General features: G+C 37.7%; 5 protein-coding genes and 1 non-coding gene across 7 annotated transcripts; 3 read left to right on the top strand and 3 right to left on the bottom strand.

Moving 5' to 3' along the window:
• The first annotated feature begins 11916 nt into the window (after positions 1–11916).
• On the top strand, positions 11917–15261 carry LOC113322622 (serine/arginine-rich splicing factor RS2Z32-like). Of its 2 annotated transcripts, none has more exons than XM_026570749.1 (7): positions 11917–12038; positions 12478–12619; positions 13649–13688; positions 13831–13926; positions 14061–14299; positions 14385–14480; positions 14728–15261. In XM_026570749.1, exons 2-7 carry the CDS (start codon positions 12492–12494, stop codon positions 15107–15109), a joined length of 981 nt encoding a protein of 326 aa, XP_026426534.1. In that variant the 5' UTR covers positions 11917–12038; positions 12478–12491; the 3' UTR covers positions 15110–15261. The 2 variants fall into 2 exon arrangements, with proteins under 2 accessions (XP_026426534.1, XP_026426535.1); XM_026570750.1 differs by having other exon boundaries at positions 11953–12038; positions 12484–12619.
• A 24260-nt stretch (positions 15262–39521) lies between these two features.
• TRNAA-UGC lies at positions 39522–39594 on the top strand. The gene has a single exon. It is a non-coding gene; the product is annotated as a tRNA-Ala (tRNA).
• A 75-nt stretch (positions 39595–39669) lies between these two features.
• On the top strand, positions 39670–41110 carry LOC113321321. The gene is made up of 4 exons (XM_026569214.1): positions 39670–40027; positions 40384–40462; positions 40678–40765; positions 40867–41110. Exons 1-4 carry the CDS (start codon positions 39746–39748, stop codon positions 40961–40963), a joined length of 546 nt encoding a protein of 181 aa, XP_026424999.1. The 5' UTR covers positions 39670–39745; the 3' UTR covers positions 40964–41110.
• A 7-nt stretch (positions 41111–41117) lies between these two features.
• On the bottom strand, positions 41118–42616 carry LOC113321320. The gene is made up of 4 exons (XM_026569213.1): positions 42339–42616; positions 41942–42120; positions 41636–41831; positions 41118–41512 (listed from the first exon to the last, which is right to left on the bottom strand). Exons 1-4 carry the CDS (start codon positions 42415–42417, stop codon positions 41310–41312), a joined length of 657 nt encoding a protein of 218 aa, XP_026424998.1. The 5' UTR covers positions 42418–42616; the 3' UTR covers positions 41118–41309.
• Positions 42617–42904: 288 nt separating this feature from the next.
• Positions 42905–44253, bottom strand: LOC113320993 (protein ALUMINUM SENSITIVE 3-like). Its single transcript, XM_026568878.1, has 3 exons — positions 43860–44253; positions 43462–43707; positions 42905–43366 (listed from the first exon to the last, which is right to left on the bottom strand). The coding sequence occupies exons 1-3, from the start codon at positions 44094–44096 to the stop codon at positions 43052–43054; spliced, it is 798 nt and encodes a 265-aa protein (XP_026424663.1). The 5' UTR covers positions 44097–44253; the 3' UTR covers positions 42905–43051.
• Positions 44254–66983: 22730 nt separating this feature from the next.
• On the bottom strand, positions 66984–68549 carry LOC113321371 (zinc finger protein CONSTANS-like). The gene is made up of 3 exons (XM_026569279.1): positions 67963–68549; positions 67676–67858; positions 66984–67540 (listed from the first exon to the last, which is right to left on the bottom strand). Exons 1-3 carry the CDS (start codon positions 68521–68523, stop codon positions 67289–67291), a joined length of 996 nt encoding a protein of 331 aa, XP_026425064.1. The 5' UTR covers positions 68524–68549; the 3' UTR covers positions 66984–67288.
• Between the last annotated feature and the right edge of the window lie 3052 nt (positions 68550–71601).

The raw sequence follows: 71601 nt of genomic DNA, 5'->3' as shown, positions 1-71601 counted from the left end.
ATTACAAAGTCACGAGTCTTATGTTTGTCAATCAGTAGTAGACTTCAAAGTAGAGTAGTTGATTTAGTGGCTAAGAAAGCTAGAAGCAACAGTTCTTTTAAGTACATTGATGTTTTCCCACATGACATTTGTGTATGGATACAAGGGGACATTACTTTTTGTAATTTTTGATGCCTAATCAATAAAATTTCCTTTTTCGAATAATTTTAAAAAATAAATAATTGCCCTTTTATGGAAAATGCATTTGGTAAAATGAAAATTTGAATCAGTTGGTAATTTTTGTTAAATTATTGAAGATCGTGTATTTTCCTATCTTGCCAATAAGTTTCCTAAAAATATTTTAAATAAATATTACTTGGATGTGTATAAACACTTGCCTTCAATGTTTTAATATTACTTGATGGTAAGTAGTATTAACTACTCTTTTGTTATATTGCTAAAAATAATAGGAGAGCCATCAACACAGATTCAGTATCTCATCTTGAAGACGAGGTGGTTACGTTGATGGAAAGGTGAGTAGTTGATATAGTTGGATAATTAATAACATAATAAGTCTCAATAAACGGAACTATTACAAACTTAGCTGAGTTTCCGATTATAACAGAAAATATGACACCAGAACTATGTTTCAACTAGTTTAATCTTATATGATTGCATGCATATGATGTTTAGAGAGAAATCTTATTTTTACGCTTAAGAAAACATTGAATTCGTATCTTTTTTTTTCCTGCTTTCGCTATTTGTTCCTTTTCCTTTTCGCATCCTTGTACACTTCAACATTCAAATAGTCTCCGAACTAGGTATAGGCCGGGCCTCAAATTTTTGTGCTTCACTAGCTTCTGGGATATCATAGTTAGTATTAGATAATCTGGTAAAAAATATGATATCACAGTTAATGTTATTCATGTAAATTTCCAAAAAAGTATTATTCATGCCAAAACTTTTACATCATTAGAGTTTGTAAGGGGACACTAAAATCGGATTCAAAGGAAGCCATAAATAACCAATGCAAAAATATTGTATAGTCAACATTTGTTAAAGGAAGTAAAGGAAGTAATTAGCAAGGTACATAGGACGAAATACGGTGAGAGTAAATTGTTCTAAATTCACAATTTATTGTACCTTGCTTTAGCAATAGTGATAAACTCCTCTCATGGGAAGTGTAAGATAAAAAAAAAACGTTGCAGTTTCAACTTTACAGTTTTAAGAATGACTTCCATTTGGTTAGAGAAAAATCCCATACGAGCATAGGAAGGTATTAAAAATTCTATTTTCACACAACTCAAGAGATAATATCTGTCATGTCCTTCCATCGACAAAGAAACCAAGAAATTAAATCATAAGTTCAGTAATGTTAAAGAAATAGAGGGGAAAGAGACAAACGTGTATACATTTGGTCAAACCATGAGAAGTACTTGACTGATAGCACGCACCATTTTAACTTTTTTTTACTGCGGAAAGAATTTGTTACTCAGGATGCTTGTTTTGCTAAAAGAAGCATAAAATATTATTAGTTGAAAAAGCAATGCTATGTGTGGTATTAATTACAGGATGTATGTTCTGCCAATTATTTTAACATGTTTAGGCTGATATATTTGCAAGTGTCCGTTATATTTCCAACCAAGAATCTGGGATGAAATGAAATTCATGAACTGTTCATATTTTACTGTGACTATGCATCATGTATTTGGGAGTACTTAATTTGGCATAACCGACAATCACTAACTTGAAAACAGAGAAATCACATCTACCATACCAAACAACACTATGAGGTTGCAACTGAAATATATACTATCATTCTAAGACTCGGTAGCAGGAACCAAAACGCAAATGTAATGTGTAACACATGCTATAATAATTCCAAACAAACATAATGTAAAGAAACGTTACATCAGAGCTTCATTCTTTGTTCATGTATATCAATAAAATCCGCAGTCGGGGCGTTCTATGCACACATATGTCAAGGCTTTGACATTATTATCAGTGGTTGCGGGAAAAATATTTTTATATCATTTCGTGACACGCATCGGAAGTTCTTTACAAACCTAATGCATATCTAAAATAGGGAGCCGAAACGAGTCCTATGTTAACCAAATTTGTTTAGTCGATCTCATATACATAACCAAAGACGAATCTAGGGGTTAGCTGTAAATGCTAGTGGAGGAACTGGAGCACCAAGTTTATGCAAATTTAACCATTACATTGCACAACCAAATAAAATTATAAAATCAGACTTCCTTACGAGCAAAAAGACTATTCACATGTGACCTGAAACTAAATTGGAGGGTTAGATTTAATTGTGAGTGGAAAAACTAAAACACCAACCTGGGGCAAATGGTATTGCACATATATAACTTTGTAATCCAACTGAGAGGAGCCCACGATCAAACTTATATTGAATTAACAAAACCCACAATTTAAACCTCGATCCAACTGGATCGATGTATCGACTAAATATCTTATGATTTATCTCTTTTACATTACCTTATACTTAGATAATAAACTTTAAATTACCCAAACTAATTAGAGTCTGAACTCCAAAAACTGATATCTCTCAACTTCATAAGGTTCATGCAGAGCTTTAAGTTTGAAGCTTACTATTACTGATGTTGAGTTTGTTTGTTTGAGAAGATTCAAGCTGCTAAACGTGAGATGGAACTGATGGTGTTGCAGTTTGCGACTGCTGATAGGGTAACCTGGTGGTATTGTAAAGCTTGCTATAAATGAGATGGTGCTGCGAAGGTTTGAAGAGCAGCAAAAATATATTGTCGAAAACGTAGGGTGCAGTCTTAAACTGATTCCGTTGTTCAACTGATTTTTCGTTCCAAACTTCTTTCTAAACCTTCAAACAAAACCTAGGAGACTGGGGTTTTTCGACGTTGAGCGATTGGGCGCAACATGGCCTTTAGATTGTGGTTAGCTTACCAAAAAAAAGTTATGGTTAGCTTAGAGTGGGCCACAACATAATCTTTACCGTCCAACGTAGAGAAGATCTCGTCCGTCCTTTGTCCATCATAGACACCACCATTCCATAGAACATTGATTGCATCTATCTTAATCGGTCTATCATAATTTCAAACCTATCTTATTCTCTAAATTGTATTCATCTTGTTTTTTTGGCCAAAGCAGAAAAGTTAAAAATGAGATGAAGAATGTCAAACGGGATTCAACCAACAAGGCGGCAATGTTTATATTTTTCCGGTGATAGTGACCCTAATTTTGTTGGTATAAATTTCAAAAGCTCACACTATTTTATCCATCTACTTCAATCTCCAAGACCTACTAGTATCTAACTAGCATCTGACCCCGGTGCAGTGTCGTCCATTTTTATTTATATGGTTGAAATCTAGACCATTTATAAGGCAACTCAAATTCAATCTCAATCTCTTTGCCCTATAAATATCGATATAGAGACAACTTTCTACAAGCCTCTCCGGAAATAAAGAGAAAGTAAAATTATGGTTTGTTCGACCTCGTGACTTTTTTCGTTCAGGTGAGAATGTCTTTCTCTGAACCATACACATCTGTTTATTTTCTGTAATTTCATAGTTCTTCTTTATTGTATTGTCGCTCAAATCAAGAAATAGTTTTTTCTTTTAGAAATAAAATTAGACCCATGAAAGAAATTAGGGTTCGATTGTGAAATTTGCACAAGAAAAGGCTTCTTGAGAATGTCTCTTCCTTTAAGGAGGGAAATAATGATTTTCTTGAAGATTATTGTTCTCATGAGGGCTATTAGTAGTAGTAGTTTTCTTGATGGTTTCCTAATACGTGATTTTTTATGAACGGTTTAATTCGTCATTGTTGGATGTGATTAGGGAAAACTGAATAGAGAGACTCTTGCAACTGGATTTCTTAATCCATGATATTCTTGTGTTCTAGTTGCTAAGATAGAGTCGTCCTCTAAAAACCTAGGTTTTCTCTAAGAAACATAATTAGGTTACGACTTTGAAGACTTCACTTAGGAATTCGTGAATCCCGATCAGACTATCATTTAATTCATAATTCTTATATTTGGATCTTGTTCTTATAATCTTTGAGGTTTTCGTAATCGTGGAAGAGATAGATAGAAATCACAAGGTTCTTTTCGCCTTGGCTTTGTGATTCCTCAAGATAGACACATAAACTTTTCTTTGATTTGTTTGGATTGTTCTTGAGAGGTGGTTAGTAATCCAAGTTTCTTAGCTAACTAAGTGTAAGTGTTCCGAATTCATGAGGTTTATTATAATTTGTCTATTATAAACAGATATCCAAACCTAGATTGAAACTAGGGATGTCAATGGGTACCCATTTACCCGGACTCTACTCATTTGGGTTCGGTTCCCGGTCTTCATATTGTACCCATTAACAGTTTAGTACCCGTCGGGTATACCCGATAAGGACCCGATACTTGGGCATACCCGACGGGTACCCGCGGTTCTCGGGTACCCGAGAAAATGTATAAATCCTTGGGAACTAATGATGTATCGTGAAAATTCCTTTCGCTGCCGTCTACATATACGAGTCTCAAAGGCTTATTTCTTTCCATCTTAGTATGAATTTCTTTCTGTTTCACTACATCTAATTTTTTGTGAACACACGGATTTTGATAGGTATGATTTCTTTATAGGTCTATAAGAGCTTCTCCAATGGCATTTGTGTAGAGATAAATGTCAAAATCCACCTAGGATACACATCCATTTTCTCTAAAATTATTTTCCAACCCTGATGTCTTAAACCAATGTATAGATGACTTTGGATAGACATATTTTCAAGGTGAATGTCTAGTTTTAGACATTCACCTTGACATTGTCTGCCATCCTAGTCAGCTTTTACTTAATTGAATTGACTTTAATATAGTAACTAACCATTTTTAGCTCTAACAAAATCTTAATTATGGAAAATAAAATTTGTACTAATTAAAAGAAAAGGTTACATGTAATGTTAGATATTTTCAACAAACCCTTGAATTGTAGGCATTTAGGCTGTTCTCGGGGTTCGACCTTGGATATTTTCAGTTCTAGGATTTCTATTATCAATTAGAAAAACTGAACAGAGATCTCGTTTCACCAATGGACGCATTTAAGGAAGAGACGCGCCTGTTCACTCTGAAAAGATGCCTGTAGAGGTGAAGAGTCATCTCCAAAGGGTGTGATTTCCTCTTTAAATAGGAGACTTGTTTTCCATTCAAAACAACATCTCAACTCTCTCTGTTTTCTTTCTTACAAGCATCATCAGAAACAAAAACAGTGTGTTCTTGGTTGGATCAAGGTCGTACAAGCTTTGAATCCAACATTGTTGTGGGGCTTCAAGTATACTGATAGTGATATTCATTGACCTGTTTGTACTCGCCAATTCAATTGGAAAAGGGTCGAATAATCGTCGAAAAGAATCTTTCATTAGAGCCTTGAACCCTAATACAACATTCTTTTCTTCACCCTGTTTTAGTGTCAATTTTCCAACATGTAATACTATTGGAGATGTATTTTTTTTCTCTCCCTAATTTTAAGGAAAAATAGATTGAGGATATCTTATTTGTGTTGCCACATAGACACATACAATAACCATTGGAAAAGCTCTAAAGGATTGACCGAATCTTTTGGTGGTGTAACTGCAAATCATGATCTTGATTATAGGTGTTATATTTTTTGCAGTAAATTTTCCTAACAACATATAATGAGTTGATAGGCTAAAGGGATTAATTATTTCTTCTTTTTCTACATGTGGTGGAGATAAGTGTAAGATCTTATGTTCGCAAAGGACGAAAACTTAATGGGAATTTATGTGAAGGTTAGGCTTTGTTATAAAGAACCCAAAAAGTTATATATCCGAATGTGGAGAGTATGATTCATCTGTGCGATCTTGAAGATGGATGGAGGTGGTGATATTTTGCGGTTGATGGCGGCGTCTATGAGAAAGACTAGGGTTTGATTGTGTTAGAAATGTTGTTTACCGATCTCAGTAGTGTCACTTTAGCTTATTTTTTATTTTAAGTTAATGAAAAATATGAATTTATGTAAATACCCGAAAAATACCCGGACCGTTAAATACCCGCTATTTTTATTGGATCAGGTTCGGGGCCTGTGAAATTGAGAACCGGACCCGGAACCGACTCAAATAATAGGGTCCGGTTCTGGGTCCTATGGTATCCGAAAAGACCCGGACCCATTGATAGCCCTAACTGAAACATATCAAAAGAGACATCAAATAGGCTTGTCTGTTAGAGGCAAGTGGGTATCAAAAATATTCAACGAGGTTGAAGCAACCTCTAGGTTGTAAATGACATTTGTTAAGGGAATTAAGTTTATAGAATCTTGCGAGGTTCAAGAGACGTAAGAAACACGATTTCACTTAGAGGGTTGATTCGGTTTAGCAACATGCATTCCAGTCCTAGTCTAATAGTATGCTAGTGTCTGTAACGGTTTAATACAATGTGGTGTTCAAATATGGAGGAGGTCACGGGGTTTTTCTGCAGGTGCAGTTTTTCTCGTTAAAAAAACTTATGGTATCTTTTGTCTTTCCTTTAACGCATTCTATTATTTTTTATCTTCTTTATAATATTAATAACATAAGTAATATGTAATCGATCTAGATGGTTTAAGTCCTTATTATTTGAAACAAAAGTCGCTCTTGTTGAATTCATATCTTGAAAGATAGATTGCAGGTTTCATACTTGTTAGAATTAATTCACATTTGACTAGATTGACCTTAGATATTGATTTGTGAGATCGTCCAAGAATTCTTCCATACAATCAGGTATACATACCTTTGGTTTATACATATCGATTGTGGAAGAGAAACAAAAAAACTCATATACAATTTGTTCAAGAGTCTATGCTTTTGACCTACTCAAAATTGTATTAGGTTTTGTCCATGCAGGTTACCGAACGAGAAAGCTGATGATTTACTTGACCTAAAAAATGAGAAATGTAACACACACACACAAAAAACTGAAAATAAAACATGAGCTACTGTGCATCCATTGAATGGGAAAGAATTAGATGGATTTATGATTATAGTGTCCAAGTTCGAACTTTAGTTTTTGCCCCCTGAATTCGTCTTTTAAGTGGATATGTGTAGTTGATACTAAAATTAACCTTATGTACAATTACTAAAAAAATGTTTTTAATTAACAACTAATTGTATAATTTTATATTGATTTCAAACATCGTAAAATCCTTAATAATAATTGATTAATTAAGCACAAAAACATTTTTTTTTATTAAAAAGCTTGAAAACAACACATCAATATAATTTCCTAATCCTTATCTTCCTTTCGATAGCTGATCTTTGTTTGTATATCGAACCACGTCAGTCAGCCACCACATTTCCCTTACTTAGGTTGTTTCATCTTTAACCAAAAGGTGATAAATCCTGCACCAACAAGTAATGAACATTATCAAAAGTGTAAATGCATAGTAAGATTACAGTAGGGTTTTTGAAATAGATCTTACTATTTTAGTTAAATAAAATTGAACATACATGTGTTTTGAATTGGATTGATACTTATCATATAATGAGTAAGCGATCAAACAAATAAATACAGTATGGGTATATGACATTTTTTCTTATTTTTTTAAATGAAAGTGCAGTATTTTATGTATTCATCCTCTTATATAGTTAAAATAACTAATATATCTAGAATTATTCTTATACTAAAGTTCAAGTTTAATTGTATTAATACATTTGAGAATATATCAATAACTATCATAATCAAAAGGGAACAAATATTTTAATTTTCTAAAGTTAAATTTATTGTTTCAAAAAACTAGAAGACTCAAGGAAAATACACATGGGCGATCTGGAAAAGTCTTCATTGGAATCTATTAGGAAAGTACTTCGATTTAAGGCTACTAATTGTTGCTTTGTCACGTAACTCTATTCTTGCATCACCTTTCGCATGAAAAACTCTCACTGACGTCCCACCCTTCCATTCATCATTCAACGATGCATGACAAATTGATTAGAAAATATTCTCACAAGCTAGGGCCTCATCCATTTCATATTGATATCCGTTAGATAAAATCTCCTCAGTCAATCAAATCTTTTGGTATCATTACATATGAAGAAAGTATTCTAGTATGTAGGAAATTCTTAGCATATTTAGGATTAGAATGTTGACATTATTCTTGTACATGATTAAGAGATAAATCTTTTCCTTAAGTAGTTTTGTTTTCCTTTATTATCATTGTAAATCGATTATATAAATTAATGTAAAGGCAGTAGCCTAAATCTATCCAAGTAATAACACTACCATTACCATTTCTCTGTAATCCACTTTGCATTGTTTAACCTACAAATGTAGTTCCAAACACAGGGTCCATTCTCGATAAAGGAACTGAAACCAACATATTTTTGCAATGAGATGGCTGCTTCGAGAGATCGAAAATGAGAGAATGTATGGTCGAGATAAGTGAGAAAGAATTCACTAGAGGAAAATAAATGAGAAAAATTATGAATATATGACTCGGAACAGTCTACCAACCAAAATGTAAGTTAGTGGTCAAATGCAAAACCAGCTTAGACATATATTGTGTCCAAGTGATAAACTCTCAGCTCTTGCAGTCATATTAAACAAAGGTACGGTAACTATTGTAATTTCACAAGTTATAAGCAATTTAAATGTTACTGCCCAGGGAAATCCATCGAAAAATCAAAGTAAATGAATGAGTTTTAATAGCAGTACCGTGAAAATAAATTCTCCCAATTCGTAGCTCTTTCTGTCACATTAAACAAAGGTATGATGACTATTGTAATTACACAAGTTCTAAGAAATTTAATTGTTACCGGCCAAGGATATCTACCAAAAATTCAAAGAAAATGAATGGGTTTCAATGACAATATCGCCTTAAACATGAATCTTATTATTGGGGCTTCAAGAGGGAAATTTTGAGGGCTCACTAAATGACAAAAAACAGATTCTAATATCCTAAATGTAGATAGGGGGACGTAATCTATATGCAAAATCAAAAATATTTTTACCCATAAATAAACCCAAATCTAACTATTCACTAAAAAGGAAAAAAACAACCTGAATCTACTATCCACTTTTCCTTCGTAAGATGATGATCATAACAAATGAAAAACTAAATTTCTTATTCTTCTTCTCATTACTTTGTCCTTCATGAATCATGATAAAGATGATGATCATAATTTCATCATGATGAAAACGATGATCATATAAGAAGATTAAATATATTCTTCTTTTTTTCCATCTCATTGTGATAAAGATGATGATCATCAAAAAAAAAACCTAAAATCAACCATTTATTTCTGCTTTTGATTGGTTAAAAGGTTCGACACGATTAAGTTAGAGGTTAAAAAATCAGTTTTTGAAACTATTTATGGATGGGAAAGTAGGAATCCCTAATGTCGGGTTTGGTAAAATGAATTCCCAGACATAAGCAGGAGTTTACGATTAGGATTTCCTAGTCATAAGTAGTTCTAAAGCATAAGTTTCTTCACATTCTTCTTGGGCTTAATTTTTTTTTTTTAAATTGCTCTCCTCAAATTTTTTAAAAGAAAAAAAAAGATTTTCAAAATATAAATCAAATCAATAATCTAATCTAACCACTAATACTAAATTAGTGTGATTAGTTAGTTTTATTAACACTAATTAATCGAAGAAATTCTGGCCACTACCAAAGTTAGTCAGATAAGGGGTTTTCGTTGTTATTATTTCATGACCCGTTTTTTCATTTAGTAAGCCCCAAAAACTGTCTTCTTGAAGCCTTGATAATAGGATCCTTTAATATATTATGCGTTCAAGGTAAGAATAAATTATCCTTATTCCTACCCCCTCCACACACACACAAAAAGGATAGGAATGGTCATTCGGTCTTAACTGGTGCAATAGTGGCATGAAATTCCAGACCAAGACATACACAACAAACTATCATAAGCACATACGATATATTACAGTTTTGGTAATTGTTAGACCAAAACATACATAAAAAACTATTCATACGTGCATACAATATATATAATATATATATTATAGTGTTTTGCCATTTTGGCTAACTGTTAAAATCATTAGATATTATTTTCATACCTTACATGGGTTAGTCAAATTGGATCTCAAATGACTTCTGGGGAGTTTCCAAATCTACTATTAGTCCATAGAGATTTTCAGAGAGTCTCATAATGTCTCTCGTTATTGATTAAAGACTTTTTTTGAGTCATTTCTGAAACTCCATGTTATTGGATTAGGATTTCATAAGAGTCACTCCAACACTCTTGTTATTCGTAGGAGAATTAAAAGTCATTGATCTGTGTTTTTCAGAGATTTGGAGAGACTTTTTCTGGAGTATAGGCATGGTAGAAATCTCTCTCCGAGAGGTGATATTTTGGGAGACTTTGAAATATAGGGAATACTTGTTTTTGAGAGTATGACCATATATTTTTTTCTCCTTTTTTGTTTGAGTTGAATGGGCCATTTACAACTACAAGATGCTAACCAGTATCGGACGTATCAAATAAAATGTGAGATGAACGGAATAAAGATAATGAAAACTTAAGCATATGGCAACAATGAGATTTATTTTGACAATGACATATATTTTACGAGGTATCATAGTACTTTTATTAACATTATAATGTGCATAATAAAAAAATGGGATTTCAAAAGTGTCTTTGTGATTTGTAGAGAAAACAAATAGTGAGATTTATTTTGATAATGAACACATATTTTACTATGTACTCATGGTACTTTTATTAACATTATAACGTGCATAAATAAGAAAAATCAGTAGATGTTTTGAATTGTTAATTAAATACTATAGTGTTTATTTCTCTACAAATCACACAGACTCTTTTCAAATCTTTTTTTTTGTCTCTACAAGTCACAAATACTCGCTACAATACTCTCAAAGAATCACTAAAAATTTCTATATTTTCAGAAAATCTTCGGGAGTCACTCAAATAAAAAATCTATGAAAATTTATAAAAATCTTATTTAACTAACCTCTGTTAATATGCCACTGAATTGCAAGCTACTTTTGTTAAAGAATTAAAGTTAAAAAGCTATGTCTTAATACAATTTAGTCCAAGGATCAAAGTCGAGCCACAATCACAAAATTAAGAAGATGAATTTAGATATGCTTATCTAATTGACACGATGAGGAAAAACTTATCTTTTTAAAGCTTATTGACAACTAATCACAATACATAATCGTTGAGTCGAAAGCTTGTGTACCAGCTAGCTCCCTATGATGTACCAGATACATGTCACAGGTGTTGCCATCAATCGAAAAAAGAATATCTTTGTCCATATGACATACGACGATAACATCGCTCAAATATGGACGACATTAGTTATTCCATGAGCCCGTCTGTAGCCAACTTACTTCAACCTCATGTCTGAATTGTAAATTCTGGCCAAATCCAAATCCAAATCCAAAACTCTTGTCCAGTAGCAAGTACCGGGTCGAGCAGACATAGTATCGCGTAACGATATGTCTCTCCACAAATGCCGCGAAGTTTTTACACCGGCTGCCAGCACGCCGAGACACAACCCACCCGAAGATAAGGACAACCAAAGCTAACTTTAACCTGAGATAAAGTCTTATGGTGGAATTCAAGCTATTTCAAATATGGAAAAATTATGGAATATCAAGTCTAATAATATCTTCCAAATTGATGTTTTCATGAATAATTCCAAATACTGAGGTGGTACATAAAGTGGAAGTGGAAGATGGAATTTTTCTACCATACGACCTGCTCCGAACAAACCAGGGCCCGGCTAATAAAATTCCAGGTAAGGTTGAGCCCCATAGTCAGGGTGATGCCTAGTTTTCTTGGTAGAAATTTCAAAAGCTCACACTATTTTATCCGTCCACTTCCGAGACCTACCAGTAGTTAACTAGCATCCGACCCACGTGCAGTGTCGTCCATCTTTCTTTATTTAGTTAAAATCTAGACCGTTTATTAGGCAACTCAAATTCAATCTCCATCTCTTTACCCTATAAATCTCGATATAGAGACAACCTTTACGAGCCTCTCGGGAAACAAAGGAAAAGTAAAATTAGGGTTCGTTCAACTTCGCGACTGATTTCGTTCAGGTGAGAATGCCTTCCTCTGAACCGTACATATCTGTTTGTTTTCTGTAATTTCATAGTTGTTCTTTGTTGTATTCTCGCCCAAATCAAGATATGGTTTGTTTCTTTTTGAAATAAAATCAGATCCGTGAAAGAAATTAGGGTTTGGTTTTGAAATTTGCACAAAAAAAGGTTTCTTGAGAATGTCAGTTTACAGAATAGTGATTTTCTTGAAGATTATTGTTCTCATGAAGGCTATTAGTAGTATTCGTAGTTTTACTGATGATTTCCTAGTAAGTGATTGTTTTTGAACGGTTTAATTTCGTCGTTGTTGGATGTTATTAGGGTAGGTATGATTAATTTAGTATTTGATTCTCTTTGTTATCTTAATTCTCAAGGTTGACGGAACTATGTTGTATTTGTTGTACATAAGACTTATATGGTGCTCGTTTGTTTGGTGTAGCTGCAGTTTACAACATGCCTCGTTACGATGATAGGATGGATAGCCGTGATAGCCGTGGTGGAGGTACCCGTCTTTATGTTGGTCGATTGTCGTCGAGAACACGCTCACGTGATCTAGAAGATGTGTTCAGTAGATATGGAAGGTAATTACACAACATTGTATAGTTTGAATCTTGTTTATGTCACTTCTCTGGATTGCGTTTGCAGGGGATTTCGATAATTTATACATAATTCAGTTTTTCCGATAAAGGCCAATTGATGGCCATTCATCCAGCACCTACTTTATTTGCAACAGATAACGAGTTCCTATCAATTGACCTTTGATCTAAATCTCCTTTTACAGTTGCAAAACAAATAAATTAGGTGCTGGATCAATGACCATCAATTGGCCTTTGATTTAAAATTAAATCTTACTACTACTAGCTTTTCCTTGTCATATCGAGAAACTAAATCATAAGGGGGTTACACATGGGTTCTTATATCATTCTATACAGCCTTGTATTTGTCAATTCTATACAAGACCCATGCATTATGTCCGCATTTGGGGTATTTTCTTCCAAAAGTGAGTTCTCAGAGGTGTACACACTTCATGTTATATCTGATAGCTTATTTAACTTGCGTTCCCCATTTGTATGTATGTGAAATAGAAGTCTAACTTGGACAATCTGCTGTGTGTTGCTTTTTTGTTTTGATTCATGGTTGACAAGTTTAATTTTCATCAGTGTATAAGTAGCCAATTAGTACGGGTGGGGTTGTTCCTGTGTCATGGTGATATTTAGAACGTCACCTAGCATCTTTGAGGTGCTTGGGGTTATGTTCACACTGTCATTACGCTATCTTGTGTCCGAATGTTCCCCCCGTAGTGGCATATGTTTTAACTTAAATGATCTTGTTGAAGGTTTCTGGGCATTTGCCAAACCTGGAGGTGTATGATGTGAGAGTGCCCTTGGTGGAATTGGTGGCTATTCTAGCAGGGTGTATCTGTTTTAACTTAAATGATGCATTTGCCAAACCTGGAGGTGTATGATGTGAGAGTGCCCTTGGTGGAATTGGTGGCTATTCTAGCAGGGTGTATAGGAGACTTTGGCGGTTCTATCTATAATGTAGTTGGATGTTTTAATGGAATGTGAAAGGTGATATAACCTTACTGTTTCTGGCAACCATTTCCGCAGAGTACGGGATGTGGATTTGAAGCATGACTTCGCCTTTGTTGTAAGTACCTCCGTAGTATATAGTCTTTCTTTCTTTCTTTCTTTCTTTCTTTCTTCCCTCTTTTTTTTCTTTCTCTAATCCCTTTATCTAAAGCGTGCCAATATAAGATTGTGTATTCTTTGTCCATCTCATCTGTTCTTAGGAATTTAGTGATCCAAGGGATGCTGATGATGCAAGATACAGTTTAGATGGCCGTGATGTCGGTGGTAGCCGAATTATAGTCGAATTTGCGAAAGGGGTAAGGTTTTGAACCTATATTCTTGATAAATTTCTATGCAATGTACAAAGTTAGTTTTCTATAGGTCTCAGTTGCTAATATTCTGGACTATTATTGGCTTTGTGGCCGAAGTAACTAACTTGTTTTTGTTACAGGGGCCACGTGGAGGTGGTGGTGGACGTGGCGGAGATGGTGGTCGCGGCGGATCTCGTGGAGGAGAGAGAGAGTACCTAGGTAGAGGTCCTCCTCCTGGATCTGGCCGTTGCTTCAACTGTGGCCTTGATGGTCACTGGGCTCGGGATTGTAAAGCTGGAGACTGGAAGAACAAGTGTTACCGCTGTGGAGATAGAGGCCACATCGAAAGAAACTGCCAGAATAGTCCAAAAAGCCTCAAGTATTGTGAAATCCTTCTAATCACTTCTCTAAGGTTTTATATGTTTACTACCTTCTTTGCTTACTTGTGATTGGAATGATGCTAGACGTGGGAAGAGTTACTCACGGTCACCATCAAGATCTCCATCACCTCGTCGTGGCAGAAGTAGGAGCCGTAGTTTCAGCCATAGCCGTAGTGGCAGGTATGCTTCCCCTTTATCATTTGTTAGTGTGTAATGTGGAGATCCCTGGAATGTGTAGTCGTCAATCTATTATAGTTATTATATCACATAAACTGTACTATTATTTTGGTTGAGGGTTTGGCATATGCGCGTGACTTGCAAGCATGGTAGTGTTTTCATAGAGAATAACAGAACAACTTGGAATCCTGTTTTAGTTTTTCTGTATATTATGATTAGTCTCCATTAACTTATTTTATATGTTATCCAGTCGATCGAGATCTCCTGCAAAGAGAGTGCGTAGCATTGAGCGTGAGGAAAGGAGATCAAGGAGTCCCCGTGACAGCAGGAGCCCTAAGAGGTCAAAGAGAACCTCTCAACCACCATCCAAAGGTAGAAAGCGCAGCCCAATCTCTGGTGAAAACAGTCCACGTGAAAGAGGATCTGTCTCACCCGGTGGCCGTAGAACTGACTACAGTCAGAGTCCTAGAAGGGCAAAGAGTAGAAGCCCCATAAGCCGAGACGAGAGCCCCACAGGTCGTAGCCCTCGTAAAGAAAATGGACAAGGTCACAGCCCTAGTCCATTGAATGGTAAAAGCCCAGTCGCTGGTGATAATGATGATAATCATCATTCCCCAAGGGGTAGCGATTAGATGATGATATCCATTGGCAACAAATGACATGTACTGAGCTGTTATTTTCCTGTTTACTTTACCTTTTCAGTGACATTGCTGCAGTTTATGAATTGGCATGAGACCTTATATATGTATTATTAATATGGGATTTTTTTTGGGATGATTTCTTATATTCATTGCTACATATGAATAGTGAATAGTTAGTATTCGGCAGAGTGGATGGCTCGTCTACTATCTTCATACTGATGGGAGGGTATTGGTTGGTTGAGAGTCACTCTGCCTGTAATCATAGAAGACAAAAAACCGAGGTGACCGCACAATGAGCCGAGGTGACCACTCGGATGGAAGATCAGGTGACAAAAACACAAGGCTAACTAAACATGGCTAAATTGGGGCCTATACCACTTAATTGGGGCCTATAACTAGATGACAAAAAAGGTCACTAGAAATCACTTCACACCCCCCTTATCAAAATAATTACCAAACTACCTATTTTACCCTTGATTAATTTTGTTTTGGATGGGGTATGTAAAAAAACCTCGCGTTTTTAGGGGCCAACAATAAAACAAAAAAGGTCACCCAAAGGGAAAATGTAGCCAGCCCTTATCTCACGTAATTCGTAATGGCAAAATTACCCTTATATATTTGGAGGATATGATAACATTTTTATCCTTCGATTACAATCGGAAGACAAAAATTTACCCAGACTTCCGATTGTAGTCGGTGCAGTATTAGAATGATTTCTGTTTCATTTTTTCCATTTCTTTTTCATTTTTGAGTTGTTAGAGTTATAGAGAAGAAGGTGAAGGAAAAAAGGGAAAACCCATTTTATCACTGCAAAAATGGATGGATATGAAGAAGAAGGTGAGAATCATGACGAAGACGATTTGGGGTATATGTTGAATGATCCAAACTTTTATGGAGAGGAAAACCTAGACGACCCTTTCATGGAAGAAAATGGAGAATCGCCTGATATTGAAGCTAACGATGCATGTAAAACACAGGTATTGTGTTAAGAAACTCAAATACTCGATTTGCATGCGTTTGTGTGCTTTTGTAAACAAGAAAAACCGATTATTGCATGCATTGAATGCCATGAACTACCCAAATTCGGTAGATAATTTCTCGAATAAACTTACGAATATAACACACTGAGTACCAAATATGTATATTCGGTAGTTCCAAGATAGTAGTTTACTGCCGAATATGAGAAAAAACCTCAAACTGGTTTTCCAAAAAAATCTACATTCGATAGTTATGTAGAGTTATTTACCCCCGAATGGCCCCAAAAACGAATTCCTCAAAAAATTTCAAAACTCAGTATTCTTATCCTTTACAATCGGTAATAGTTTGACATTATTTGACTGCCGAATATAACAGTGGCCTCAAAATAAAATTTCCGAAAAATTGAAAATCGAATGTTTATCGATTAAAGTTATCTCCCTGTTATTTACATTCGGCTGTTTTACTATATATTTTAGATTCCGATTATATCATTTTTTGCACTCAGTAAACTGTGTACATTCATTTGCATAGATCGGGTGTTTTGGGTAACCGATAGGATTCCGAATATAGTATATTCGGCAATTTGACTTATTTAATAACCTCCGATTATTGTATAATAATTTGTTGCTTTCATATGCAGGCCGTTGAAGAGTTTGTTGATGATTTCTATTTGAGGCCCGACACTTCCCTATACTATGCAAACGATTTGGTATACTCATTACTACTTTTCTTTTTTTTTTTCAAAATTTATATGTTAAATGGTTATGCTTATTAGATTTGTTTTGTTTTATGCACGTTTAGACATTTGGAAGTAAGAAGGAGGCAAAGGAATGACTTATGAACAAAGTAAAAGATAACATGTGCGTGGTAGTTCAAAATAATCATGTCAGTGACACTCGATTTGAAATGATTTGTGAGCGAGGTGGGACGCGAAAGAGTCACGAGGGAAAGAATAGTAAGTACGTACGGAAGACAAATAGGAAATACCGAAGCAATACCAAGAAGATAGGATGCCCATTTAAGATTGTCTTCTATAAGCCCGATGGTATTAAAGGTAAAGAGTATAAAATGTATAAATTTGATAACGGTTGTCACAACCATGATGATCCGTTGGATTTAATTGGACATGTAATGGTTTCCAAGTTAAAACCACATCAAATGCAGACGGTGAGGTCGATGCGGATCCAAAAAGCGAGTGCGATCTTAAGTAAAATAAAGGCGGACGACCCCGACAACTTGTCTTCTTTGTCTACAATTAAGTCGGCCCTAGATACGATCAAAATGACTGAATGGGATGGTAGAACGGTCATGCAACAATCGGAGTGGTTAGCGGAGTTACATGGCTACACCTTGAGAAGGGAAGAAAAGGATGGTATAGTGGTTCGTATTTTATTGGCACATCCCGAAATGATCCAATTGGCTCAATGCTTTCATCAAATTTTGTTGATAGATGCTACTTATAAGACAAACAAGTATAACATGCCGTTGTTGAACATTGCTTGCCATACTTCGGACAAAAACACGTTTACGATTGCATGGGGTTTAATGGATCATGAGAACAATGTGAGTTTCATTTGGGTATTGGAGACGTTGAGGTCCATTTATAACGGTGATAATTTTCCAAGGGTTATTGTAACGGATAACGATCAAGCCTTAATGCATGCAATAGTGGTAGTGTTTCCGGAAGCCCAAAACTTGCAATGTACGTGGCACATTCAATGCAATCTCAAAACCAATTGCCATCATCATTTCCAAGCTAAAAGACCAAGGAAGGGTACCAAGAGGTCAAAGGAAGAGGATGAGCGCATTAGTAAATTAACCGTGGAAGAACGTAAGGAAGATTATATGTTATTTGAAGAAAAGTGGAAGGAGGATGGAATTATTTGGAAAATGTTCATGAAAGCATGGGACAAAATCTTTTGGTCGATGACCGAGGAAATTTACGAATGTAACTTGAAGAAATTTGAGGATGAATACGACACGGACTACCCAAAATCGGTTGAGTATTGTAAAAAACAATGGTTAACGATTAAGGAGAGGTTTGTGTTTGCATGGACATATGAATATCGTAACTTCAAGAACGAGGCGACAAGAATTGCGGAGGGGTCTCATGGTCGACTAAAGAAAATACTAATTGGTAGTCAAAATGGAGTTGTGTCGATCCAAGAAGCAATCCATGAATTCACCAATCGTGATCTCGTAAAGATTAGGAAATGTATGCAATTTAGTGTACACCAATTCCCGATGGAACATATTAAGGAAAAATTGCTTCTAAGGGGAGTTGTTCATAAAGTTTCAAGATGGGCAATAAATCGCATGATGAAACAATTGAAGTTATATAAAACTTATGATGACGAGAATACGGTTTGTGTTTGCAAGGATATGATAGGTATTGGACTCCCGTGTCGTCATAAGTTGGGTAGGTATGTTGAAGTGATTGACATCAATGATATTCATCCATTTTGGAAGCAATTAAATTCCACTCCGAACACCCCGGTAGTTGATGGTCCGTCTTTCTTTGAGTCGGAATTGTGTGCACGAATAGCCGAGCTTTACGCTACATCAAACGACACCAAAAAGCAAATATTGATGCATAATTTGGAGGAAGCCCTTCACCCTTGTTTAAGGGAGGTTGATGAACCTATTAAGAAAAAGAACACCGGTAGGCCGAACACCGAAGTGTCGAGGACCATCCAAAGAAAAGAGTTGAAGGAGTATTTGTCTAATAAAAGAATATTGTCTAGGCACGAGCGTTCGGAAGCGGAATTTGAAGATGATCCGGAACCTAAGAAAAGAGGTCGTCCAAGAAATGATCAAAGTGGACCAACCACCCGAAAAGTAAGTCCAAAGATCTCTACAGAGCCTTCTCAAGTAAGTCAACCCAATGTTGTCGAAGAAGTTGTTGAGAAAATGAACGCCTCGCAACAAACCCAACCAATGGAAATTCTTACTATAAAAGAGGACAAAGGTACTCTTCGTTGCCCTAGAGATCTTAATGGAAGACCAAATCGATCCACATATACAATATACAAAGAGTATTTGGAACAACTCCCTCCACTCATCATTCCATTTGTTTTGTCGACTGACGAGGTTGATGGGGATGGAAATTGTGGGTTTCACGTTGCTACGGAACAAATGGGTTACTTTAGAGAGACGGATATCGAAGATGTCACCCAATGCCAATATTTAAGAAATAAGATGGCGGTACAACTAGTGAAGGACAAGGGTTTTTATATGGAGATGATGAGGCGGGAAGATAGATACGACAAAGAACAAGAGTTCAAAGACTTAGTTGCGCGTGTGAAGTGCCGAAAGGGATTGAAGACAATCGGATCCAAGTATTGGATGACAATGACTAAATTTGGATATCTCCTAGCGGACGTTTTGAATTGCGTGGTACATTTATTTGTTCCTCCTATGTATGGACTTAGCATGACGTTTGAACCCACAAGAACGGCTTGCGACGAGTCGGTTAAAGATAAAAGAATCGTAATGGCATTTGTGAATGAAATGCATTTTATCGGTTTAAGAGTAAAGAAAGATTGTCCGTTACCTCCGTTGAGTAAGTGGCAAGATTACTTCCCGATGAACCATTGCAAGGATTGGGTGAAACAATATGAGTCCAACATGGTTGATTGGGATCGCCTTATGGACAACAACTTTCCCGCTGAGTTACTCGAATTGATCCCCTCGGATGATGACGATGTTTGATCGTTTTTTTTCGAACATGTAATTTGTACAAGTTTTTTGGAAATTCTTTTGTGAAGGTATATGATTTAATCGGTCTCAATATCGGTTGGTAATGATACACGTTTTGATTCCGAATGTAGGAATCAGGCTCTTTGATACACGTTTTGATTCCGAATATTATAATCGGTTGGTAATGATACACATTTTGATTCTGAATATTATAATCGGTAGAACTCTTAAATATCTATCTATCGATTTGGTGGGTATTTCGAGGCACGGCTATAATTTGTTTTGAAACTATGTAATCGGAACAACAGTATTACAACACTTCAATCCGATTAATCATATTCGGGAATTCCATATTTTATCAACCCGCCGATTAATATTAAAAATTTGAATTTACAGCACTCAAACATCACATGTTATTCTTTTTTCCCAGTCCGAGATGCAACAATCAACGCGGCTTCGAAATGTAGAAACGACTCTCCTCTCCACTTGGAATAAGCATCTTGTGCCGCAAACATGTCGTCTCTGTGCCTAGCAAGAATACGGTTGCACTCGGTGCACAATTTTATAACATGGTGCACCCTTGAAGAAACATGGGATGGTTCATAATTGTGGCGTGACTTCTTGTACTTACCAACAAAAGGACCCAATGAAACGTTAATCCAAAATATACGATCGTCCCGCTGTTCTTTGGGTAGATCTTTCATAATGTAATAATTTTTTATCCATTCGGTCTCTTCCTCAACTTGTTTTAATCTTTCTCTATGATGGAATTGTTCTTCATCTCGCTTCTTAGCCTTGATTTCCTCTTCCTCCTCCTTCGTTGCCACTAACGATGGTTTAATTTTTTTGGGTTGTTTGTTCCTTTTTTGTATTTCTTCTTCCATTGCTGCAATTGATGTAGTTGTTCGCTTGCATCTTCGAAGTATGTTGTCGATTGATGATAGACTTGCCATTGAAAAGGTTTTTCATTCTGATTTTTTACTCAATAATAACTGAGAGGGGTTACCCTCCTTATATAAATTAGAGTTCCAACGGCTCTAATTTTTGAAAATATGGCCGTTGAGGTTTCGTATCAATGATGCACCACAACCGGTTGCTAACGATACACGTATTCCCTCCGAACAAGACATTCGGTAGCGAACTTAAATTTTTATCTACCGATTAGGTTGGTATTTCTAAAAACGACTATATTATTCGGAGGATAAATTTTTTTGTAGAGTCCCGAATGTACGATGGCCCAAAAATCACCTAGAGCCATGGCATGGTTTTTTTTGAACTTTTAATATTCGGAGGATAATTTTTTTTTGTAAAGTCCCGAATGTACGATGGCCCAAAAATCAGAATTTGGGAAAAACTGATACTTTTCAAATTTTGAACTTGAAATAACCGGAAGTAACTTAGTTATCCAAACTTCCGAATATGGGTTGTCTAACCTTCTATATTGGCCCTTGGAACCACCTAGAGCCATGGCATGGTTTGTTTTGAACTTGTAATATTCGGAGGATATTTTTTTTTGTTGTAAAGTCCCGAATGTACAATGGCCCAAAAATCAGAATTTGGGAAAAACTGATACTTTTCAAATTTTGAACTTGAAATAATCAGAAGTTAACTTAGTTACCCAAACTTCCGAATATGGGTTGTCTAACCTTCTATATTGGCCCTTGGAACCACCTAGAGCCATGGCATGGTTTGTTTTGAACTTGTAATATTCGGAGGATAAGTTTTTTTTGTAAAGTCCCGAATGTACGATGACCCAAAAATCAGAATTTGGGAAAAACTGATACTTTTCAAATTTTGAACTTGAAATAATCGGAAGTTAACTTAGTTACCCAAACTTACGAATATGGGTTGTCTAACCTTCTATATTGGCCCTTGGAACCACCTAGAGCCATGTCATGGTTTGTTTTGAACTTGTAATATTCGGAGGATATTTTTTTGTAAAGTCCGAATGTACGATGGCCCAAAAATCAGAATTTGGGAAAAACTGATACTTTTCAAATTTTGAACTTGAAATAATCGGAAGTTAACTTAGTTACCAAACTTCCGAATATGGGTTGTCTAACCTTCTATATTGGCCCTTGGAACCACCTAGAGCCATGGCATGGTTTGTTTTGAACTTGTAATATTCGGAGGATAATTTTTTTGTAAAGTCCCGAATGTACGATGGCCCAAAAATCAGAATTTGGGAAAAACTGATACTTTTCAAAATAATCGGAAGTTAACTTAGTTACCAAACTTCCGAATGTCTAACACACAAATCATTGTCATTTGAACTTGTCTAACTTAGTTACCCAAACTTCCGAATGTACAACACAAATCATTGTCATTTATCTGCTCTTCTTTACTTTACGACCGTGACTACCTCCCAGTCCTGCACGACCACGGGTTTGAGCACCTTCAGTTGGAGCACCTTCAGCGCTCGATGAAGCTCGAGTTCTTTTACCCGTCTTTGATACTGCCACCTTGGGGATGCCTCTTCGTGACTTTCTCCCCAAACTGGGCAGCATAATCTTCGTTATCCATATTATCAACTAGATCTCTAGCCTCTTTGATCTTCTCAGCTGGCATGGGATCTCCGCTCTTCAGGCATGCAGTTAACATTTTGGAAACACGCTTGAACCTATTCACCTGTTTTTTATACGTAATGACATAACATCAAACGGTAATTACCTAAGATTTATAGGAATAATATAAAATGAACAAAAATATAAGAACACGCACCAGTCTATCATAACCAGCTGGTTTGTCTTTGATGATACAATTATAACTTGAACCCGCCGCAGTAGTGTTGGATTTGATTTCACGGATAACCAAAGGATGTGATACCTTGTTATACCAACTCATATAGTCTGGAGAATTTTCATCACCTCGGGTGGTTCGTCTACCAGTGTCGATAATGAAGTCATTCCTCTTATCCCAGTTATCAAGAACAGTAGGTGGGCCTGTGTGAACAATCGTGAGATTATCACCACTAGAAGAGCACAACTCCAACTCCAATTTGTAGTAATCCCCCATTTTCTCCACAGGTTGATGTTGTATATACCCGTGTTGTCGCATCACCCTAGAGGGGTTATACATCACATATCCTGTGGGGTGCCACAATGGTCCAAAATAAAGGGACAAGTCCGACCGAACATTTATATGCCCACTGGCTCGATCTTCCTTGTATGGATCAAAGCATACGTCGAGGCCTTCAATTGGTCCAAAATCTCCCTCATGCGAATCAACTGCTGCTCTTTTGTCCTAGAACGGTTGTCTTCAAATATATACTTTGTTCCTCTAGGAGTACCTTTGCACCACCCCGGGTTCTCTCCGGCCAACTTCAGGATAGGGAAGTGGTCATAGATCCATGCCTATATACATAAGAAACCAAGTTTTAGTAAATAGATTGTGTATATTCGGTAGTAATTTCCAAACATTATTTCCGATTATATAATCGGAAATAAAACTGAGTACCTATCCACCGAATACCAACATTCGGAAATAGATATGGATCATTTCCTAACGAATATGCGTCATTTGGAGTTCAGTAACCTATAGTTTTTCTGGCCTGTATATTCGGTAGTAATATCAAAAGAATATTTCCGATTATATATAATCGGAAATAAAACTAAGTACCTAGCCACCGAATAACCAACATTCGGAAAAGAGATGGATCATTTCCTACCGAATATGCGTCATTTGGAGTTCAGTAACCTATAGTTTTTCTGGCCTGTATATTCGGTTCTAATATCAAAAGAATATTTCCGATTATATATAATCGGAAAACAAAATAAGTACCTAGCCACCGAATAACCAACATTCGGAAAAAGAGATGGATCATTTCCTACCGAATATGCGTCATTTGGAGTTATGAATATGCATCATATGTATTGTCTACCGAATAACTATAGAGTGAGTTATAGAGTTAAAGAAAAACCTGCAATAGAGCCACGTTCCCGGCAACTTGGCAGGTTCCTAGCCTCGAAGCCTTTCTCAACTCTTCCATCAAGAATGCTAGGCATGCCGTGCCCCAAGAATAGTCACCGACTTCATGGAGAGGATCCAAAAGTTGTATAAGGTTGGCGTCGATCCGGTTGCCAGAAGTATTGGGGAATATGACACATCCCAATACACAAAGGAGATATGCGGTGGCAGCGTGGTTCACTTGCTCATCAGTTAACGTTCCATTCTTTTCCTTCTCCAAGGTGCCTCGGAACATATTCATCAAAGCTGTAATGTTGATCTGTCTGTTCTATAACTTGCATGCCTCCTAAACTCTGCTGTTGTTGTCTCTTCATCCCAACCTAAGCACTTTTTAGTTAGAGCATAAAGTTGTGCCCAACTTAACTGCTTTGTGTAGTTAAACTTCACAGCTGTGCCTTGGTCGGGAAGGTTAAGAATCTGCACAACATCATCCGGAGTAATCGTCATCTCCCCAAACGGCATATGGAAAGTATCGGTCTCAGGATACATTCTCTCCACGAACGCCGATATGGCCACACGATCATGTTCCAACAATGAATTCTCGGCGGCATTAGCTAACCCCGAGTTGGCAACAATTGACTTGAACCTTTCACATTCACCGGATAAAGGCCACGCAAGCATTTTTTTGGTGCGGCGGTAGGTTTGAGTAGAGACCGCATCTTGATGATCCTATTAAAGTACATAAAAAATCCTTAATAAATATTACAGATATAACACATAGACAATACATTAAAAAAATAGTAATTTTATTACCTCGGTTTCGTATATTTCTCTGGCCCATGAGTCTTTGTATCCAAATAGCAATTTTCCTCCATCCGCCGGTAGCCCAAGGATTGTGCCTGCTGGAATACCCTTCTCTTCAAGTGCTGAGGGACAAGATGTGATGCTTTCTTAGCAATATCCTTCTTTACACCATCTTTTCCTTTTTGGCTTTTTGGGTACCACTTGGTTGTCCTTCTTCTTCTACTCTTGGCACTGGATCAACTGGTTCAATTTCATGGCGGGGTGTAACTTATGGAGAAGTTGGTTCTGCACTTTGTTGAGCGGCTTGTTCAACACTTGGTTGCACCCCTTGTTCACTTCCTTGTTGTTCTACACTTTGTTCAGCACTTGGTTGCACTCCTTGTTGACTGCTTTGTTCTTGTAAGCTTTGTTGAGCACTTGAATTATCTTTGGCACTCCTTTCCCTCCTAGCACTAGCTGTCACTTTCTTCCTCCTTTCTCGACTTTGTCTAAACAACAAAGAAAGGAACAATATTTACAAACTATACAATCGGAAGACAAAGTATGGAAATATAACCCGAATGTACACATTCAGACGTAAGAAGACACATACTGTTCCCGAATACAAATAAATCGAAAGCTAACTAAACATATTTACAACCGAATATGCATCAATTGGAGTTCAGAAGCTCTAAATTTTTCATCCTACACAATCGGAAGACAAAGTACACAACTATAACCCGAATGAACAAATTCGGAAGTAAGAAGACACATATTTTTACTGAATGAAAAACAATCGGAATATATTTAAACATGTTTACAACAGAATATTCATCAACTGGAGTTCAAAAACTCTAAAATTTTATCCTACACAATCGGAGGTATAAAACATTATATTGACTTCCGAATAAATACTGGCCCCAAAATGGGATTTTTCCTATATCAGAAATTTTGAGATTTTTTCAATATATATATATATATATTCGGTAGTGAGTTTACTTCCGAATACTGTGTGTCTACTTAAATATATTCGGGAGCCAAAAAATTCATTAAACTACCGATTATTACCAGTTTGTATCCAGGAAGATATGGCCAACAATATTCGGCCGATAACCATCAGATATTTCTCCCGAATACTGTCGATGTTCTTGAGAAATGAAGAACACGACTACATTCAGAAGTAAATAAGCATGAATATCGCCTGAATCTGGATAAATAACCAAAATCCCTAGAATTTTTTTTTCTCGATTCGTCGAATTAAAGCGAAATAAACCCCAAAAATGATAGATTCTTACCTAATTGGGGCCATTTGAAGTTGAAGAAGTGTTTGACTATCGGAATCGCCACCACCGACTACATTGACGGGTACTTCTTCTTCGCGTTCTTCGCGTTCTTCTTTATTTGCAGCAAGAATTTCTTTATTTCTTGCTAAAATCCCAATCTTTGGATCGATACCCCGAGCAACGTTTTTGGTTCTAGGTCTGTGGGTTTCATTTCCCTTATCCATTGTTTTATAAACGAATCGACGATGTTTTGGTTTTACGATTCGCGGCGATGTTTCGGTTGAACACAAGAACGAGGGAAAGTTTTTTTTCTTCCACAATCGGAAGATAATATGAAACTGGAAGAAGAAGAGTTGAAATGAGTATAATTTTTTTGATTTGGTTTTTATACAGTTTTACCAGAAGGGCATTTATGTAACTTCAATATCATATAGGGTACGCCTTAACTAGAGTCTTTGGCTGGGTATAAATTGATGGCCCCTAAATCCTTTCGGGTGGCCCCTAAAAACGCGAGGAAAAAAAAAACCACAAAATTACTTACAAATTGTGCAATGGACAAGGTGAAGGGGCGAGCGTTAAAAATCGGAGGTTGGAGAGCTAAAAAAGCAAGTATCGCATTTTCGATGACTAGGTGTCTTTCATGGATGGCTTGAACACTTCTTGCGTTAGAATTTCCAAATTCTTGGATAAATTTGTTGTGTACTTTAACCCAAAAGGTTGTAGAATCCTCTCTTTCGGAGGATTAACGTCTAAGCCGATTTTCCGCATACCATGCTTTCGTAATTGCCAAATCTTCCGCGGAGTCGAATGATGTCATTTCTTGTATGTATATATATGAAATGAGTAGTTGTGGAGTATATGGAGTGAGGGGGAATAAAATGATCAATTTTGGGGCAAATGAGGTCCAAGGGTGAGGTCTCTATTTATAGAGAAAGTCCCAAACGACTATTTTTTTTTTTGAAAAACATGTAATAATTTGAAATAATCGGTTTTTTAGAAGGACTATAAAATCCGATTGTGTTTATATGCCTGTTTGAGGGTGAAAACGGTTTCTGCTGATTTCAGTAATTTCGCGTGAGTGGGTGAGAAACGAGTCTAAACCCTAAACAATGTACTGCAAGGGAGTACTTTAGATTCGAGAGATCAATCTATACAAATCCGGCCTAAACCAAGAAATGAAAGAGGAGGAGAAGGGTTGGTTTTGGGGAGGGAAGCGAAAAGAGTGTTGAGACCAGAATAGTTGATTCTGGAAGAGTAGTTGTTTTGTGACTTGTATCAGAAAGTGCGCAGCTAACAGATGGGAAAGCTAGCCAACATTTTTTGAGTGTTGTATGCTCCTGACTATAACTTGTTGTTCGATGGAAATAGGTAATTCCTATTTATACAAGTCGAAGTGAAACGTACTCTGGTCTCATTAAGAAATGGAAAACGGGTGAGTAAATGGGAGGAGGTGGTGATGAGTGCCAAATATTGTATATATTTATCCCTTTTTGTTGGCATTTAACTCATCTTTTATGCATTAATTATACATTTTATCCCATATTCTGTATTTTCATTGTTTTCAAGAATAAATATTTTTATTAATTAATTTTGCATTTTTAGGTAATAAATAAAGTCTGGATGACTTGCGGAGCAAAAAGAGCAGAAAAGTAGTGAAAAGCCGGGAGAAATCACGCAAGGAAGCCGCGAAGAATGGTGCGCACAACCTCATTTTCTACACACAAAAACGCCTCCGTTCTCAGCCATCAGATCAGTTCTCAGAAGCATCCGATGGTCGCTCCTTCATAGAGCATCAAAATCTGAAGTCTCTACCAAGCACCACAGCGCTGAAATTCCAAGCCTTCAGATTAGATGGTAGTTGAATCCAACGGTTGCTCCCTTTCTGTTCATCGAAGTTTGATATCTCCGCCTTACACTACAGTACCTAACTCCATCAAGTACCGTTCGTTTCGTTGTATCCATTCATCCGACGGTCGCTCCTCGCTTGCCTCCGCATCACCGTCCGATCTACCTACCAGCTCCACATCTCACGGCTTAGTCTCGCTAAACATCAAATCGCTGAACCCGCCTCACACCCTAGCAACCTAACCCTATACCCATCGCCAAACACTCCCCTCCTTCTTTCCATCGACTTCTTCCTTCCTTCTCCTCTGCAACTGCTCCACCACCAACTCCACAACTGCTCCACCGTACCACCTGCTCCACCATCTCTACCACCTCACCTCTGCAGCGCCATCACTTCTTCACCATCATCACCCGACACCACACCATCCCCCTAGCCGAGTTGCTTTAACTCCTCTCACCAACTGACCTAGGTGAGGGTTGATAAAACATCTCGAATTAGGGAGAAATTGACGCAATTGGAGGCAGAGAAGGACCGAGAGAGAAGAAAAGAGGCATGGGTCACCACCAATTCAGCGGATTTGGTGAGCAATTTCGGAATTTAAATACCTAATTTTAATTTTAGGGTTTGGAAATTATTGGGGCTTTTGTAGTATAAATAGCTCATGGTGTAGAACGAGTGAAGGGTGTTCTTGGGCTAGCCGAGATTCCCCCAAAATTGGGTTAGTTTAGGTTTAATTTTAATTTCAATTTCAACTGTTTAATTTTAGGGTTTCAAAATTTCAATTAGATTTCAATTTAGGGTTTCAATTTTAATTCCCTGTTATGTTTCAATTCTAATTTCACTGCATATGTTAAAATTGTTATTTTCTGTTAATGTGCTTGTTTTAATTTCATGTTTTAATTTCCAATCAATTCCTGTTACATGTGTCCTGTTAACATGTGTTGTTCTTGTTTATGTGTTAGAGTCATTGTTAATGTCCTGTTAGTGCCATGTAATGTTTAGTGTTAAGTTTGTAATACATGTGAAGTGATGGAAGGCTAGGCTAGAAGCCTTAGAAGCACTGAACTGATTGTGCAATGGAAGAAATCAGTGCTCATAGCAAGCTGATTATCTTGCCATTCCTTTTGTATGCTTAGGATGCAATGTGCTGATTGTGCAATGGAAGAAATCAGTGCTCATAGCAAGCTGATTATCTTGCCATTCCATTTTTGTTTGCCTGTATTCTTGCCTTAGCCTTGCTCTGTTAGTTTCACTATCATCCTTGCCCTTGGCCTTAGGCCTTGGTTCATCTTGCACTGTTTTCTGCTTGTAGTTGTTGTGTTCTTTCCCTTTGCTATATTGCCTTGTTTTGCTTGTTGAGTCATTGTCTTGTTAAATTTTCTTCATTGTCTTTGCTTCTTATTGCATTGTCTTTGCTTCACTGCCATCTTTGCTTCCACTGCCCTGCAACTCTGTTGCTTCTCTTATTCCACAGCCCTGCAACTCTGTTGCTTCTCTGTTTTCTTCCTCTTGCCTTGTTTTGCCCTGCTGTTGCTGCATTCATTGCTTAGGCTGCTGCTGCTACTTGCACTGCTTGTGTTGCTTTTGCCCTGCAGCTGCTGTGCAGCACTTGTGCTGCTACTGCATTGCCTTCCTTTCTCTTGCTGCTGCTGCTGCTTCCTCCCCAAAGCTCACAGTTCATTCTTAGGAATAAGGCTAAAGCCAACTGAGCCCAAAGCTCACTTCAAAAGCTGAGCCCAATTCAGTTCATTGAAACCAAAGGTTTAAAGCCCAAGGCCCAGTGCAATTCCAAAGGTACAAAGCCCAAGGTTTAGTTCATTAAGGCCCAGAAATAGGTTCAGAACAAGAAAAGGCCCAACCACAGTTTGGGTTAAGGTAAGCCCAAAGGCCTAGCTAAATCAAAACTGAAGTTCAGTTCCTCAAAGGCCCAGATCCTTGACTGAAACCAAAGCCCAAGTTTACAATTCATCATTCAAAGGCCCAAAGCCTAGTGCACTTCAAGACCAACTGAGCCCAAGCTCAGTTCATTTCATTGTTAAAAACAAACCCATTAGACCCAATTTACTCAAAGGAGAATCAAAGCCCAACAATAGCAATTTAGGAACCCAATTAGCTAGAAAACTCAAAACACACCCGATCTCTGTGGATCGACCCGTACTTGCACGAGCTACAACTGACGACCGTGCACTTGCGGTATTACTGTAGGCCCCCGTTTTTATTGCGCTTAATTTTCATACAAATCTCCGGGCCCACCAAGTTTTTGGCCGGGGATAATTTTTTACACCTCTTTGAGGCCTACCAGGTGGTAATCGGTAACGCTTAGAATTGATGTTCCATAAAAGAAAGCGTTTCATCATTACTCTCTGTATTTACTAACCGCCTCATCCTTATGACACTTTCTTATAACGAGCGTAGTGTATGCCACATGCTGTAAACCGCCAAACCAATACCCAATGAGCATCCCCCAGTTTGTGACATGTGTTGATGTCTCGAGTGTTTTCGTGGAAACATGTAGCATGTTGTTGTTGTCTGGCAAGTTGAGCTTGGGAGACTTGCCATCTAGGTGGTGACCTTCAACGGTCGAGATTTTGCATCTTAAGAGGAAGGTAGCCGTTGATTATTGCAACCTTTCGTTTGGTAGCCAGTGACATGAAAGTATGATGAGTATGGATTTAATGTGGCCCAGTTTAGGCGCGGCCAAAAGTTAGGGTTTTGGCTTTGTTTAGGCGCGACCAAACTAGGTCCAAAGGTTTCCATGTGTTAGCTGGTAACCTTGGACGGCTAAGATCTGCAACTTAGATGAAAAAGTGGTCGTTGATTGTTGCATGAATTCGTTTTGGAAGCCGCATAGGGAAGGCCGGCATGGTATGGCGCGGCAAGGTGGTTGGCATACCATTGGAACATGTGGAATGGCATGCCTTAGCGCGGTTTGGCGTGGCCAAAACTAGGATTTTGTGCCAAAGGTTACCATGCGTTGTTTGGCGACCTTGGACGGCTAGAATTTGCATCTAGGATAGAAGGGTGGCCGTTGATCGTCGCACGCCTTCGTTTTGGTCCACATGGGGAAGCCCGACATGGTATGGCGCGGCAAGGTGGTTGGCATGCCATTGGCACATGTGGCATGGCATGCCTTGGCGCGGTTTGGCGTGGCCAAAACTAGGATTTTGGGCCAAAGGTTACCATGCGTTGTTTGGCGACCTTGGACGGCTAGGATTTGCATCCAGGATGGAAGGGTGGCCATTGATTGTCGCACGCCTTCGTTTTGGTAGTCGCATGGGGAAGGCCGGCATGGTATGGCGCGACAAGGTGGTTGGCATGCCATTGGCACATGTGGCATGGCATGCCTTGGCGCGGTTTGGCGTGGACAAAACTAGGGTTTTGTGCCAAAGGTTACCATGCGTTGTTTGGCAACCTTGGACGGCTAGGATTTGCATCTAGGATGGAAGGGTGTCCGTTGATCGTCGCACGCCTTCTTTTTGGTAGCCGCATGGGGAAGGCCGACATGATGGGGCCAAGGCCAATGGCGAGGATGGCTTGGAATAGTGGGGCCAAGGGTTTGGCATGCCATTGGAGCATGGTGCGGCTAGCATGGTTGGGGCCAAGGCAAGGTGCAGTTGGCTTAGCATAGTAGGGGCAAGGGTTTGGCGCGGACAGCTTGGCATGGTGGGGTCAAGGCCAATGGCGCGGATAGCTTGGCATAGTGGGGACAAGGGTTTGTCATTCCATTGGCGCATGGTGCGGCTAGCATGGTTGGCATGCCTTGGCGCGGTAGACGTGGCTGGCATGGTTTGCCATTGGCACAATGGTGCGGCTTGCATGGTTGACATGCCTTGGCGCGGAGATGTGGCTGGCATGGTTTTCCATTGGCACAGTGGTGCGGCTGGCATGCCTTGGCGCGGAGATGTGGCTGGCATGGTTTACCATTGGCATGGTGGTGCGGTTGGCATGGTTGGCATGCCTTGGCGCGGAGACGTGGCTGTCATGGTTTTCCATTGGCACGGTGGTACAGTTGGCATGGTTGGAATACCTTGGTGCGGAGACGTGACTGGCATGGTTTTCCATTGGCACGGTGGTGCGGATGGCATGGTTGGCATGCCTTGGCGCTGAGACATGGCAGGCATGGTTGGCATACCTTGGCGCGGAGACGTGGATGGCATGGTTTGCCATTGGCACGGTGGTGTGGCTGGAATGGTTGGCATGCCTTGGCGCGGAGACATGGATGGCATGGTTGGCATACCTTGGCGCGGAGACGTGGATGACATGGTTTGCCATTGACACGGTGGTGCGGCCGGCATGGTTGGCATGCCTTGACGCGGAGGCGTGGCTGGCATGGTTTTCTATTGGCACGGTGGTGCGGATGGCATGGTTGGCATGCCTTGGCGCGGAGACGTGGCTGGCATGGTTTTCCATTGGAACGGTGGTGCGGTTGGCATGCCTTGGCGCGGAGACGTGGCTGGCATGGTTTGCCATTGGCACGGTGGTGCTGTTGGCATGGTTGGCATTCCTTGGCGTGGAGACGTGGCTGGCATGGTTTGCCATTGGCACAATGGTGCGTCTTGGATGGTTGGCATGCCTTGGCGCGGAGATGTGGCTGGCATGGTTTTCCATTGGCACAGTGGTGCGGCTGGCATGGTTGGCATGCCTTGGCGCGGAGATGTGACTGGCATGGTTTACCATTGGCATGGTGGTGCGGTTGGCAAGGTTGGCATGCCTTGGCGCGGAGACGTGGCTGTCATGGTTTTCCATTGGCACGGTGGTGCGGTTGGCATGGTTGGCATGCCTTGGTGCACTGGCATGGTTTTCCATTGGCACGGTGGTGCGGCTGGCATGGTTGGCATGCCTTGGCGCTGAGACATGGCTGGCATGGTTGGCATACCTTGGCGCGGAGACGTGGATGGCATGGTTTGCCATTGGCACGGTGGTGTGGCTGGCATGGTTGGCATGCCTTGGCGCGGAGACATGGATGGCATGGTTAGCATACCTTGGCGCGAAGACGTGGATGACATGGTTTTCCATTGACACGGTGGTGCGGCCGGCATTGTTGGCATGCCTTGACGCAGAGGCGTGGCTGACATGGTTTGCTATTGGCACGGTGGTGCGGCTGGCATGGTTGGCATGCCTTGGCGCGGAGACGTGGCTGGCATGGTTTTCCATTGGCACGGTGGTGCAGTTGGCATGCCTTGGCGCGGAGACGTGGCTGGCATGGTTTGCCATTGGCACTGTGGTGCTGTTGGCATGGTTGGCATTCCTTGGTGCGGAGACGTGGCTGGCATGGTTTGCCATTGGCACGGTGGTGCGGCTGGCATGGTTTGCATGCCTTGGCGCCGGGACGTGGCTGGCATGGTTTGCCATTGGCACGGTGGTGCGGTTGGCATGGTTGGCATGCCTTGGCGCGGAGACGTGGCTGGCATGGTTTTCTATTGGCACGGTGGTGCGGCTGGCATGGTTGGCATGCCTTGGCGCGGAGACGTGGCTGGCATGGTTTTCCATTGGCCCGGTGGTGCGGCTGGCATGGTTGGCATGCCTTGGCGCGGAGACGTGGCTGGCATGGTTTTCCATTGTCACGGTGGTGTGGCTGGAATGGTTGGCATGCCTTGGCACGGAGACATGGCTGGCATGGTTGGCATACTTTGGCGCGGAGACGTGGATGGCATGGTTTGCCATTGGCACGGTGGTGCGGCTGGCATGGTTGGCATGCCTTGGCGCGGAGACATGGCTGGCATGGTTGGCATACCTTGGCGCGGAGACGTGGATGGCATGGTTTTCCATTGGCACGGTGGTGCGGCTGGCATGCCTTGACGCGGAGGCGTGGCTGTCATGGTTTTCTATTGGCACGGTGGTGCGGCTGGCATGGTTTGCATTCCTTGGCGCGGAGACATGGTTGGCATGGTTGGCATGCCTTGGCGCGGAGACGTGGCTGGCATGGTTTTCTATTGGCACGGTGGTGCGGATGGCATAGTTGGCATGCCTAGGCGCGGAGACGTGGATCACATGGTTTTCCATTGGCACGGTGGTGCAGTTGGCATGGTTGGCATGCCTTGGCGCGGAGACGTGGCTGGCATGGTTTGCCATTGGCACGGTGGTGCGGCTGGCATGGTTGGCATGCCTTGACGCGGAGACGTGGCTGGCATAGTTTGCCATTGGCACGGTGGTGCGGTTGGCATGCCTTGGCATGGAGACGTGGATGGCATGGTTTGACATTGGCACAATAGTGCGGTTGGCATGGTTGGCATGCCTTGGCGCGGAGACGTGGATGTCATGGTTTGCAATTGGCACGGTGATGCGGTTGGCATGGTTGGCATGCCTTGGTGCGGAGACGTGACTGGCATGGTTTTTCATTGGCACGGTGGTGCGGCTGGCATGGTTGGCATGCCTTGGCGCGGAGACGTGGCTGGCATGGTTTTCCATTGGCACGGTGGTGCGGTTGGTATGCCTTGGCGCGGAGACGTGGCTGGAATGGTTTGCCATTGGCACGGTGGTGCTGTTGGCATGGTTGGCATTCCTTGGCGTGGAGACGTGGCTGGCATGGTGGTGCGGCTGGCATGGTTTGCATGCCTTGGCGCGGAGACGTGGCTGGCATGCTTTGCCATTGGCACGGTGGTGCGGTTGGCATGGTTGGCATGCCTTGGCGGGAGCGTGGCTGGCATGGTTTTCTATTGGCACGGTGGTGCGGCTGGAATGGTTGGCATGCCTTGGCGCGGAGACGTGGCTGACATGGTTTTCCATTGGCACGGTGGTGCGGCTGGAATGGTTGGCATGCCTTGGCGCGGAGACGTGGCTGACATGGTTTTCCATTGTTACGGTGGTGTTGCTGGCATGGTTGGCATGCCTTGGCGCGAAGACATGGCTGGCATGGTTGGCATACCTTGGCGCGGAGACGTGGATGGCATGGTTTGTCATTGGCACGGTGGTGCGGGTGGCATGGTTGGCATGCCTTGGCGCGGAGACATGGCTGGCATGGTTGGCATACCTTGGCGCGGAGACGTGGATGGCATGGTTTGCCATTGGCACGGTGGTGCGGCTGGCATGCCTTGACAGGCGTGGCTGTCATGGTTTTCTATTGGCACGGTGGTGCGGCTGGCATGGTTTGCATTCCTTGGCGCGGAGACATGGTTGGCATGGTTGGCATGCCTTGGCGTGGAGACGTGGATGGCATGGTTTTCCATTGGCACAGTGGTGCGGATGGCATGGTTGGCATGCCTAGGCGCGGAGACGTGGATCGCATGGTTTGCCATTGGCACGGTGGTGCAGTTGGCATGGTTGGCATGCCTTGGCGCGGAGACGTGGCTGGCATTGTTTGCCATTGGAACGTTGTTTCGGCAGGCATGGTTGGCATTCCTTGACGCGGAGACGTGGATGGCATGGTTTGTCATTGGCACGGTGGTGCGGTTGGCATGCCTTGGCATGAAGACGTGGATGACATGGTTTGATATTGGCACAGTAGTGTGGTTGGCATGGTTGGCATGCCTTGGCGCGGAGACGTGACTGTCATGGTTTGCCATTGGCACGGTGGTGCGGTTGGCATGGTTGGCATGCCTTGGTGCGGAGAAGTGACTGGCATGGTTTTCGATTGGCACGGTGGTGCGGCTGGCATGGTTGGCATGCCTTGGCGCGGAGACATGGCTGGCATGGTTGGCATACCTTGGCGCGGAGACGTGGATGGCATGGTTTTCCATTGGCACAGTGGTGCGGCTGGCATGGTTGTCATGCCTTGGCACGGAGACATGGCTGGCATGGTTGGCATGCCTTGGCGCGGAGACGTGGCTGGCATGGTTTGCCATTGGCACGGTGGTGCAGTTGGCATGGTTGGCATGCCTTGGCGCGGAGACGTGGCTGGCATGGTTTGCCATTGGCACGGTGGTGCGGCTGGCATGGTTGGCATGCCTTGACGCGGAGACGTGGCTGGCATGGTTTGCCATTGGCACGATGGTGCGGTTGGCATGGTTGGCATGCCTTGGCATGAAGACGTGGATGGCATGGTTTGACATTGGCACAGTGGTGCGGTTGGCATGGTTGGCATGCCTTGGTGCGGAGACGTGGCTGGCATGGTTTGCCATTGGCACGGTAGCGTGAGAATTAGGGTTTGGTGTAGAAGATGTCGGTCAATGCTAAGGGTTCTGCCGTTGAACATGACATATGTAGAAAAAAGGTACCCTGGTAATTCTTACGTAGGCATGCTGATTGGTTCAATAAATGCGCTAATGGTCATAGTGACGTCATGTCGGATGTGCATTTTTACGATTTTAACCCTAAGCTAAAACCACCATCAACAATGCCACAAGGAATCAGTCTTTCTTGCGACCAAAGTAAACCGGTTAGATTCATTTTGAATTTTGAATTTTCACCAACACTAATCGGTTTATATATTTCCATATGTGATCCGATTCTATAACATACAGAAAGATTGGCCTGCATAATCGGTTTATAATGATATATCGAGTAAACCGATTCTTGACATGTCAAGCTTGAATTGTAGATCAAAACATAATTATAATTAAAGCTTGAAGTTCATCAAGTTGAACGCAGATATCATCCAAAATAAAAACCTTAAAAGAGTGTCAAGAACTTAAAATAACCACAAGTCTTGTAAACTTAAGCTTTTATTATCTAAAACTTAAACAGCGGGAGCACCGGCACCAGCATCACCATCATAAGCAGGAGCACCAGCATCACCAGCACCACCATCAGCAAGAGCACCAGCACCAACATTACCTCCATCAGCAGGAGCACCAACATCACCACCATCAAGAACATCAGCTTGTGCTTCAGCCATTAGTTCTTGCATTTCTGCATGGACCTCCCTCCCATATGAAATCATGTTTCTCCTCATCCTGGCGAAGGTGATGACCTCAATAAGCTCTTCAAGTGAAAGCTTATCAATCAATGCCAGGGCTTGTTCAAGCCGGGTTTCAGCTCCGAATGCAAACTTGTATAGGCTCCTCACCGACACTCTTTGTGGTTGCCTCAAGATATCCTCTATGATTAAATCGCGATTGTAGAATGGTAGGTGTCCGAAGTCCATTCTACACAAAAAATAAACAAAAATCAAGTTAAAAATCGGTACATAAAGAAGTATATGTAACCCGATTCTGAAGAGACCACTAAAATCGGTTTATGTGGTACATGTATAAAATCCGATTCTGAAAGAAAGATGAAAAGACTATATTAATCGGATTATACATATTACATATATAAACCGATTCTGGCGATGTATTTTCATATTTCATTTCTAAGCCAGAATCGGATAATGTTAATCCTAATGTAAACCGATTACCGTGCATGCTCATGGTCGGAATAAAAATCAAGAATCGGTTTATTAGATAGGTCAATAAAAACCAATTCTGGGTGTAATCAGAGTTTTGATTTGTCAAAAAAGATGATTTAAAGATGTAAATGAATAAGATAAGAAGATGGGTTGATGGAGATTTACCTTCTTCTTGGTTGGATCGAAGATCGTCGGAGTAGAGGATGAATTTTTTTTTTTTGATTAGGGCTGAGAATTTGGAAAGTTTATGATAGAAATGGAAAGATTTTTTGGGTTTAGGTTTTTTTGATTTCGGATTTACTGAAAATAGAAAGATTAGAATTTATATGACTGAGTTTTAGAAATTAATGTGGGAGTAAATTAGTATTTTTTATAAGGTTTGGGCATCTAGAGTAATTTGAGGTGTGAGAAGGAAAAACCTATAAACCCCAATTAAATGGTCTAGCCCCCAATTTAGCCAGGTAACTAAAGCAAGTACTAGTAAACTCAAAATAGATAGATCGAAGATTTCTTATTTACTAAAAAATGGGGTAGCAAAATACATTACCCAAAGGCTACTTGTACAAGTTAAAGATGTTCACACCACCAAGTGTTAGAAAAAAAGATACTAAATATATCAAAAACAAAGTACAGGAGCCTGTTTGATTACTTCATCGACTCGAGGCCAACCAATGATGCCTGAAACATACAACCAGAAACCATATGGGGATCTGAAGTTGCCCAAAAACAGAAACCATATTTGAAAAACTCTTCAGAAGCTTCCAATACTCCTTGACCCGTCTTGCTTTCGTGAAGATAGCGGCTGCGCAAGCAAATGAAGGGGTCTCCAAAGAGACACGCTATTTACGCATATGTAAAAAAGAGGAAGGATCTACACATTTTTATTGTCACACTATCTCACACGTTGGGTGTCATTTTTGTGAACAAAAACTAAACCGATTTTTAAAGAGAAAATAATCAAATATTTTAAAAACTTGACAAATAGTCAATTATGTTTTACCTGCCAATATGAACCGATTTCTTAACATAATTAATATTCTTGACCATCCTATTCCTGATTTTGAAGCATGGTTTGATACCTTGAGCAACCACGGCAATACAAGACTCATCATTGTCATCCCCCCTTTTCACAAGCGTCAAGCCTAACATACAGTTCAATCATCAACATTAAGCACATGATAAGATGAAACCAAAGATGTAGCATACCTCTTAAGCTAAAACAGTTGGACTCGATAGCACATAAAATTTCACCAATGCAACCCTCTTGGTAAGCTAAAGGCTCGATTAAGAAGACACGCATGTCTTTCATGTGAAAAATGTCTTCCAAGTCCCTGAAATATAAAACTATGAGTAACTGAAACAGTTAAGTGAATATCATTCATCAACTCTAAAACAGTAGATTACCTTTTTGCCCTGTCTTCAATACTTTTTCAACTTGCTTCAGTGGCCCGTATGTTCTCCCACCTGAAAGCATGAAAAAGACCTTTTTATAGTTACGAACCTCAGAGCTACCCTCACTGAACCAGAGATTAATATATATCTTCTTCCGCCTGCTTGGTTGTTCCACTGATGTAAGCCGTACCTATACCGTAACTATAGAAATGAAGATATTATCATACAGGTGTAGAGGTGGCGCAACAATAGTTTTGCCATGGAATTGATACTCGATATGAAGAGAAACACATTATAAGCTTACATGGTAGAGGGCTGTTTGGATATCAATTCAAACAAGTTGGTTAACAGAGTTTTTATCTCCCTCGACAATCATAGCAACAACAGGATTAGAAGCTATGTCGTATACCAATCTCAGAGGGGGAGGATTTTCATCAGATATACTTTTAATATTAAGCAGGTGCTTCCGAGCGAAATCTTCACTGACGTGCATGCATCTCATCTCCTGTAAGGAAAAAGAAAAAAAGGACATGTGAAGTCTTAACAATTCAGATGACATAGAGAAGAAATAAACAAAATTCTTTTTACCTGTAAATCTTAAAACTAAGTTTCTCAATTTGGGCCACGAATTCACCGATACGGCGAAAGACGAAGTAATAAGGATACGCCAAGACAAAAGTCTTTATCTGGCCTCTTTCCATAACTTTTTCTGGAAAAAATAGCTATGCAAAATACCCAAAACCCTAAATTAAAGACTGAAAAATCCTAAAATCAATACTCAAATACAAGAATTACCAGACGGCAGAGAGGAACTTCTTTTTCTTCTTTAATTTTTTTTGAACGAAAAGAAGAGGAGCAGAAAAGTCTACGAGCACAACCGGAAATCCGCTTACATTTAGCATATATATAGTCTGTCTAACCTATCAACGTAACTGCAATGCGACCCAAACAGTGGCTTCAAGCGCCCCAACAGTCGCTTCAAGAACTGCAAGCACTGGCCTAGCTCCATTAACATTGATGCATTTGCTTCCAGTGTGAGTACCTGCGCACTATCAGACCTTTAAATTTAGTACCGATAGAGTAGTCTGGATTTGGTGGTTTCCAACTATGATTACTAGCATAATCATCGACTTGGTTTGCTATCTTAGAAAGTCCATAATCATGACCAAAGTTTTTACCTACGCATAAAAAGAAAACCAAATTGCCATGCTAAACTTATAAATAGTTTAATACTTGGATTATGTAACATGTGGGGATGTAGCTCAAATGGTAGAGCGCTCGCTTTGCATGCGAGAGGTACAGGGTTCGATACCCTGCATCTCCATTTTTTGTTGCTTTTTGCCTTTTTTTTGTTCTTCCTGTTGATCTTATCTGCTGCTGCAGTAAGCCTAGAAAACTCTCTCTCTCTCTCTCTCTCTCTCTCTCTCTCTCTGGTTTCTTAAATATTTTTCTCCTCCCAATTTCCCTCTCTCCAAATGTTTCTAATGTTCAGTACCTCAAGTGGAAGCACATCATTCCAATCAGTGATATGCAGATTACAGCATCAGAGAAAAGTAAAGATGAGACAAAAGGAAGAAATCACGATGGTAAAACCCAGAAAAATCAATAAAACTGGTACTACTTTTTCTGGTTTTGGCGGAGGAAGAAAAGAGCAAACTTGGGGTTGCGTGAAAGGTTGTGGAGCTTGTTGCAAACTTGATAAAGGTCCTTCTTTTGCTACTCCTGAAGAAATCTTTGAAAACCCAGACGACATTCAGGTTTTCTCTTCACTTTCAGTTTAAGTAGCTAGTAAATTCTTAATAATCAATCCCCAAACCCCAATTCAATAAATTTGTTAGTTCCCACCTCAAAAACTCAAATTTGTACAACAACTGTATTGCAGAACAATGTCAATTACAGTTTTCATTTTTGGGTATTGGATTAATCAATAGAGTCTCCCTGTACAGTTTGGTTTGTTGTCCTTAAATTGCACACTCAAATGTCCAACTGAAATGATTCGATTGCGTGCTGCATCACTCTCGTTATCAATTTCAGAATCCTAAATGACTCTTCTCTTTGTATTTGTAGGCTTTATTATTAGTTTGATACTAATTACTTCTTTTCATGAATTCAGCTTTACAAGAACATGATAGGACCAGATGGATGGTGTATACATTACGAGCAAACTACGCGAACATGCTCTATTTACTCTGGTAAGCGTTTCATTAGGTGACTGCAAATCTGGGGCCATCTTAGGACCCTCCCAAAGTGATTTGTGCTTTGGCTGGCTACACAATGGCGCAGTCGCCGTAATCTAGCCACATCTCTTTTGGGAGGTCTGAAGCTGTGTTTGGTGTATCACAATTTATTAGGTTTTTCTACCATCAGTAACAGCATTCCTCTGACGCCATGTATAACTATTTCTCAGATCGGCCATATTTTTGCCGGGTGGAACCTGGTGTGTTCGAAGAGCTGTATGGTATTGATGGGAAGAGATTCAACAAAGAAGCTTGCGGGTACATTCAGTTTATACCCTATCTCAACCTTGCAGGAACCTTATTCAGTACAACTGTATCCTATTTAGGCCTCTGACTTGCTCTAAATCTTTTTTTTGCAGTTCCTGCAGAGATACAATCAAGGCAATATATGGTGCAAGTTCGAAAGAACTGGAAAATTTCAATCGCAGTGTAAGGAATTCAAATTGTAAGTCTTAAATAACTTTGACGAGCTATAAAGGTTGAATCTCAGCTTTCAATTTTGTAGTGTTTTGACATTTATTCGGCGTCTGAGTTTTCAAGAGTCTATATAATGGTTGCATTCACACATAAAAGCAGAGAAACGGCAAAAACAACATTTCACTATGAGTTGTCAACTTCTAACTTTTCTATTTGTATATACCGAAGAGTTTGCATACAAAAGGAAAAATAAGTATATCATGTACGTATATGAATGAAAATGTGAAACCCTAAGTCTGAAACGAAATTGTACTCTGCTAACTCAGACTATTATACAGGAAACAGAAAAAATAGGTTACCGTTACAGGGCATAAGATGTAGTTTATCATACTATAGGTCCAAGACCTAGTTCTTCTTCAAGTTCATCGTCATCTTCAAACAACTTAAGAAACCGAGCTTGATCCTGTTCTCTTTTCTTTTTCTGCCAGTATCTGTACCCAGTTACGGCTCCGAGTATTGATACACCTGAAACTAGTACCGTTATGACTATCACTAGTATCATATGCATTCCATTCCCTTTGAAAACTCCTGTATGTGAAACATTTCAGCATATGATTAGAACTGCTAAACCAGGTCACGGCTTTCGTTAACGCAATTTACATATGAGGCTATTGTTACAGTGTTGCACAATTCAGTGCAGGCAAAACTTACTTGTTCCGAGACCAACACAGTCCGGGCAAAAAAATGTTGCATTGAACTCCTTGTCTTTAAAGCACGTGTAATTCCCTTCAGGTGATGTAAAATCAGAAGGGCAGAATTCCCATGCGTCAAATATATCATCTGTTTCTATTGTGTCCTCTTCATACAACCCGCATCTCTTACATTTGTTTTCCAACACTGTCAAAGGCTGCAAACAAGAAAATCTCCATATTAGCATGAAACTGCAATGACCCTTTGCAGAACAAGGGTTAACAGTTCCTATCACATCGAAATTACAGTGTTAGCGAACAGACGAACCTGCCAAGACTCTTCGCCGTTGAAAGTATACAACGAGTGTGCCGTGTTTACGTCTGGTAAAACTGTCTTGTTCTCGTCTTGACAACGAAAATAGACAGTTGGTTTGTTGTTTAACCATTCATGAGTCTTAAAAATTTGTATTGATTGTAGTGTCACAACTGCTCCAGATGAAAAAATACCTGCACAGAACAAAGAATCAAAACACCAGCACCTCCCTTAAGAAAAACAACATCTTTTTGAAGAAAAAGGCTCGTGAATGGAAATTAGACACAAAAAAAAAAAAAAAAAATCAAACCAACATCATAAAATCCATGAAAAAATCATTCTTACATAGAAAAACACCCCCAAAAGCATAGAAAAATGATAATAAAAGCCCTAATTTTGGAGAGATATTTACCTGGAAGGAAGATTAAAGAGATTGAACAGATGAAATAGAATCGGAACACCTTTGAATTCGATAAAAATCGAATCATCATTCCCGAATTGTCGAGTAATTGTTCAATCAATTTGGTTGTTGATTTTTCAGAGGGATTTTTAGGTAGTTGAGAGAGTTGGTAATAATCTGGGAAAAAAATAGAATCGAATCAATGGAGGTGTGGGATACGCATTATATATATTCTTTGTTTACAGCAGCAGCTTCCGTTATGTTTCCAAATTCCAACTAGCAATTTGAGTCGTCACGAGGCAATTGTTTTAACGCGTGAGTCACCCATTAACTGAATTTTAAAAACAGTGTTGACCTGTTTTCGGGTTTTTTGTTATGTCTGGACTTAGTATTCAAGTTGGGGTTGGGCAGTGTGCGCTGAATTCTGTTGCCTCGAATAAGTTGTTTTTGTTTCACATGTCTTTGAATCAGATTTTTGTGCCGAGTCAGATATCAAAAAATGAAAAAAAAATAAATATATCCAACTCGGAGTGAGTCAGATGCCAAACACCATTTTTTTGGCAAGTGCATAGTAGGAATAGGCGTAACTACTGCAAATTTTGGATTCGAAGTTGTAAAAAACTCTTATAACCAACCCATTACAGTTATACAAACAGAGTTTACACAAGTAAGTTTAAGCAATACATATACTATAAGCATCAGATGAGTTAGTCTCACATTCATGTCTAGTCTGAAAGGAATACGGTGCTTTCCAACTGGTACGCTTTAGTAAAGAAAGCAGGCCGGCATAGGTATACTGACATGATACTACTCATAGTAGAAGCCCCAATTAGCATGTTCATTACAACAATCTGCAATTGAATGGCTTCCATAGGTGATGCTCCTCCCATTATAAGTCCAGTCATTGCTCCAGGAAGTGATATTAATCCTACTGTTTTTGCATTATCCAGAATTGGAGACAACGCCAAAATCAAAGACCTTTTTACTTGTTCCACCGTTGCTTGTGTCGGCGTTGCCCCAAGTGCCAATGCTGTCTCTACCTGCACAAACACATTTGCAAACGTCGATTATAAGCTGAGTAAGCACAAAAATAATTCCAGCTAAATTTGGACAAGTATGTGATTTGTTAACGCACCAGAGCTTTCTGAATCTTGAGATCATCCCGAAGCCTTTTCATGGTAACTCCAGTAACTGTCATTGAATTGCCAGCCATCATTCCTGCCACTGGGATTATATACCGAGGAGTAAAAGGGAACACATCCAGGATTACTAGCATGAACATGGTCACAGCCGTTCCTGCCAAAATGGATAATCCGGCAATATACTTCCCCCGCGGAACATGTTTTGCACGTTGACCCGCTGTATAACCAGCAATTGTAACCTGCAGGCACACCAAGAAATTCATTCCATATATCAAGATCATAAAATTACCAGTTCCAGGAACAATTCAATCAAAGGACAACCCAGAAATGAAAATTCAAAAATTCACAGGTAAAATCAATATGAAGAAAAAAGTAGGAAGGAAAGGCAAACCATGAATAAGTAAGCAAGAACAATCCATCCAGAATTTTTCTGAGTGAAAATAAACTGCAAAACAAATCCAATGACAGATAACTGAAGAAAAGCTCTAACAATTGCAGCAAACATTTCTTTCTCTAATCCTAGATTCTGAACAAATGATAAAACAACTGCCACCAAAACCACAGCAGTAGCTGCTAATGGTTTCACCATTCCTTTCAAGAACTCGACAAAAGCTGGATCCATAGTCATGGTTCTTCTCCACTGTCCAAAAAATTATCACTTCAATTTAGAGATTATGATTTTGTAGAGATGAAATGGGTAAAAGGGTTTTAGTAGAAGATCTTTTTTTTTTTTTTTTGTTAGCTAGATTCATTTTTAGAACTACCCTCCCCTGCATAAGTCAGTGGCAGAGAAGAGTTGACATCTGGGGAAGGGAATTTTTGATTTTAAAAAGTCAAGGATTTTCTAATCTGATAATGTACATCGCAAGTAAATATTACTTACTCGGCATAGGATATTATGGCTGTTGATTTGTTTAACTCTTCGGATGTTTGGGTTTAGTTATGATTTTGAGGAATATCAACGGGTTTGGATATAAGGAGTATGGCGGGGTGTGTTAGCATAAGGCGGATGATAAGGTCGTGGAGAATCTAACTGAGCAATAATGTAAGAAGGTGGGACCTACCTGTTGGGAAGTGGAGACATATTTGGACGGAAGTACGGAAATGTGTCACATGTACGACACGTCGTACTGACTGCGTAAGAAGAGCCTGTTTGCGGTTACGAAGTTGAAGTGAAGCAGGGCGGTTGGATATACATTCCGATATTGTTTTTCGAGTTTCAGAACTCAAAAAGAAACAAGTTAGTAAGGGTGTAAACGATTTTTAGAAATAGAAAAATCATTTTTTTTTTTGTAAAGTAAAATGTTTTTATTTTTAAATTCTGTTTTTAATTTCTATTTTTGGAGAAGCTGAAGTATTTTTATTCCAGATATTCAAACGCGCCTAACTTCATAAAAGATATTGATTTTACTTTTAATATGTTCTTTTGAAATTCGACCTCTAAATTAATTTTAGCTTCTCAACTTACCAAAGTTAACTTCCTATTTTGGCATTGTTTGAAAAGTTAGTTTTCGACTTCTAGAAATCAAAGTGTCAGAAGTTAGTTTACCTACTAGAATTTCAGAAGCAGAAACACTTTCACTTCTGGTACCGAAACATGCTCTCCACGATAGAATTTCAAAATGACTTCTAGAAATAAAAATGTCAACTTTTTATGAGACATGACAATTTTGATTTTAATCTATAGAATTAGCTTATGTTTTTGGTATCCAAACACCTTAGTCTAAAAGAAACTTCTTTGAAATGATATCAAAAACCCTCAGAGATTATGTGAGAATCAATATGGCTATCCTGCTTATGGAGCTGGTCGGGTTCGTTCAAGAAATAAATCAGATATGTCCAATATGTGAACAACACGAGGAGAGTTTGTGGCATTTGTTATTCGATTTTATTTTGAAAAAACTGTTAGGATTTGTATTCCAAGGAACATATTTGTTCTGAATAGATTTCGGGTAGCGATCAAGATGATAACAACTATCTGGTTTATGTGGAGAGTGAGACATGACCTGATATTTCAAGAAAAAAAAACACGAACCAGTTGCAACTGTTAAGCAGATCATGACTTTTACATCTTGTTTGCATAAGCTGCATAACTCAAGTTCATGTCTGCATTCTATTGTGCACACTCATGATATAAACAACATTTGACATTATATGAACAACCTCCAGTTAACCGTGATACGTCTTTTGATGTTAATACTAACTTAAATATAACACTGTTGTGGTTTATGCGGTTGCTCGTGATCATACATGGGATTATAAAGGATGTTAGAGCATAGCTCGGTTGAACCCACCAAGCGTTGATATGTCAAGTTTGGTTGTCATATTTTAGTATCAAAACTCATCTAGAGTCGCTTGATTAAATACTAGAGTCAACTTCGTTAAAGTTAGAATAGAAAGTCTAGGAATGTTGAGACATACAAGTATTACTCCGAAGACCTGAAGAATGAGAATAAGTAACGACCACGACGACGACATCATCCTTCCACTTGAGGTTAGTAATATTGACTTGATCTTGTTTCCGTATCTAACGTATCTTTCAAGTCGTGCTATATTGAAAACATAAAATGCGAAGCTTTATATATCGTATATAATACTCTAGTGGTGAGACTTGGTCATAATAGTATGATCAAAGTGTCAAGGAAAACATATTACAAAGTATAAACGCTTAACTTTTAGTTTTTCATAAATATGACATCGACATAATCTGTTGTTTATAGTTATTTAATTATGTGTGTATGATTTCATCATAGAAAACCATGTATCTTTGCATGAGTTTAAGGAAGTAGATGTATGAACTTATTTTCATAATCTAAAGGGAAATCATGATTGATCTTTATATTCTTTGAATATCTTTTGGATGACCAACGGAAGATGACTTTGGTAGAACCTATCTTAACTTTGTTGAGACTTGAGGTATAACCGGTCATAGCCTATATAATATAGCTAGTTGTAATCGGTCATGAGCTACATTAAAAATCAAGATATAACTGATCACAAGATATATTAGAATGCAAGTTGTAACCAGTCATAAGTTACTTTGGGAACCAAGGTATAACCGGTCACAAGATGAATTGGGAAGTTAGTTTTAATCGATCACAATCTACCTTTTGGAAGCAAGTTGTAACCGATCACAAGCTAACTCAGGAAGCAAGGTGTAACCGGTCACAAGCTATTTTGTGAGCAATGTGTAACTGATTACGGCCTGTATTTGGAATCATGTTATAACCGGTCACAACATATTTTGGAGTGATGGTTTAATCGGTTTCATGTACAAAACCACTAACCATGGTTCACTTATTTTTTCATGGTGTGTGTGAGTTAGGGTTTTGGGTTTGTGAAGTTGAGAAGCTTCCAGATGTCGATATATTTGAATGTACATAACTCTTATCATTTATTGTTCAAAGGTATTCCTTGATACTCAAGGTGATCCCTGGTCCGAAATATTGAAAAACATTTAATTATGTTTTCATCATATATGTTTTAATTACTAGCAATTAAAGCATATCCTCTGGAAAATATTATATAGTTAATGTTTTTTTTTTTGAAACTACACTCCAAGTCATATTTACACATCCAACAACCATCAGTATCTACCAACATTTGGCTTGTTTAACAAATAAGCCAAGAAAAAATTATATACTTTCGAGGAAGTACGCGGAACTCATGGAAAAGAAAGTGTTAAGAAGTAGATGACATAGAAGCCAAACCTCAAAAAGGAAAGAGAAAAGAAACGTAAATGAACCCATGATAATATCCAGCAACAGGCTACTACACTTCAAACTCTACCACACAACCTACAGGTACTACTTCTTTTCTTACACCGCCAATCCAAATATAGATGACTACATTTCTACAACATGACCTTCAGGTACCACTTCTTTGATCACCTTGTTATCAACAGTGTTTCTTGCATGAGAGCTCTCTACCTCGGAGGATGAAGAAGAGGACACAACAAATCCAGATTTTGGGTTTCTGATCCCAATCATCGGGTCAAAATCGGTTGAAGACGATGACATCTGAACCTCAGACAACGAAGAAGCAATGTTATCTGAGAAAACGACCTGCGTGGTATTAGCGTTTCTGATCCCAATCACCGGGTCAGAATCAGAAGAAGAAGTCAACTGAGCCTCAGCAATGGCACCTGTAAAAACGACCAGGGAAGTATTTGGGTTGCTGACCCCGGTAACATCTTCAGATGAGGACGAAGAAGACATATAGTTAATGTGCTAGAATATTATTAATTAACATTAATTGTAAATAAGATAACCAAATTTAGGTACTTTAATTCATATCTTGAGATTATTTTCGGTTTTGGAATTTCCTTATTGTCCAAACAACCTTAGTCTATAAATACTTGAGTTTGCGTTCCTTGCAAACTATCCTAAGAGTCAGGCAAACTTCATTTCTTGTAGTTTCTGGTGGAGCCGTCTATTCGGAGAGGAAAGTACCCTAATTAGGCGAAATCTCTTACGACCGCTCGTTTAAAGAATTTTGAGGGATCAAGAAGCTATATGAGTACCGTTGGTGGGAAACTAGATAATTACAGTTGTTGATGGTGGTTTTTAGTTTAGGGCGAAAACTGTAAAAGTCTGTCTACCTGACCTGGCATCAGAAGTAGTAGACCTTGATATGTCTATATTCCGCAAGGAATTTGAAGAATATATCAAAATATGATGAGTGCCTATACCTCTCTTCATATTGTATTGAAACTCAAACTCCTAGATGAATTGTTCACTAGTATAGAGCATAATGAGTATTCAAGCTCCTGGCTGCATTGTTCACTAATGCAGAACCCGCTAAATATTTATCCTATGATATGTTCCCGACTGAACTTTTACCATTGATATGATATGACAATTAATGTTCACTTTCAACTGAGTAGCATGAATTTCCCGAAGTGTCAGTATTAAGATGCGCATGAAGATATTCAATCAGAAGCGTGCCAAGCTGCGCTGCTCTCCAAGATAAAAATTAATGATTTTGTATCAGCGTGCAAAATTCACCAAAATAGTTGATTAATTTTGTGCCAACTCACAAAATTCAGTTTTTTACCTAATTTTGTCGATTTACAAAAATTAGGTTTTTTCCCAAAAGCGAAGTCTGCATGATATCTTGATCCCTATTGGTCGAGACTAAACCCAGGCGAGCTAGGAAACCGGCCCCTAGAGCTAGTAAAAAATACAATCCTACCAAAAAATTGGAAACCAGGAAGAAAAAGGGAAATTGTGACCAATTTTCAGCTATAGCAAAAAGAGGCGCGTCCGCGCCACTTGGCCGGTCGGTTTTCCCTGGATGGCACCTTCCATCACCGACCGGTCTTGCTCCAATTTGTTTTCCGTCGGCCCTTCTTCCAATCGGCCAATCATATCGCTTCTATCCTACCTGCTGCTACTCCAAATTGTTAGCCAAAATAGGCTAGTCGCGCTGCTTCTTATATAATAAAAATAATCTAGACCGTCCAAGTCAGTCGCAGAACGATCACGACCACATGACTTGGCCGGTCAATTTGAGGAGTTTGGCTATCTCCTAGCGCGACCAAAAAAATTCCATGATACTCACCGGCGGGCCCACTTTTATCCCAGCCAATCAGAACTCTCCTATCCGGCAGGAAGTGTCCACAATTGCTACCCAAAGTAGGCTAGTCAATCGGATCAAAAAGGGCTTTAGTTCGATTAAGACCTCCCATGGAAGTCTTAAAACAATCACGGCCGTCCCACTTAGCCGGCCAAGTTGGCCAGCTTAGTTTCTATTTGGGACGACCATACAAACGAAAAAAGGTCATTCATTAATAAAAGCTCTGAAAAGTGCACATTACACATACAACGACCAAAGACTCCGACTAGCACACAACAGAAACACCAAGAACTACAACTATCATGGAATAGAAAGACACTACAATTATCCAAGATAAATGACTGTAACGAGTTACGCCACATCATGTAGAACCCAAAGACTCCAAAATAAAAAGTATAATGAGAAAAAAAAAAACGTCATAACAGAGCGCCACCAAAAAGTGCTTTTGATACTTGTCGTTACAATTATCAAAGATAGACTGAGACAAAAAAAATACAAATAGAAACAAAAACAAAAACAAAAACAAAAACAATGCAACGAAATAGTAAGCGCAGAAACCCAATTCCAAGCCTACCAAAAACACCCTCAACCAACAAACCCTACTCTATAATTTGAGACTATCCCACCAGAGAAAAATCCCTAGACGCATATCCAAGGAGAGATACATCATGCCTTCCCTTTTCGACCAAAACCATCACCAAGACATCAGCCAAAGAACTCCCACCAACGAGAGGAATCCAAATCAAAAACATACTAAATTACCACCAACAACCAAAAACCTACGAAGAAACCACAAACAAAATTCACCACCACCATCATGCATTGTCGCTGCACCATACTACCAGAAACTCAAAAAATCAGCAACAAAACCCAACGGACTGTCGAGAATACAATGAGAGAGATGTGACTGTCGTGGATAAAATGAGAGAGCTGCAACTACAAAAATTAACCCCGACCAAACTACCTCAGATTCAAACCCAATAGTAGCCACAACCACACAATAAACATGATTAATTGAGAAACAACAAAACCCCCCAACAAGAAACTCCATAAAATAGAAGTAGAACTTAGATCTAACATGAAGGTACACCACATAAATTAATCATGAAGATAATGAAAAAAATATAAGATAAGATTTATATAAGCCTAAGTACAATATTTACAGATACATCTTACTCGATTTGATCCGAAAAAAAGACCAAAATGAGAAAGAAAAGAGATAACGGCCGGTTTGTTTATACTTTCTTTGTACTACCAACTACTCTCATATATAAATAAAACAATTACTTGCAAGTGACATTGAACCAAGAGAACCAATATGAGTCACCAATCATGTCTAACTGTACGGATTAATTACAAATAACGTCTAAATTTACAATGTTTATTTATTTATTTAAAAAAATTCTGGAATTATGTGCCAAGGTTAAAATATCAATTAATTTGATACATAAGGGTATCAAAGAGTAAAAAATAGTGATATACCACTAACATCTTGATTTAATTAAAGATTGAGCAGGTAGTTTATGTTATATTATATTTTGAACAAATAAGATAATATTGTAGGGATTGTTATTAGGTTTTTATGTTTTTTATTGACTGGTTAATATGGTAAATTTTTCTCATTATAAATTTATATATACTTTTTTGAATAGTTTAGAAAATCCCGACGAGACTTTTTTGTGTGTGTTGGCGCTACATTATTGTCAAGAACGTTATCAAGAGTAATTCACTTAATTTGTATTGGATATGGGGGCTTTAATTTCACTGATGCTACTAAAGTCTACAGCTACTTGCAGTATTAGAAAAAAAAAAACTAATGTTGAGACTCAATTGAGAGGAGTAATATACAAATAATAACAGATAACACTAAATAAATCTTTGTTGGATAATGCAAAATTCACAACCTGAGAAATTACATCAATTAGGAAATTCATACTTAAGTTCTTGAAATATATTTCACCTATCTTGCCCGAAATATTTTTGGAAAGAGTTTATTGTTTTACGATCAGTAGAACCCACATATTGCAAGAATCATAAACAACTGTTGTAATCAAACCTAAAATTTAAACGTTTCATATTCTTAAAAAAAAAAGAGGCGTTATTATAAGTAGGGTTTCCAACGGGTCCTACCCAAACCGATATATAAAATCAGTTACGGGTCCGGTTCTCAATTATATGGACCCAAAACCGGACCTAGTAAATACAACAGGTAATCGTAGGGTCCAGGTATTTATCGGTTCTTATGAAATATATTTAAAAGTTCAAAAAATATCATGTTGAAATATATACATGAAAAATGTCAATAAGTAATGAGTTTAACAATTACATCTTTAACATAAACATATGTAATGTTTAAGCTGTTGTAATATGAACCACAAAAGATTAGCAGGTATAGTAACTTTAATAGTGTTGCCAAAAAAACAAAAAAAAAACTCATAACAACTAAAAAAATTTCCAAAAGAAAGAACTGCGTCTGCAGATATTCTTTACAAGTATTGACAAAACAGAGGAGATAGATTGCAACTTGGCATTCTTTGACCATATAGAAAAGAAGCTCCATTTGAATCGATAGATAATTCACCATCATGTCCTACAAGACATGCGAATAAAAGTTATCATTCTCAACTAATAAAGTGCAACAAGACATACAAACAAAATCTCCCTTTATGATTTGCTTGTTTTCCGAACGTCAAGAAACTAATTACATATTACTATCCCAGTATACAAACGATGAAATAATGAAATATAATTGCAAATACCTAGTTCACAAACTATCCACAATTTGCACTCAACAAAAATAAACATATCAGTAAGTATATGTAACAAAGATCATCTCAATAAACCTATCTTCTAACACTATGAGACAGAATCTACCAAAACCAAAAAATTAGATAGATAAATTTAAAATATGAGAAATTTAACACCATGGTATACTCATACATAGTATTAGTAGTAACCTTTCGTCTTGCAATACATTCTCTTTGTGAGTCACTTTTATCTGATAGGCTATCAGTAAATGACTCTCATGAAGAAGTAAGGATTTTGTGGGAAGAAGTGGTCGCAGACTTTCAGTTGTAGGCAGAGAAAGTAACTGAAGAGATTAAATGAAGTTTTGCGGCCGACAATCCAATCCTTATATTTTTATATGACCTAATTTCTTTGTGGTTATTTACTAAATTAACCTTTTACAAGATACCTGATTACCCGCGGGTACCCAATGGATAGATCCGGATGGAACTGTTTATTAACGGGTTTGTTCGGTTCTACTCGGTTTGGACCCGACAACACTAATGGGTACAGTTTTTGGACCCGGAACTGGACCCGAACCATCCGATTCCGGGTATTCGGGTACCCATTGGCAACCCTAATTATAAGAAAGCATATGATTTTATTTCAAGTTTTAAAATCAGTATCAATATTGCATAACATTTGTTTAAACTTATATAGACTAATAAATATTAATATTGATGTCAACATCGACGTTATTACTAAAAATTCATAAAAATAAATTTATTATCATCGTTATTTCACGATTTATGTTCTTAGACCTAGCTTATTCCTCTTGAACAAGTATACAACACTTAATAACATGCAATTTGAAATATAAGCGTCAAAAAAAAGTTCAGTATTTTTGTAAAGAATAATAATTGAAAGTGATTAATCTTCTATTTTCAATTTTATTTTCGATATTGAACCTTGTATTCTAAAACTTCCATAAATTCATGGGGTATGGGAGTTTTAATCAGATTGATTTGGCTAATGTTTACGACTACTTGCAATATTAAAAATAAATAAGTAATTGGAACAAAGATTCAATTAAAGAGGAAACATATATGGATAACAAAAGATAAAATTAAAATGGACCTTTGTTGGATAATGAAAAATTAGGAACATGAGAAAATACATCAACTGGAAATATTTACTTAAGTTCTTGGAGTACATTTGTCCTATCTTGCCCAATATCTTGTTTAAATTTTTTTAGCATTTTACGATCATCACAACCTAATTTTCATTTCCATGTTGCAAGAATCATAAGAAACTATTATAATCAAATCCAAAATATGAAAGTTTCATATCCTTGAAGAAAAGAGAGTCACAATTATAAGAAATCATTATTATTTCGAATTTTAAAGATAATATCAAGAACGGATAACACTCATTTAAACTTATGAATATCAATAAATATAAAAATTGATATCAACATCAACATCGTTAATGAAATTATATATATATATATATATATAAATAAATTCATTATCATCGTTATTACTCGGCTCATATTTTTAGACATAGCTTATTCCTCTTAGACAAGTCTACAACACTTAATAACACATATAATTTGAAACGTAAGACTTAAAAAGTTCAGTTCTTTGATAAGAAAAATAATTGTAGGCGTCAAATACTATATTCTATTTTAATTTTGAATCGTTTATCAAAATCCAAATTTTTTATAGTCTTAAGCGTTTTGAAATAAAAAAATAGAGGCGTTGAAATTAAAGGGAATGACAAACAAGGACGACGATATGTAACAAAAGGGAAAAAAAACAAATGAGCTACCGTGCATTTATTAAATGGGAAAGAATTAGATGCATTCAGGAATATAATTTTACGTTGAAATTTTAGTTTTTGCTTCTTGAATCTGTCTCCAAGTCGAGAAATTTAGTTAACGCAATTTTTTTTACCGTATATAGAGTTGCTAAAAAAACGTTGTTCATTAACAACTACTTATGGGTCATAAGTTTCAGATAAAAGTGTCCCATTGAGTTTATATACCATAAAAACTCTTATAATTACCGATTAACTAAACATGAAGTTTATTATTTTGATTGAAAACATGAGTAGAAAATATTACTATTATTTCTAATTCTTATCCTTTTTTTGTTGGTTGATTGTGTTTACATCTTGAACCATATCGGTCCGCCACCACATTTCCCTTATTTTTTATGTTTCCTATTTGACCAATGGGTGACAAATGTTGCATCAACAAGTGATAACATTACCAAAAATTTGAATAACATAATAAGTTACAACAAGTTCTTTAAATAGATTTACTGTTTCAGTTAAATGAATAAACAGTAAATAGAACGGTTCTGGATGGTTCAAAAGCAAATTTCAGATGGAAACTGCAATTCAACAAATTATTTTATTTCTCAGGGTATTTCGATGGTCGCAGAAGTTCAACCACGAGTAACTCTTCAATTTGGATATTGGACTCCGCTGCATAATTTCATTTCACTAGTTTTGAATCTATTCTTTAGAACATAAAACCGGCTGATGAACTTGTTCAATTTGTTAGTCACAAGATGATTCCATGTCATAAGATGTGCTCTACATTTCTTTATTTATCATTGGGTATTGAATTTCATCTAAGCACTGTCAAATTTGATCCTCAATTACATTGGTATTGGGTCTTAATTTCTGAGTTCACAAATGAACATCTGATATGCGTTGAATATCTCATGCATTTGGTTTCACTATAAGAGACGTGAACCATGTCAACTTGTTAAATAAGGATCTAATAATTTCCAGTGGTCATGTGAGAGGAAAGTCATACTACTTCTCATAGAAAATGAAAGAAGATTACCCCATAATGTGGCTATTAGATTCTACCGCTACCATGCACACAACACCGTATAAATATTTACTTCAAAATATAGAACCATGTGAACCACAGGGTTTAACATACCCTGACAATAGTGAGTTATAATAGACATTGGTTTGCATGATATATCATTTAATAGATGATGATAACATGGATGACATTTATGTTAAAAAATATTTCCTATCCTTATAGAATTCATGACAACATGATTTCCGTACAACAATGCACCACGAAGAAAATGTGCACGATTGACTTTTTCTCCAGTGGTTTCTATGTGGTGGATGCCAAGGATGATCCAGATCTAATTCGAGCTTTCGGTTTCACAGGTGAAGTTGGTGATTATACACATCAAGTTTGCCAAACGAAATATATGGTTGAAGATCTTCAGGTAATATTCCTACTTAACACTTGATTACATATTTTATTCTTTTATAGATATTTAATTTGTATGCCCATACTAGGTCATACTTTTCTTTTTAAACCTTATTCATTGTAATTATTAAGGGTGCTCATATGTTTTATACGATGGTAGTTTAGAGTGCTTGTATATGCTAAAATGAAACAAAATGCTATACTTAAAATGCTCGCAGTTCTTTTTAGATTAAATTCTTACAACAAAGAAAAGTTGAAAGACAAAAAGACAATTAAACGAATAAATATGTTGTAAGATTTCACCAGTCTTCCAAATGAGTATTATGATATTAACAAGTAGTGAAAAAATTGAACATACATATATTTTGTATAGAATTGATACTTAGATTTTAAAGATTCAAATTCTTCCATGAATGAATCAAGAAGAAAAAAAAACCAAAACCCTGTATATATTTTGTTCATAGAGTAGGAAAAATGAATGTATATTAGTAGGAGTATATATACCACTACTTTACTGTAAAAACATTATCGAAAGATGAAATATTAGATTATAAAAGAACGTGATTAACAAGAATTTTTTTTGTTAGACTCTATTCGACTTTTATATGCATCTTGAATGTCTTAACTTTGTTAGAGCACTGCTCGGTTGAACCCACTAGCGTTGGTATGTCAAGTTAGTTGTCAATTTTAGTTGCCAAAATGCATTCTTGATTTATCATACTAAAGATAGTTTCGGACTAGATTAGGTATAAGAAGTTGAATCGAAGCTATCCTTAAAGGATGAAGATTGAAGATTTAAGACTACAAGAAGACATCAACAAGTACTTCATAAACAAAGGTATGTGATTGATTTCATTTGGATTCTTGTTCAATTCTAGCTTTCTAATCTATCAAGATAAATGCTCACTCTAGGGACCAATTCCAATGACGGTAAATGTACATTTATGTATATATACTTGAGGTTATTTGATTCATGACCTTGGAGACAATAACCTTTATTCTTATAAAGAATCTAATGTTATAGTGGATGATCTTACGAATCCAACGAGCCAAGAATCACTCAATTCTGAGTTATAACGATGACGTTATGAGTGATTTATTAAAGTTCGTTAGTAGGAAACAACCCATGGGCTGTTTGTAACAGTTCACGGACTTGGGCCCAATTACGTGACTAAAAGCTATTTTTGGTCAAGTTGGTGATGTTTCCTTGTCTAGGAAATATGGCTATTAATCCAAACATATTTGATTACCATATTAAAGTGTTTGTGATAACTTTTAATTCCTTCCTAAGTTAAAATGTGATTTATTCACATAAATAAATATTTGTTAATTAATTATTTATTTAATTATTTATGCATAATATTTATAACTTAGGAAAGACTCCCATAATTAGGAGAGTCTTGAAAAAGGAAAATAGCTTTGCTTAGCTTTCAAGCTATTGTTCACTATAAATAAAGGGTTCGTGAGTTTACACCTTTTTTATCCCCTTTTGGAAAATTGGCGTAAGCTTTGCAGGTTGTTTCCATGTCTACTGTTTTTCGTAAACAATAGTGAGATAAAAGTCTTTGTATTGGGGATCACAAAGCCAAGTTGAATTTAATCTTCGTGATTGATCATACAACTTGTAATCTAGGTTTTTCACATCTTGTCTATTCTATGATTTTCTCTTCTGATATAAAACCATTCAAGAGTTGTTGATCATATACCCTAGGTTTTGATAGATTTCAATTTCCGATCGTATACCAACACTTGTTAGTCGAAATAGGAAGCTAGAAATAAAACTTCGATTAAGGTATCTCGTAAAAATCCTTAAAAAGTTTTAAACAAGATATCTCTAGATTTATTCTAGTTGTATAATTATTAGCGTTTTCTTAACTTTGAAATTGATCTTTGGAATCATCCAAGTTTACTTAAGGAGATCAGGTTCACGGACTCCTTGTGTGTACATATTCTGATTGTAAGTTAAAACCCTAATCTACAAGTTTGTTTTGATATTACTTTTACCTAGTAATTGTTTTTATCAAAATAAACACAAGATTTCCAAAACCTTGATTCACATCTAAAGGGAAATCAAACCGGTATTTTGTGCAAACAAAATATCAAATCGGATCAATCGTGTTGGTGTGTCTTCTAAAGATAACTTTGGGTTCTTCTAGAAGATTTGTGTGAAGAGTTCCTAAAGAGAATCGGTATTCTGCTAGGAGTTCTACAAGTGCTGAAGAAGGTATTACATCTAGTCCGAATAGGTAGTAGGAAATTGGTGTAATAGCTTACGATCAGTATGTGTTTATTCTGGACTAGGTCCCGGGGGTTTTCTACATTTGCGGTTTCCTCGTTAACAAATTTTGGTGTGTGTTATTTATTTTCCGCATTATATTTTATTTATATAATACAAATATCACAGGTTGTACGTTAAGATCAATCAGTTCTTGTATCCGACATTTGGGTTGTTGAGTGAATTGATTGACACTTGAACATTGGTCTTTGGTACCATCCAAGTTGTTCCTTGTGTTTGATTAAAGACTCGCTGATTTCTATTAGCTCGAGTAAATCAAAACAAGAGAGATATATTAACTCCTTGAGATACTTTTACCAAGATTGAGTCTGACTATCTAGTTGATTCTCTAGAAAGTATTTCGGAGTTAGTCCATACAGATTGGGTGGTGTTGTTAGACCCCCGATTTTTCAATTGGTATCAGAGCAGGCAAACACACTAAGACCTCATAAGTATGTGTTTGTAGCAATCTGATTCTATGTACAGAGGTGCTATCTCTATAAACGTACCGCCAATCTTCGATGGAACGAACTATTTATGATAGAAAATTGCTATGCGTTCTTTCATTCAAGCGCGAGATTTTCAATCATGGGTTCGTATTGTAATGGATATGATCCTCCATCAGTTACAGTAGACGGTGTAACTATTGAAAAGAATATTGGTGATTATAATGATCTTGAGATTCTTGTTGCAAAGCAAAATTCTGAAGGATTAAATGCGATCATCCACACCATTACCCCAGATCTTCAGCACCACGTTACTACGTGTAATAAGTCTAAAGATTCTTGGGATATCTTAGAAACCGTATTCGAAGGGAATGCCGCAGAGAAAGAAGCAACGCTTCAAAATCTAGCTTCTGACTGGGAAAACCTTCGCATGTTTGATGATGAAACCTTTGATGAGTTTAACCAAAGACTTTCTCAAATAGTTAACTCCTCATTTGCGTTAGGAAGAACTATTCCGGAGAAAGAAATTGTGTGCAAAATTCTCAGGTCTCTACCATCAAGATACGAGTCTAAGAAACATGCCATTGAAGAAGGAAACAATCTTTCTACACTCTCCAGAAATACTCTTGCTGGAAAGTTAAAGATATTTGATAATGAACACGCAAGAAAAGAGGTGATTTTTCTTAAAGCTGCAAACAATTCTGAATCCTCTAAGGATAAATCTGGTTTGCCAGATACTAAGGATGTTACTCCACGACAATTTAGAAAATTCTTGAGAGACTAGAAAAAGAGTTTTTCTAAAAGTGTAACATCTTCTAAGGATGATGTACAATGCTATAACTGTCGTGGTTTCAGGCATCTGTCTTCAGTATGTCCTATCTGGAGCCATAGACAATCGGCATATACAACAGATTTGCCTACTCTTGATGATGGACCTGAATTTTATAATCCTCAAGAGTTGGCTGGCGAGGTTGCATTAGCTTCTGGAAAAATTCTTGCGGATACTGATTCTGACGAAGAAGTGTTCCATGTGGATCCAGTTGCTAATAACCTTCTTAAATAAAGTCATAAAAAACTCTCTGAAGCTGAAAACACCATTTTCAGTGAGAAAGTTAAATATGACAGACTTCGTAGTTGAAATAAAGACTTGCAAGACCAACTTGATTCTAGTGGTGCAAGAGATTATCTCAATGAAATGCGAAAGATTAAAGAAGAAATTTCCGAAGGTCGTGATCGGGAAATTATTCTTCAAGCAAAGATAGATAACTTGGAAAACATTGAGATGAACTTGTTATTTGATTCAGAACAAGAAGATCTCAAATTTCAATGTGAATCATCCAAGAATGATCTAGTTATTGCGCTTGAGAAGGTCAAAAGTTTGAAAGAAGAAACCCGAGCTTAAAAGAGAGTTTGTCTAGAAATAGCAGCTCAGATAAATTAATCTCGATATTGGGAGCATGTAGAATTCATTGTGATACACGAGGATTGGGATATGAAGGAATAGACGCTTTTAGTATTTGCAAAGAGGTAAAATTTGTCAAAGCTAAAGTTTCTTCTCAACCAAAACCTTCCACGGTTGACAAAAGAAAAGTATCTCTACCAACTGCCGACAACGAAAAGATGAAATTATGTCAAGCTCCAAAGCAAGTACATAAACATTCAGGTAACACTAAACATAACTTTTTCCATTCTACTAAACATTGTTTTTATTGTGGAAAACCAGGTCACTTGCAAAGGAATTGCAGATTTCTTAAACGAGATAAAACCAGATCTTATTCTGTTAAGATGACAAGATCTGATGTTCCAACCTGGAGAAAAACTGAGTCTCGTAATATCAGTTTTTTCAGTATTCCCCCAAGAAGTTCCATAATTATATTGGGGAGAGAAATAAATACGTTGCTCCAAAAGCTGCTCAGAAATGGGTACCAAAGAAGACCAATAAAGTAACGAGTACTATTAAGAAGGATCTCCCAGACAAGAGGTCGACAAGGGATAACATCTTAAAAAGGTATGGAACAGTTATTGAAAGTTTCAAGGAAGTTGTTAAATTCCTAGATTCCATGTTTGATTTTGTTTCGAATACCTGTCGTGAGCAAGATTTGCTCACCTCAACACAACCTGATTGTGTTGAAAGTGCATCCTCACCATGAATCCCTAAATGCGGTGAGGATTGCAAAAGAATTGGGGCGCACATGTTTTGTTGGGTAATTTATGGATATGTGGAAAAATTTATTGTTTCAAGATGAGTCTAACTCGCTTACATATTTCTCAAAGTATGTGTTGGTAAGCTTTTCGCTTCAACCAAGTTTATCTTTACCTAGTGACGAAAGTCATGATATGTTTCAATCACTTTGAAAATTGCTTTGACGAGAAATGGTGTAACAACTGTATAACTTCCTCTAAGAATGTTTCAATGATTGAAATGAGAGTTTAGATTACATAACCAATGGTGGACATAAGCATTGTTGTGGAAACACATTTATGTATAAGTCCTATTCCTTGAACCAAAGTTTGCGATCTTTTTTAATCAAGAGAACCAGAAGAATGGCGTGATCCAAGTCCGCGAACTTCCAAAGTTCTCAAACCCGAGAATTTCTGCTGGAGTTGACAAACTATTTGCGTGAAACTAAGTCTGCGAACTCAGTCCGCGAACCCAGTACGCGAACCGACGAAGTTCTCATACCCGATAATTTCTGTTGGAGTTTGTAAACTCTGCCAGGTAACTTAAGCCCGTGAACCTAGTCTGCGAACTTGAGTTAGGTTATATCTAAAGACGATTGTTTGTGAACTTATACTTATATAAACTAAGAAATGCATTTTGCAAACCGTGGCTATAAAGTTCATGAACCTATTCAAGTGAATCAAATCGTTTTTGCTTCAATTGTGTCTTGTGTAGTTACATAAGATTTCCTTGCAATTGAACAACTCTCTAACTAGTTCATTTGAGTCATTTGAACTAGTTATGGTTAAGATGAATATGGTTAGATACCACGTGTATGAGTCTTAATTACCTAACTCGATTTGTGATTGGAATTATTAAATATAACAGGTTAGAAGCAATTATCAAAGCCATGGATGTTGGTTTTTATTGTCAAAGAATATTTTTCATACTCTTATAGTAATCATTCTTGGTGTAAATCCTTATGGAAAAGATTATTCTTCTTTCTAAGCATATCAATTCTTGTTCATACAAGTTTGTATCTTAGAAAATATGATCACAATATTTGATCTTCATGATTACATATTGTGTATTATTACCATGAGATAGTTCTATTGTTTAGTAACTTGATCTCATGAGAGACTTTCAATGATAAGTTCTTAGTTCGCATCTCCTTGTGGGTTTTCTAAAATCCAATATATAAATCCTTATCTCTGGAGTAAGGTCACTCTTGTTGTTCTTTCGGGAATGACATTAAATGGGGGAGAGTTCTTTTGAACTTGTGCTTAATGGTCATATCTTGAAGGGTGTGCGGATGTGGAGTTTTAGAGGGGTTATCTTGTATCTTTAAGCTCCTTGATGAATGCATTTAGTCTAGGCTTTATGATTGCATCTAAATTAGTTGGTATGTATTTTTTTTCCTTTTGTCATGAAATGCCTCTCTTGGAAATTTCATTATGATCCCGTTCTTGTACCTTTGCCAATTTTATTGACAAAAAAGGGGGAGAATTAATATGTAGTTCATATTACAAATACATATGGTTTTCGGATCATTGTGTAAGGGGGAGTGGTTTCCATGTGAGATGGAGTATTGACTAAGGGGGAGTGATACATATCACCATAGTATTATTGTCAAAGTTATGATACAATGAAACTTTGATGCTGTGTAATAATACTATGATGGATCTTCAACAAGTTCAGGATGAACAAATGAAGAGTTTAAGAACCAAGGAAATCAAGCTTGTCGATTTTGCTTTTAACAAGTACAAGCCATATGTAAAATGGTTTTGTCACTAAAATTGACAAAAAGGGAGATTATTAGAGCACTACTCGGTTAAACCCACTAGCGTTGGTATGTCAAGTTAGTTGTCAATTTTAGTTGCCAAAATTCATTCTTGATTTAGCATATTAAAGATAGTTTCGGACTAGATTATGTCTAAGAAGTTGAATCGAAGCTATCCTTAAAGGATGAAGATTGAATATTGAAGACTACAAGAAGACATCAACAAGTACTTCATCAACAAAGGTATGTGATTGATTTCATTTGGATTCTTGTTCAATTCTACCTTTCTAATCTATCAAGATAAATGCTCACTCTATGGAACAATTCCAATGACAGTAAATGTACATTTATGTATATATACTTGAGGTTATTTGATTCATGACCTTGGAGACAATAACCTTTATTCTTATAAAGAATCTCATGTTATAGTGGATGATCTTACGAATCCAACGAGCCAAGAATCACTCAATTCCGAGTTATAACGATGAAGTTATGAGTGATTTATTAAAAATCGTTTGTAGAAAACAATCCATGGGCTGTTTATAACAGTTCACGGACTTGGGCCCAATTACGTGACTAAAAGCTATTTTTGGTCAAGTTGGTGATGTTTACTTGTCTAGGAAAGATGGCTATTTATCCAAACATATTTGATTACCATGTTAAAATGTTTGTGATAACTTTTAATTCCTTCCTAAGTTACAATGTGATTTACTCACATAAATAAATGTTTTTAATTAATTATTTATTTAATTATTTATGCATTATATTTATAACTTAGGAAAGACTCCCATAATTAGGAGAGTCTTGAAAAAGGAAAATATCTTTGCTTAGCTTCCAAGCTATTGTTCACTATAAATAAAGGGTTCGTAAGTTTACACCTTTTTTATCCCCTTTTGGAAAATTGGCGTAAGCTTTGCAGGTTGTTTCCATGTCTTCTGTTCTTCGTGAAAAAGAGTGAGATAAAAGTATTTGTATTGGGGATCACAAAGCCAATTTGGATTTAATCTTTGTGATTGATCATACAACTTGTAATCTATGTTTTTCACCTCTTGTCTATTCTAAGATTTTCTCTTTTGATATAAAACCATTCAAGAGTTGTTGATCATAAACCCTAGGTTTTGATAGATTTCAGTTTCCGATCGTATACCAACACTTGTTAGTCGAAATCGGAAGCTAGAAAGAAAACTTCGATTAAGGTATCTCGTAAAAATCCTTAAGAAATTTTAATCAAGATATCTCTAGATTTATTCTAGTTGTTCTTGTTGTAGAATTATTAGGGTTTTATTAACTTGGAAATTGATCTTTGGAATCACCCAGGTTTACTTAAGGAAATCAGGTTCACGGACTCCTTATGTGTACGTATACTGATTGTAAGTTAAACCCTAATCTACAAGTTTGTTTTGATATTACTTTTACTTAGTAATTGTTTTTATCAAAATAAACACAAGATTTACAAAACCTTGATTCACATCTAAAGGGAAATCAAACCGGTGTTTTGTGCAAACAAAATATCAAATCGTATCAATCGTGTTGGTGTATCTTCTAAAGAGAACTTTGGGTTCTGCTAGAAGATTTGTGTGAAGAGTTCCTAAAGAGAATCGGTATTCTGCTAGGAGTTCTACAAGTGCTGAAGAAGGTATTACATCTAGTCCGAATAGGTAGTAGGAAATTGGTGTAACGACTTATAATCAGTGTGTGTTTATTCTGGACTAGATCTCGGGGTTTTTTTGCATTTGTGGTTTCCTCGCTAACAAAATTCTGGTGTCTGTGTTATTTCTTTTCCGTATTATATTTTATGTATATAATAGAAATATCACAGGTTGTGCGTTAAGATCAATCAATTTTTGTATCCGGCCTTTAGGTTGTTGAGTGAATTGATTGACACTTGAACATTGGTCTTTGGTACCGTTCAAGTTAATCCTCTTATATTCAATCGGGCTCGCAAATCCTTATTTGCTGATTGCGGATTGAATCAAGAGATAGAGATATAAAACTCTTTGATATACTTTTTATAGGTTGATTCTAACTGTCTAGTTGATTCTCTTGAAACTATATTGGAGTGTGTCTATTCATATTGCCAAACGAAATATTGGGTGTGGTTGTTAAACCCCCTCTTTCTCAAACTTTTTATCTTGATTTGTGTTTACGTCAAAACTGTTAACAAATAACATTCGTTATACACTTAAATTTCTCTTAAGCATATGCAAAAGTGAAAGATAAAACTTTTAATGAAATATATCCTCATCCACTATGTCCATATCCAGAAACGGCTAGGTTTCGCACCAACATATGGCTGATTTTCCTCTGCATATTTTCTCTTATTTTGCAACTAACTTCTTCTATGTGATGGAAACTTTAGAAAACTCTCACTATTTTATTCGTCTACTTCGAGACTTACCCACTAGCAAACTAGCATTTGACCCACGTGTAATATTTTCCACCTTGTTTTTATTGTGTTAATATCTTGATAATTTATAAGCAAACTCAAATTTAATCCCAATATTTTTATCCATTCGGATAAGTGGGTGCACTAGACCTGCTTGTTTTTCAATTGAGGTGTGAATTTGTTTAGGTTTTTAGAAATTCTAGTCTTTTATGGAGGAAAAAATAGATTTGACATTTTATAATTTTTGGGTAATAAAAAGGTAAGAGTCATCCCGGCTTTAGCCCCCTAAGCCGCAGATCTCAGTTGGTCCTGGCAATGTTCAAGGTAAAACGTAAAGGTAAGAGTCATCCCGGCTTTAGCCCCCTAAAATCTAATTAACTGCACAAAAATCCTTTAGTTTTCTTATTTTTTGAATTTAGCCCACTAAATATTACCATTTAGTCCACCAAAATTTCTATATTTGATATTAAAGTTTTTGTTAACATCCCTTAAGGTTTTTTTCTGGCTCCGCCACTGAGTTACATGGTCAGTAACAGCCGTAAGGGTCACTATAACCGGAAGAGTGATATGATATCTACCAGTGCCTCTTCTATTCACGTATTTACAATCTCTTCTCAAAAATTTGGTTCATTTGCAGACTAATTTGTTTGCCAAGTAGGATTTTTTCCATATCCTATACCAACTTGATAAAAATATTTACTCTCATTATTAGAGGAACCTTGGCAACAACGTTTGCTACATTACTGTGGGACGACAAAATCATTACCAAGAACTATTAGGGCATCTTCCCACTGTGGTCCGTTAAACTAATATCGGCAATACGCATTACAAGCTTCATTGGTTAAAGAAACATGGCGATTCCGGACCTAAACTTAAAAGGTAGGAGCCGGGAAGGACGGAAAGATGTGAACAACTGTTTCTACTTGCCCGTATCTTCTTCCTTAAAGGCCTTAATAAATAAAACTCTCACATTAAACGGTGATGAAATCCTTGCTTCCTATTGGTTTAGAAAGATCTTTTCTAATGCAGAAGCTATGCTAAGGACACTTGACATAACTCTATTGGTTGTAATAATTAAAATTTGGTTACAATTTGGATACATCAAATACTTAACTGTCCGTTAGTAACGGTGTTGAAAAAAAAGTTGATAGACAATATTTATATGTTAGAAGTTAAACTTGAATTATTTAGTTACACCGTGTTTATACCTATATTTAACCGTGCTTTAGTAAGGGTGGACAAAACTCACGTCCACACCGTTAAATAAACAAAACAAAAGATAAAAATAAAAAAAAACACGTGAATTCTTAAAACGTGAAACTCTTAAAAAGGAAATCCCGTTAAAAAAGAAAATCGTTGACACCAAAAAAAAAAAAATCATTTCAAAAAAAGAATTCACTTTGTAAATTATAAAAATCAATTTAACGTCAAGTCATAGATATTGGCCTGTTGTGATGTTGATTTCATCTCAATCTATTGGTTAGAAAAGTTATCAGTCCGTAGAATTTTAGATTCTGAAATACAAATAGACGTATTATGGATCTCCTCGATGTAGACCAGGAATCTATGTTAGAGAGAAACCAGTGATTTTCTGAAAGGTGGCGGTAATCTTATTATTGGTGTTTATTTTCGCAGTTGATGTTGGCAGAGACGAACCAAGGGCAGGGACGATTTATTCTTTTTTCTTCTTCTATTTCTCCTCTCATCAATTCTTGGTCAATTAATTCTCCCCCCTACTGAAGTCAGCTTTCCTCTAAACTGGTTTACTGAATTGTCACTATTAAGAGCTGGTACTATTGTACACCATTGTAATTGATCCATTAGCATACATTTTCCATTAGCAATGGTTTTTTGCTCGACCTATTAGATTAGATATCATTGAGATAACTGATCTTGATATGTTACATCTACTAGGTCAAGAATTGATGAAATTCCATTCCAAACAATTATCATAGGAGGGTAGTAGTTTAAGATTCTGGATGGGCATACATAGAATGATAGAAATATGATGCATTGAAACGGGGCGGCGCGACACTAAATAATGCATCAAGATAGAAATGTGATGCATTGAAACGGGGCGAAGCCCCGCGCACTCCAAATTGATAATATGGTTATAAGAAAAAAATGCCCGATGCATAGCACGGGCACTAATCTAGTTTGAAACTTTCCTTGTGGTTAAATATGCAAATCAGGTAATCAAGTACGGGAAAAAAAAAAAAAGGGTTAGTTGCGCACCAGTACTGCTTGCAGGCTTGCGGCATCAGTGCAACTTAAACTATTGTTTTGGCTTTAGTTTGCCCTTAGCTGTATGAAGAATCGTCTAATACTCTCATCTCTATATAAATATTTAGACTAGAGAGGCGGCCGACTACTTTACAACTAGGGACACTACACGACTTTTCTTTTCTCTTTAAAACTAAAAGAAGAAAGCAAAGTTTCATTTAACAAAAAAATCAAAATCAAAATCAAAATCAAAATCAAAATCAAAGAAGATCTCCATGTTTTGATCATCTATATATACTATATACTATTTGCCCCATTTTCTTTCTAAAAAGGTTGTCGCGTCCACATCGATGTTTACGAATTTTCCAGTATACCTATCTGATCTTATTATATCTCCCTTCTTTTTTTGGTGCATGGTTCATCCCCTATCTAGTCTTCCAACGATTCTAAATTGACTCGGTTGTTTCAGTGTCATAGTCATAGTCACTGAACGGTGCAACATTTTTCCGAGGACTTTTTTCAAGACAGTATTGAATCTAGGTTGTGAATGTCATTGAATGGCGGGCTCTGGACATTCAAATACTGTTTGGTCGTAAAATTTTCTGATATTTATCTAGAATCATTGCATATTTTTAGTTGTCAAAATATTCTAACAAATTGCTAAATAGACGGCTAAAATTGCTCTTTAAGCATAAAAGAAAATCAGAGCTATGTACAGTACATACAATGGATATATAGATAGGTATGATCCTGAAATTTGAAGAGAAGAAGGAATAAAGGGAGAAATATGAATGCATTGGAGGACTCCACAGGTACAGAGCCACTATCACACATTGCCTAGATGGTACTATGGTCGAGACTTATTGTCTATACTGTTGTTGACAGTTTATGCTTATGTCCAGACCAGTTGGCATAACGAAGAAAAACTCGCCTCGCCTAGCCTAGCTAGCTCTGACCAGCAACAGAAGAAAAAACGTTATTACGGTCGAGCTACTAACTTAACAAGGAAAATACGGATTGTTATTAACTGACAATGATTCCAAGAGATTTGTCCAAACTTCATCATCTTCTTCCCCGTGCTCCATATCACCACCGTGAATCTGCTGGTAGTTATTATTCCAGTACTCAGTATGGACGTGATCAGTTTGTGAACCGAAACAAATCTCATTTGGTTCTTCTGGCTCTTCGTTCCTCATGAAACGACCTCTAACACGAGGCCTACTATCCGCTAATGTCTTCCTGCAAGCGTACTACAGGAACCCAAAACAAAAGTGTATAAGAAACTTGATCACATTATAAATGGCATGACAGCTTTTACTCGCGCTAAGGTTGATATAGTGGAATACTTTAGTTAGGCAGCAGATCATAAACGATCATATAGTTACCTTTATTTTCTTAGTAAAGTTTCTTTGGTTTCTCTTGCTTCTGTATCTTTCTATTCTTTCTTTTCGTTCTTCGGCGCTGTAACGACCAACTTTTTTCATCCCTTCACTGATTTGATTAATATTTTCATGCAATGAGGAGCTGCTGTCTGATCTACGACTTCGTGGGGTCGTTATGCTTATTTGCTAGGAAAACAAAACACAACAGTCAGTTCTAATGATCCAAGGTACTGCTATGAACACGTAAACGAATTCAAAGTAATTAATCCTGGACATAAATGAAAGTATACCTGTAAATCGCCAGTGCTAAACACCTTTCTCATTGGACCTGTCTCAAGTAAGTTCATAATGCTGCGATTATTATTACATTCTTGAATATATGTCGTCCTCGTCGAAGAATAGTTTGGGTAGTGTTGAAGAAATCCATTTTCTTGATAATTAAGTGATGATGAGTAACCACTAGTACTACTACTACAATTCATGCTCATGCTTCTCTGCAACAAATTACTTAAACTCGAGCGTTGATTGTACGAATTGTTGGGAGATATTAGTTCATCATAAACACCATTGTTGTTGTAGTAATTAAAGCTGTCATGTTCATCAACCACATCCTCTGACTTCATTATTGTTGGAGATATTAGAGCTCCACTGCTAACTGATTCCAACTCGTTATTATTAATCCCCGGATAGTTACCTTCCGGATGTAGAAGTGTTGACGGAAAAACTGATAAAGACTCATAAGGTGCTGCTGATGGAGATATTATTCCCGGTGCATTTCCAAAGAAGTTGGCGCCATTGTTAGTGCAGCTAGTATCATATAATTCGTTGTATCCGTACATGGCGGAGTTCATAAGTTTCCAAATTTGAAAATCTTTGGTAGTGGAATATATTGCTGCTATCTCCTAGCTTGTTCTGCTGCGAGTGGATATATATGTACATCTGTGAATTACTTATATATCTTTCTTTCTTCTTATATGCACGGCGGAGAACCTAGTGAGCTGATTTGGACACTGATGTCATCATCGAGAAAGCGTTGACCCCCTTTCATGTCATGTACTAACTCTTCGAAAATCAGTCAGTTGGCAAGCAGAAACAACAACATCAACAACAATCGAGTACAAGACTAATTGACTCCCCTGTTGGTCCCTCCCTAGTCGTAGAGGGCCGACATGGAACAGAATGAGTAACACTAGGATAGGATGATGAGTCAATAACAACTGTTTGGAATAAAGATGGTTTCATATATAGACACTTTTAACAACGGTATTAAAACAGAACCAACTTCAACAATCCTTGGAGAAACTCCTAACCGGGGGACTCTAGGACTCATCGAGTCGACTGAGTGGCATCCAGAGTATACGTTCGCCATAGGACTTGAATGGCTTCTCGTTAAGTAAGAGAGACAAATTCCGAAGAGTTTCTACTATTAAGTTAGAAGAAATGGTCTAAGTTGCTTAGGTTTTTCAACTCCCCTAAGGAAGTGACTCTCTGCTTTATGAGGTTAATTAATTATTTCTAGCTATAGACCTCTTTTTTCCTTAGTCTCTTGGATGAACATGTTACGTTTAATTAAGCAAAAGTTTGGAAGATGTTTGTAAAGACTTAAAAGAGCATATGTCCATGAGAGGAAAAGAAAGGGACTTTATCATGAGAAGATTCTTGCACAACTTGCATACTAAACACTTATGAAAAGACATTCATTAGTGTGCATAGTGCAAACTATAGCTTTTTAGAGAGACACTTGTATATTTTTTTAAGTTGTTGTTGGGGGCAAAGAAAAGTTCATTACTTTGATATTGTTTAATAGAGATCCATGTGACTACCATGTTAAATCCCAATCATTCTAAGTAGGTTTAATATGATTAGAAGTCTATTAATTCTTAGATTTATTTGGAGAAGATAGATATTATGGCAGGCAAGATTGAATTAAGCGCGTTTTAAAAGAGAATGATTGTTAGTGCAAATCTTTTATTAATCTAATCCAATCATTTCTTTGACGCAACCGTACGAAAGGAATATTCCCTTCGGTTAGTCCAACAAGACCCAAAAATGAAGCTGGTCAATGGTCAGTAACTTAGTCATATAAAAGTAAAGCTGATCATTTCAAGGATCATGCGGAACCCTAATCGTACCATAATATGGTGCTAACGAGTTTCTAACTCAGGTCCAGGTTATTAGTTTGGTCTCCCGAAGACTTCACCTCTATATCAAAGGGATATGGGAATTTTTGAGGAGATTTTGGTCACAGAGGAAAATCTTTATTATTCACTATCTTCAAGTCAGTTGCATATTATTAGGTTAAGTAAATCTTGCAAGTCCATGAGGTTGAGTATCCCACGGAGTTGACCAGTGAGATTCGAACACTCAAACACGAGATTTTGAGGTCACTGTTGAGGCAAATCCCCTTTTGGTTACATAGAGAAGTGGAGATCATAATCTCAAGATTGGACAACAAAAGAGCTAGGGACCCAAAAAAATATGCACTGAAAATGCGCATCGGATCCACAAAGATCCTGTAAGTCAATTCAAAACTCATATCAATCTTCATCCTTTCTACTAAAGTAGTAGTGCAGACTGCAGAGAGCACAAGATCGACATTGCAATTTCATGTGACAAAAAGAAGAAGAGACTCAGCATGAAACTGTTCCAGTGTTTTGGATGCTACTATTAACGTGACGTTTCGTTCTTCGGTTGGCCGAAAAATTTTGTCGTGGACTCGACGTTTCGTGCTCTCATTGGCTATGAAGTTCGTTGAACCTAGTAGTAGGAGCCAATAAGAACCTAGTATATAGCTAACAACAGGTCTTAATTGTCCACACCGGCCTAATTACAACTCTTATGAATTTGACCTACTTTCAGTGAAAAATTGAGTGTGTTTTATCTTAATAATAACTTCCATTGATTTAACATTTCAGTACCTTAAATAAAGGGATTTCATTTACCTTTTAAAGCATGTGTTTGACTTGTTATGATCACTACGTTCACTTTCAATTTACACTTTGAGGTAGTAAATTAGTCAATTTTAGTGTTCATCTCAGTGTAATTCAATACTCATAATGTTGGTTTGCAGTAGTTTTAACTTTCAAATGATAAAAGTGGATCCAAACCCAAAACTTGTTTCTTGTTCATCTCCAATACTAGTAAGATCACTCCTGGTTCCGCTAGCAGCGTTTGCTTGCCGTCCGGTCCAGTAGGAGAGCCAACGTGATTCCGTTAAACTATTTGAACGGTAGCACGATAAATTTCTCGATCCTCCCTTCAGTCAGTAGGCCGCTTAGTGGTGCTGCATTTGCATTGTCAATAACATCAAGCAGCAACCCACAACCTTGCCGCCGTAGTGTTGCTTCCGTTTACACATGCCAGCGTCTTATGGACTTGGCTAAGCATTGACGCAAGACAACGTAAGATCGCAATATAGCAGAACTGCATTATAGTATTCATTTGTGATTGCGTACGTTAAGCATTGTAAGAAGTAATGGATCTTTTTGAGTATAAACAACTTAAGAATAAGAATGTGCATTCTCAGTATAAGACAGATTCCAACATTAGCTCGTACAAGCACATGTTGGGATTGGAAAAGCGTTGTCTAAATGGCTATAGAATATAGATGATATATAGCTCAACAATGATGGTGAATCGTGAATGTTTGTTATGGCCCCATTACACTAATAAAGTAGTATGAAGACTTGAGTTTTCTTTTCGAAATGGAGCTAATAGTCGCAATAGTATGTGCCACTGGTGTCATTTCCCTTGAGTTTATCGATACAAAAAGATGTTCATGTCCGTGCTTAGCATTAAGGTATGAATATTGAATTTCCCCATTTTTCAAACATTGCAGGATAGTGGAGCCAGGCACAAAATAAAAATCAAAAAGGAAGATATAAATACCAAAGAAAATCAATTATCAGCCAGCAAGAAACTTGTTTATC

This window comes from Papaver somniferum, chromosome 11 (assembly GCF_003573695.1).
Source record: "Papaver somniferum cultivar HN1 chromosome 11, ASM357369v1, whole genome shotgun sequence".
Classification (NCBI taxonomy): Eukaryota; Viridiplantae; Streptophyta; class Magnoliopsida; order Ranunculales; family Papaveraceae; genus Papaver; species Papaver somniferum.
The sequence above is the reverse complement of the archived record's forward strand: the minus strand, read 5'-3'. Positions and strand labels throughout refer to the sequence as shown.

Excerpts from the sequence above, each read along its gene's own strand:
- LOC113322622 (XM_026570749.1), top strand. The coding sequence starts at position 12,492 with ATGCCTCGTTACGATGATAGGATGGATAGCCGTGATAGCCGTGGTGGA. Across the intron at positions 12,620-13,648 it reads GTGTTCAGTAGATATGGAAG|AGTACGGGATGTGGATTTGA; the intron begins GTAATTACACAA and ends CCATTTCCGCAG. Across the intron at positions 14,300-14,384 it reads AATAGTCCAAAAAGCCTCAA|ACGTGGGAAGAGTTACTCAC; the intron begins GTATTGTGAAAT and ends GAATGATGCTAG.
- LOC113321321 (XM_026569214.1), top strand. The coding sequence starts at position 39,746 with ATGTTTCTAATGTTCAGTACCTCAAGTGGAAGCACATCATTCCAATCA. Across the intron at positions 40,463-40,677 it reads AACATGCTCTATTTACTCTG|ATCGGCCATATTTTTGCCGG; the intron begins GTAAGCGTTTCA and ends ACTATTTCTCAG. Across the intron at positions 40,766-40,866 it reads TTCAACAAAGAAGCTTGCGG|TTCCTGCAGAGATACAATCA; the intron begins GTACATTCAGTT and ends TTTTTTTTGCAG.
- LOC113321320 (XM_026569213.1), bottom strand. The coding sequence starts at position 42,417 with ATGATGATTCGATTTTTATCGAATTCAAAGGTGTTCCGATTCTATTTC. Across the intron at positions 41,832-41,941 it reads ACGGCGAAGAGTCTTGGCAG|CCTTTGACAGTGTTGGAAAA; the intron begins GTTCGTCTGTTC and ends TCTTGTTTGCAG. Across the intron at positions 41,513-41,635 it reads CTGTGTTGGTCTCGGAACAA|GAGTTTTCAAAGGGAATGGA; the intron begins GTAAGTTTTGCC and ends TTTCACATACAG.
- LOC113320993 (XM_026568878.1), bottom strand. The coding sequence starts at position 44,096 with ATGACTATGGATCCAGCTTTTGTCGAGTTCTTGAAAGGAATGGTGAAA. Across the intron at positions 43,708-43,859 it reads TTCTTGCTTACTTATTCATG|GTTACAATTGCTGGTTATAC; the intron begins GTTTGCCTTTCC and ends GTGTGCCTGCAG. Across the intron at positions 43,367-43,461 it reads TCAAGATTCAGAAAGCTCTG|GTAGAGACAGCATTGGCACT; the intron begins GTGCGTTAACAA and ends GTGTTTGTGCAG.
- LOC113321371 (XM_026569279.1), bottom strand. The coding sequence starts at position 68,523 with ATGAACTCCGCCATGTACGGATACAACGAATTATATGATACTAGCTGC. Across the intron at positions 67,859-67,962 it reads TTAGCACTGGCGATTTACAG|CAAATAAGCATAACGACCCC; the intron begins GTATACTTTCAT and ends TTGTTTTCCTAG. Across the intron at positions 67,541-67,675 it reads ACTTTACTAAGAAAATAAAG|TACGCTTGCAGGAAGACATT; the intron begins GTAACTATATGA and ends GGGTTCCTGTAG.